This window comes from Coregonus clupeaformis, chromosome 29, assembly GCF_020615455.1.
Source record: "Coregonus clupeaformis isolate EN_2021a chromosome 29, ASM2061545v1, whole genome shotgun sequence".
Lineage (NCBI taxonomy): Eukaryota > Metazoa > Chordata > Actinopteri > Salmoniformes > Salmonidae > Coregonus > Coregonus clupeaformis.
Window position 1 is genome coordinate 44,281,738 of NC_059220.1, and position 72,089 is coordinate 44,353,826.

At 44.8% G+C, this 72,089-nt stretch overlaps 1 protein-coding gene across 1 annotated transcript; it reads right to left on the reverse strand.

Annotated features, from left to right (window-relative positions):
* Nucleotides 1–29,601: 29,601 nt before the first annotated feature.
* On the reverse strand, nt 29,602–44,121 carry LOC121544425 (platelet-activating factor receptor). Its single transcript, XM_041854362.2, has 3 exons — nt 43,906–44,121; nt 32,671–32,765; nt 29,602–31,938 (listed from the first exon to the last, which is right to left on the reverse strand). Exon 3 carries the CDS (start codon nt 31,894–31,896, stop codon nt 30,805–30,807), a length of 1,092 nt encoding a protein of 363 aa, XP_041710296.1. The 5' UTR covers nt 31,897–31,938; nt 32,671–32,765; nt 43,906–44,121; the 3' UTR covers nt 29,602–30,804.
* Between the last annotated feature and the right edge of the window lie 27,968 nt (nt 44,122–72,089).

The following is a 72,089-nucleotide window of genomic DNA, read 5'->3' on the forward strand; positions in this document are numbered from 1 at the left end:
CTGGGATTTGAAAAACAACCAAGCGGTCACCCCACCACTTGTTTTGGTAAACAGCTGAGCGATGAGACTGGAGAAATGAAACCACTTTCAAATTCTGAACTATTATGAGACATTTATAAGTCATATTCTTGAACAATCAATAGCTATACATTATTAATATAATTGTCCAAAAATGAATGTACCAAACACTGACGCAGCTGCAGGGTGGCTGAGAATGATAATCTCTCAACTATCTCACAGTGGAAACATCTGCTTTTGTTCTTAGAAAATCTGAGGGGAGACAGGATAGCTCAGCATGAAAGCTCTTCTAAGCAGGTTGAGACTCAAGTCCTAAAAGTAGTGCTGCAGGAGTCTGTGTGTGTGATAACAAACCTTACTTATAACTTTTCTTAACGTTAGTGTACCCCACCATGAAACATAATGCAGGGATTCTTGAAAGTCGGGGCAATCCTTGTACGGCAGGGAAACGTTATTTTTATTGTAAAGAAATTTGATTTGTTGCATTATTTGAGCTTAACAATTACATGGGGAACTACGTAAGGGAAAATGTTAGTTTTGGGATTTTCAATATTATTAATTTCCATGTCAGCACTATGCCCTGAAATGCATTTGTCCAGAGCAAAGAAACCCAATTTCAAACTTTCCAAAAAAGTGTTTAAAATTCAAAAAACGGGCAATAATGAATATGAACTGAAAGGGGATCTAATGTAGTTTCTTGAAATAGCACTCTGTGATTTCTCTCAAAACTGTGATTCCTAAAAAATTTGTCAGGAGATTTGGTCAACTCTGTCAGATTTGTCTAAAATCCTAAATTAATCAGGAATAAACAGGGTCAGCTATTCCATAAGGACCCCTTCTTCATGTCCTAATTACATGTACAAGACCACTCATGATCTGTAAAGTTCTCTACTTTTGATAGATTTAAATAAACAATATTGAAGTCACAACCATAAACTGTGAACTCCATCTTCCTGATAGATTAAGATAAAATATTAATTTAGGTTTGAATATGTTTATTTTAATTTGGATTTAGAGTAATAAAGCAACTGAGGAAAAACTAAATTGTTACTTTGTATACCACTTGAATGAAGAAGAAAAAGGCAATTTTTGTCAACTCCGTAAAACATAAACTCCGTCAGATTTTTGTCTAATGTCAACTTCATCAGAGTGAAGAAATGTCCATATTTTACAAATGTTTGTATTTAATTAACATTTTTAGAGACAAAAATATATATCTTTTGAGTATCTTTTGTCAACTCAGTCAGTGGCTTGACCTGATGGCTAATCCTCTTAAAATCGATTTGTTTGGTCAATATTCTGAAAATATATTTTATTCACTGTTATGCTTAACCTATTTAAGTATTTGTTGTGCTAAACCTAAGGGATAATGTATGATTTATAAATGTTGTTTTATGTTCTGAATCTAGAAAAACATGCCAAATTTGGCGCCGGAGGGGATGGCTGCCGTTTTATGGACTCTTAACCAACCGTGCTATTTTGTGTGTTTTTTCACATTGTTTGAAACGTATTTTGTACATAATGTTGCTGCTACCGTCTCTTATGACCAAAAAGAGCTTCTAGACATCAGAACAGCGATTACTCACCTTGAACTGGATGAATAATTTTTCTTTAATGAGTCGGACGAGAGGGATTTGCTCCAGACACCCGACAGGGCCCTCATCCCCGTCATTCACAGTAGAAAGAAAATAAGGTATCGCGGAAGGAGATCGGGGTGCCTGGTAAGGAGCCGGCGACGAGTGGCTAATCTGCCTTTGCCATCGATACTATTGGCCAATGTACAATCGCTTGATAATAAAACGGACGAACTAGAAGCACGTAAATCTTACCGACGGGACATTAAAAACTGTAATATCTTATGTTTCACCGAGTCGTGGCTGAACGACGACATGAATAACATACAGCAGACGGGTTATACACTGTATCGGCAGGATAGGACAGCAGCCTATGGTAAGACAAGGGGTGGTGGTCTATATATATTTGTAAACAACAGCTGGTGCATGATATCTAAGGAAGTCTCGAGGTTTTGCTCGCCTGAGGTAGAGTATCTCATGATAAGCTGTAGACCACACTATCTACCAAGATAGTTTTCATCTATATTCTTCGTAGCTGTCTATTCACCACCACAAACCGATGCTGGCACTAAGACCACTCTCAATTAACTGTATATGGCCATAAGCAAACAGGAAAACGCTCATCCAGAGGCGGCGCTCCTAGTGGCCGGGGACTTTAATGCAGGGAAACTTAAATCCGTTTTCCCTAACTTCTATCAGCATGTTAAATGTGCAACCAGAGGGGAAAAAAACTCTAGACCACCTTTACTCCACACACAGAGACGCGTACAAAGCTCTCCCTCGCCCTCCATTTGGCAAATCTGACCATAATTCTATCCTCCTGATTCCTGCTTACAAGCAAAAACTAAAGCAGGAAGCACCAGTGACTTGGTCAATAAAAAAGTGGTCAGATGAAGCAGATGCTAAAGGACTGTTTTGCTAGCATAGACTGGAATATGTTCCGGGATTCGTCTGATGGCATTGAGGAGTACACCACATCAGTCACTGGCTTCATCAATAAGTGCATCGATGACGTCGTCCCCACAGTGACCGTACATCAGCTCCTCAAAAGGTTCTACAGCTGCACCATCGAGAGCATCCTGACTGGTTGCATCACTGCCTGGTATAGCAACTACTCAGCCTCCGACCGCAAGGCACTACAGAGGGTAGTGCGTATGGCCCAGTACATCACTGGGGCCAAGCTTCCTGCCAACCAGGACCTCTATACCAGGCAGTGTCAGAGGAAGGCCCTAAATATTGTCAATGACTCCAGCCACCCTAGTCATAGACTGTTCTCTCTGCTAATGGACGGCAAGCGGTACCGTAGCGCCAAGTCTAGGTCCAAGACGATTCTAAATGGCTACCCAGACTATTTGCATTGCCCCCCCATTTTTTTTGTCCATTAAAATAACATCAAATTGATCAGAAATACAGTGTAGACATTGTTCATGTTGTAAATGGCTATTGTAGCTGGAAATGGCTGATTTTTAATGGAATATCTACATAGGCGTACAGAGGCCCATTATCAGCAACCATCAGTCCTGTGTTCCAATGGCACGTTGTGTTTGCTAATCCAAGTTCATCATTTTAAAAGGCTATTTGATCATTAGAATACCCTTTTGCAATTATGTTAGCACAGCTGAAAACTGTTGTGCTGATTAAAGAAGCAATAAAACTGGCCTTCTTGAGATTAGTTGAGTATCTGGAGCATCAGCAATTGTGGGTTCGATTACAGGCTTAAAATGGCCAGAAACAAAGAACGTTCTTCTGAAACTCGTCAGTCTATTCTTGTTCTGAGAAATGAAGGCTATTCCATGCGAGAAATTGCCAAGAAACTGAAGATCTCATACAACGCTGTGTACTACTCCTTTCACAGAACAGCGCAAACTGGCTCTAACCAGAATAGAAAGAGGAGTGGGAGGCCCCGGTGCACAACTGAGCAAGGGGACAAATACATTAGATCAATTTGATGTTATTTTAATGGACAAAAAAAATGCTTTTCTTTCGAAAACAAGGACATTTCTAAGTGACCCCAAACTTTTGAATGGTAGTGTATATATAGCAATCATTATAATGAAATATATATATATACAGTGGGGAAAGAAAGTATTTAGTCAGCCACCAATTGTGCAAGTTCTCCCACTTAAAAAGATGAGAGAGGCCTGTAATTTTCATCATAGGTACACGTCAACTATGACAGACAAATTGAGAGAAAAAAATCCAGAAAATCACATTGTAGGATTTTTAATGAATTTATTTGCAAATTATGGTGGAAAATAAGTATTTGGTCACCTACAAACAAGCAAGATTTCTGGCTCTCACAGACCTGTAACTTCTTGTTTAAGAGGCTCCTCTGTCCCCCCACACGTTACCTGTATTAATGGCACCTGTTTGAACTTGTTATCAGTATAAAAGACACCTGTCCACAACCTCAAACAGTCACACTCCAAACTCCACTATGGCCAAGACCAAAGAACTGTCAAAGGACACCAGAAACAAAATTGTAGACCTGCACCAGGCTGGGAAGACTGAATCTGCAATAGGTAAGCAGCTTGGTTTGAAGAAATCAACTGTGGGAGCAATTATTAGGAAAGGGGAAGACATACAAGACCACTGATAATCTCCCTCGATCTGGGGCTCCACGCAAGATCTCACCCTGTGGGGTCAAAATGATCACAAGAACGGTGAGCAAAAATCCCAGAACAACACGGGGGGACCTAGTGAATGTCCTGCAGAGAGCTGGGACCAAAGTAACAAAGCCTACCATCAGTAACACACTATGCCGCCAGGGACTCAAATCCTGCAGTGCAAGACGTGTCCCCCTGCTTAAGCCAGTACATGTCCAGGCCCTTCTGAAGTTTGCTAGAGTGCATTTGGATTATCCAGAAGAGGATTGGGAGAATGTCATATGGTCAGATGAAACCAAAATATAACTTTTTGGTAAAAACTCAACTTGTCGTGTTTGGAGGACAAAGAATGCTGAGTTGCATCCAAAGAACACCATACCTACTGTGGAGCATGGGGGTGGAAACATCATGCTTTGGGGCTGTTTTTCTGCAAAGGGACCAGGACGACTGATCCGTGTAAAGGAAAGAATGAATGGGGCCATGTATCGTGAGATTTTGAGTGAAAACCTCCTTCCATCAGCAAGGGCATTGAAGATGAAACGTGGCTGGGTCTTTCAGCATGACAATGATCTCAAACACACCGCCCGGGAAACGAAGGAGTGGCTTCGTAAGAAGCATTTCAAGGTCCTGGAGTGGCCTAGCCAGTCTCCAGATCTCAACCCCATAGAAAATCTTTGGAGGGAGTTGAAAGTCTGTGTTGCCCAGCGACAGCCCCAAAACATCACTGCTCTAGAGGAGATCTGCATTGAGGAATGGGCCAAAATACCAGCAACAGTGTGTGAAAACCTTGTAAGACTTACAGAAAACGTTTGACCTGTGTCATTGCCAACAAAGGGTATATAACAAAGTATTGAGAAACTTTTGTTATTGACCAAATACTTATTTCCACCATCATTTGCAAATAAATTCATTAAAAATCCTACAATGTGATTTTCTGGATTTTTTTTTCCTCATTTTGTCTGTCATAGTTGACGTGTACCTATGATGAAAATTACAGGCCTCTCTCATCTTTTTAAGTGGGAGAACTTGCACAATTGGTGGCTGACTAAATACTTTTTTTCCCCACTGTATATATATATATATATATATATATATATATATATATATATATATATATATATATATATATACACAGTACCGTTCAAAAGTTTGGGGTCACTTAGAAATTTCCTTGTTTTCCATGAAAACATACATGAAATTAGTTTGAATAGGAAATATAGCAAAATGCATAGGAAATGTAGTCATTGACAAGGTTAGAAATAATAATTTCATTATAATGATTGCTATATATACTGAATATATATAATCAAATAAAAAAATCTCAACAAAATCTAAAATGAATAATATGCAACCATTCAAACAAGTGCATTAGCATGAGAAGAAAAAACGTATTTCACTTACCAGTCTAAAGTCGCGTCATTTCCTTCCAAAACATTTATTCAGTGGTTGAGTCAAAACCAGTCCGGTTCTGTGTCACTTTCACGGTCGATTTCTGCTATAATCTTGTCCAAACCTGTATATCTGGACATCGATTTAGCTTTTCCAGTGTCAGAAGCCATTGTTGTACTTACTAGAATTGCTGAAAACTTTGTAGAACTAAATCGAGCTGTGCATAATGAAAATTCCTCTTGGTCCTTTCGATTTTCAATGAAGAATGAGTCTCGTTGCATGCAGGCATAGCCCAATGGCTTTTACTCATGTAAAGCCCAGCTCATTGGCTATCTAGCTAGCTATGTTTCAAAATGATAGGTGGTCATTGGACCAAGATATAGTCAATCAAGTGAACACCGCCCGTCTCATTGGTGCATAATAAGGTCAGCCCTTGGTGGGCTAAAATAACTTTTGTGTAGCCTATACGTCATGCAGAATGCTGAAAAAAGTTTGGTTGCCTTCTTGATTATCTGAGGATCACAGATAAACAGAACTTGACCGGGTGAAACAAGGTGTAGCGTTTATATTATGTCAAAATGCTTTGATGCAAGTTGATCGAGTCGGAATTCAGTCGGAACGCTGTATACAACATGGATCTTGTTAGGACCCTCAGGATGACAAATCAGAGCAAGATTACTGAATGTAAGTACATTATTTACCTTCAGATATGAATATATCAAACCTGTCGCCGTGATAAAAGTGTTTTGTTGTTGTGCACCTGTCGACGTGATAAAATAGTTTTGTTGTTGTGCTCTTCAAACAATACTGTAAATTGGACACTGCATTTAGATTAACAATAATTTAAGCTTTCTGCCCATATAAGACATGTATATGTCTGTGAAAATGTGCTTTTGTTTACAACGTCATTGTAGTCACATTATCCGTACTGAGCAATAACTGTTCTGATTTTGGGACACCCATCCAGTAGAGGTTAACACTTTTTTGGTTACTACATGATTCCATATGTGCTATTTCATAGTTTTGATGTCTTCACTATTATTCTACAATGTAGAAAATAGTAAAAATAAAGAAAAACCCTTGAATAAGTAGGTGTGTCCAAACTTTTGACTGGTACTGTAATTTAAATGTATATTCTGTAATAGAATAAACGCTTCAAAACAGCGCCCCCTGTCAGTCATCTAGTGTATATATAAATCATTGGGTGGATCCCAAAATAAATGTGTAAAGTGATAAAAACGAATTAAGTTAGTTGTGCAAGACATTTTATTGTCTTTAAACGTGTGTATGGTTTTCTCCTCTGACAATACAACAGCTGATTCAAAGGTTGTGTGGCAGATATCAAAACTCTTGTTCTTCCTCGCCAAAAGGAGACTATCGAGGAGGGGAGGACCGTCTTCCGTTTGCCTACTAACAAATTGACACAGTCATCGACCACTCAACCACTTATCGGTTTCTGGGTGACGGAGGAGAGGACGGAGGAGAGAGGACAAAGGACAGACTTTTGCCCAAACAAGAAAACCCCTTAGACCTTGTGACTTGTGACGCGAATAATAGTGAATTGGTCCCACCTCCGATAAGTAGTTTTTAAACGTGTGCATCTTTTTCTCCTCCTTTAAAACATCAGCTGATTGAAAGGGGGTTTGGCAGATATCAAAACTCTTCCGCGAAGGACTCTGATAGGATACACATGACTATCCTCAACGAAAGGTGGCTATCGAGGAGGGGAGGTCACTCTTCCATTCTCCTACTAACAAATTGATACTCTCCTTGACCACTTAACTGTTTCCGGGTCACGGAGAAGAGAGAATGGAGGAGTCGAAGAGAGAACTGTCTTTTGCCCAAATGAGAATCTCCCAAAGTGTTAACACGTTTTCCAACTCAGTCAATAAATGTTACAAAATTGCCATAAAACTCATGAAACATTTAGTTGACACTATCTCACCATTCTATGACTTACATTGTACTTTTGCACTTTACGAACCTTTAACAACAGAAAAAACTAAGAGACAGAAACATAATTGGAAGTGTTCGAGTGGATCACTTTTGTCAAGTTGGTGGGGGCGGCAGGTAGCGGTTAAGAACATTGGGCCAGTAACCGAAAGGTCGCTGGTTCAAATCCCTGAGCCAACTAGGTCAAAAATCTGTCGATACCCTTGAGTAATTGCTCCTGCAAGTTATTTAGGATAAGAGCGCTGCTAAATGACTAAAATGTAAATGTAATGTAAAATGGTGACCATCGTTGGTCACCGCCTTTCAAAGTGTGTTGCATTATGGTTATAAAAATTGTCCTACTTGCGACTACATGGTGACTGTACGAACTTGACAAAGATAATGTGATCAAAGGTCATGCAGTTTTTTATGAAGTTGCCTACAAGTCGCTGCAGTTGCTCTTCACCAACTGCACCATGCAGCCATCACCTGTGGTATAAAGTAGCCACCCTTTGCCTTGATGACAGCTTTGCACACTCTTGGCATTCTCTCAACGAGCTTCATGAGGAATGCTTTTCCAACAGTCTTGAAGGAGTTCCCACGTATGCTGAGCACTTGTTGGCTGCTTTTCCTTCACTCTGCGGTCCAACTCATCCCAAACCATCTCAATTGGGTTGAGGTCGGGTGATTGTGGAGGCCAGGTCATCTGATGCAGCACTCCAGCATTTTCCTTCTTGGTCAAATAGCCCTTACACAGCCTGGAGGTGTATTTTGGGTAATTGTCCTGTTGAAAAACCAATTATAGTCCCACTTAGCGCAAAGCTGATGGGATGGCGTATCACTGCAGAATGCTGCGGTAGCCATGCTGGTTAAGTGTGCCTTGAAATCTAAATAAATCACTGACAGTTTCACCAGCAAAGCACCCCCACACCATAACACTTCCTCCTCCATGCTTCACAGTGGGAACCACACATGCAGAGATCATCCGTTCACCTACTCTGCGTCTCACAAAGACACGGCGGTTGGAACCAAAAATCTAAAATTTGTACTCATCAGACCAAAGGACAGATTTCCACCGGTCTAATGTCCATTGCTCGTGTTTCTTGGCCCAAGCAAGTCTCTTGTTATTATTGGTGTCCTTTAGTAGTGGTTTCTTTGCAGCAATTCGACCATGAATGCCTGATTCACGCAGTCTCCTCAGAACATTTTTTTTTTATTTTTTTTTATTTTTTTGCCATTTAGCAGAGACTTTTATCCAAAGCGACTTACAGTCATGTGTGCATACATTTTTACGTATGGGTGGTCCCGGGGATCGAATCCACTACCCTGGCTTTACAAGCGCCATGCTCTACCAATTGAGCTACAGAGGACCACAGTTGATGTTGACATGTGTCTGTTACTTGAACTCTGTGAAGCATTTATTTGGGCTGCAATTTCTGAGGCTGGTAACTCAAATGAACTTATCCTCTGCAGCAGAGGTAACTCTGGGTCTCGATTTCCTGTGGCAGTCCTCATGAGAGCCAGTTTCATCACAGCACTTAATGGTTTTTTGCGACTGCACTTGAAGAAACGTTCAAAGTTCTTGACATTTTCCGGATTGACTGACCTTCATGTCTTAAAGTAATGATGGACTGTCGTTTCTTTTTGCTTATTTGAGCTGTTCTTGCCATAATATGGACTTAGTCTTTTACCAAATAGGGCGTCTTCTGTATACCACCCCTACCTTGTCACAACACAACTGATTGGCTCAAACGCATTAAGAAGGAAAGACATTCCATGAATTAACTTTTAACAAGACACACCTGTTAATTGAAATGCATTCCAGGTGACTACCTCATGAAGCTGGTTGAGAGAATGCCAAGAGTGTGCAAAGCTGTCATCAAGGCAAAGGGTGGCTACTTTGAAGAATCTCACATATAAAATATATTTGGATTTGTTTATCACTTTTTTGGTTACTACATGATTCCATATGTGTTATTTCATAGTTTTGATGTCTTCACTATCATTCAACAATGTAGAAAATAGTAAAAATAAAGAAAAACCCTTGAATGAGCATGTGTGTCCAAACTTTTGACTGGTACTGTACATCTGTGCCCAGTTTTAATCCATCATTCTTTACAATAATAATAGCAATAACAATAATAGCAATGCTTTACATTTAAAAAAGTACTTCTGGGCTCCCGGTATTTGTTTTGCTCCTGTTCTTGCTGAACAGTGGGACCTTTAGGCCTAGATTCAATCAGATCAAGCGTTAACCGGCGATAGTTGACACCCGCATAGCTGATGTTTTGGCGGTGTCGGAGGTGTAACTGCATTTGACCTGTCATCTCGGTGAGCAGCTGGTCTTGATTATTGTCACAAAGCCACAACTGTCATACTCACGTTAGAAGTTCAGAACGACAAAGTATAGGCTATATAGAAATAATGACGCTCAAATTTTTTATAATTCAACAAGATAATGAGGATTTCGATCAGCCTATTCGAGGTGTAGATTACATCTCACATTCCAGTGTTCGAACTTGTTAACAAGGCTGCATGGGATTTATCTGAATGCGACTCCGTGCAGCCAATGGCAATGTCCGCTTTAGGAGCTGCTTGTGGATTTGACAGCTCTGCAGTTCCAACTCCTACACAGCCTAAACAACCGCTATGCAGATGTCTGCTATGGCAGATCTTATTGTATGGAGCCCTTAATCTCATTCCGGAGGGCACCAGCTCACAACACCGCAATTTCCCATCGCACCACACAAACGTTTTGGAATTGCTTAAGGGGTGAATCTATCATTTAAAGAAGCTCCAGTTCCCTATGAAACTTCTGTTTTTCTACTCTGTTTACACTCAACGAGAAAAAGAACAGGAAGAAAGAGGTGGTGAAATTGAAGTCGCAAGTCTGTCACAAGGATAAAGTGTAAGATACGGTGTGAGATACAATGTACAGTATAACTGAAAATATATGTGACATGTTGCAGGGGGGAACTAAGAACCAAATGGTACAAAGACTACTTAAAGCATTCATTATAATACAAGCAGTTCAGTGGCAAGTACAATTTTGTATTTCATATTACAGTACTCCTGTTCTGGCCCCTGTAATTGGGTTTGAGTTCCTTTAGGCCGGCTATTCCCCAGGGGTACGCGTGATGCCGTCGGTGGTACACCAAATTAAAATGTGATTCATATTTTTAAACAGTCTATTTAGATTTTCCAACGGGGCTATTCATTTGGGTGATGTTTTTTTCCCGCTTGAGTAGCCTCGTTTCACTGCCAAAAATAAAATTAAACCATCTAGTGTTCCGTCGAAATAACAACACAATGTCAAATACAGGTAGCATTGTCAAATAATTAACATCTAATCACATTAACCGTTACTCTCGCAGGAATTCCATTAACGGTCCGTATGTAGCCAAAGATAGCTGCTGCTCATTCCGTTTGCTCTAAAAATGGATAAATGGTTTTAAAAAGTACGGCCCGCATCCATAGAGACACATACCATCTCTACTGGTAGTACTGCTACTACCAGCAGTACTACACCTGCACCTGTCGACGACACAAGTTGGTCTGCTTCCACGAGCACATCCAACGCTAGCATCAGCAATTCTACATTTGTTGCTAGCCCAGCTAGCATGGACACTGACAGTTGTGAATCTGATGCAGCCGAAGAGCTACTGCCCCCTTACCCGGGAAAGCACCGAACAACAGACAGGGACGTCGGACCATCGAAGAGGCGTAAATATGATGAGAACTACATTGATTTGGGGTTCACTTATACAGTGGTGGAAAAAGTACTCAAAAGTCGTACTTGAGTAAAAGTAAAGATACCTTAATAGAAAATGACTCAAGTAAAAGTGAAAGGCACCCAGAAAAATACTACTTGAGTAAAAGTCTAAAAGTATTTGGTTTTAAATATACTTAAGTATCAAAAGTCAATGGAATTGCTAACATGTACTTAAGTATCAAAAATAAAAGTACAGATACCAAGATGTGTTGGTATCTGTACTGATGGCGCAAAAGCCATGACAGGGAGACATAGTGGAGTGGTAACACGCGTGCAAGCAGTTGCTCCCGACGCCACTTGGGTCCACTGCAGCATCCACCGAGAGGCTCTTGCTGCCAAGGGAAGGCCTGACAGCTTGAAATATGTTTTGGACACTACAGTGAAAATGGTTAACTTTGTTAAAGCAAGGCCCCTGAACTCTCGTGTATTTTCTGCATTATGCAATGATATGGGCAGCGACCATGTAACGCTTTTACAATATACATTTACGTCATTTAGCAGACGCTCTTATCCAGAGCGACTTACAGTTAGTGAATACATATTTTTTTATACTGGCCCCCCGTGGGAATCAAACCCACAACCCTGGCGTTGCAAACGCCATGCTCTATCAACTGAGCTATATCCCTGCCGGCCATTCCCTCCCCTACCCTGGACGAATTGTGCGCCGCCCATGAGTCTCCCGGTCGCGGCCGGCTGCGACAGAGCCTGGATACAAACCAGGATCTAGTGGCACAGTTAGCACTGCGATGCAGTGCCTTAGACCACTGCGCCACTCAGGAGTACAAGAACATACAGAAGTGCGCTGGTTATCAAAGGGCAAAGTTTTGACACTTTTTTTTCCTCGCCTGAATGATCTGAATCTAGGATTACAGGGACTCTTCGCAACTATATTCAATGTGCGGGACAACATTTAGGCTATGATTAAGAAGTTGGAGCTCTTTTCTGTCTGCATTAACAAGGACAACACAGGTCTTTCCATCATTGTATGATTTTTTGTCTGCAAATGAACTCAAGCTTACGGACAATGTCAAATGTGATATATAGCGAAGCACCTGAGTGAGCTGGGTGTGCAATTATGCAGGTACTTTCCCGAAATGGACTACACAAACAACTGGATTCAAATCAAATCAAATCAAATTGTCACAGGATTCAAATCAAATCAAATCAGATTGTCACATTCGCCGAATACAACAGGTGTAGACCTTACAGTGAAATGCTTACTTACAAGCACTTAACCAACAATGCAGTTTTAAGAAAGAATACCAACAAAAAAAATCACACAAAGAAATACACTATAAAATATTACTAAATAAAAGTAACAAATAATTAAAGAGCGGCAGTAAAAATAACAATAGCGAGGCTATATACAGGGGGTACCGGTTTCGAGTCAATGTGCGGGGGCACCGGTTAGTCGAGGTAATTGAGGTAATATGTACATGTAGGTAGAGTTATTAAAGTGACTATGCATAGATGATAAACAGAGAGCAGCAGCAGTGACTTAGCGCTCCGGTACCGCTGGCCGTGCGGTAGCAGAGAGAACAGTCTATGACTAGGGTGGCTGGAGTCTTTGACAATTTTTAGGGCCTTCCTCTGACACCGCCTGGCATAGAGGTCCTTGATGGCAGGAAGCAAGACCCCAGTGATGTACTGGGCCGTACACACTACACTCTGTAGTGCCTTGCGGTCAGAGGTTGTGCAGTTGCCATACCAGGCAGTGATGCAACCACCAGGGGGCGGTCCGTCACGAAGTCCAGGAACCAGTTGCAGAGGGAGGTGTTTAGTCCCAGGGTCCTTAGCTTAGTGATGAGCTTTGAGGGCGCTATGGTGTTGAACGCTGAGCTTTAGTCAATGAATAGCATTCTCACATAGGTGTTCCTTTTGTCCGGGTGTGAAAGGGCATTGTGGAGCACAATAGAGATTGCATCATCTGTGGATCTGTTGGGGCGGTATGCAAAGTGGAGTGGGTCTAGGGTTTCTGGGATAATGGTGTTGATGTGAGCCATGACCTGCCTTTCAAAGCACTTCATGGCTACAGATATGAGTGCTACGGGTCGGTAGTCATTTAGGCAGGTTACCTTAGTGTTCTTGGGCACAGGGACTATGGTGGTCTGCTTGAAACATGTTGGTATTACAGACTCAGACAGGGAGAGGTTGAAAATGTCAGTGAAGACACCTTTCAGTTGGTCAGCGCATGCTCGGAGTACACGTCCTGGTAATCCGTCTGGCCCTGCGGCCTTGTGAATGTTGACCTGTTTAAAGGTCTTACTCACATCGGCCGATTCGTTATCCCTTTCATGCCTTGCCTCCAGTTCACTCACCGATATCTGAACAAGAGAGCCTAATCAAAATGGCAACAAGTGGTTCTGTGAAAATTGAATTTAATCAGAAGCCACTGTCAGATTTCTGGAAAGGGCTGCGCTCAGAGTATCCTGCCTTGGCAAATCGCGCTGTTAAGACACTGATGCCCTTTGCAACCACGTACCTATGTGAGAGTGGATTCTTGGCCCTCACTAGCATGAAAACTAACTGCAGGCACAGACTGTGTGTGGAAAATGATTTAAGACTGAGACTCTCTCCAATACAACCCAACATTGCAGAGTAATAATAATAATAATATGCCATTTAGCAGACGCTTTTATCCAAATCGACTTACAGTCATGCGTGCATACATTTTTGTGTATGGGTGGTCCCGGGGATCGAACCCACTACCTTGGCGTTACAAGCGCCGTGCTCTACCAGCTGAGCTACAGAGGACCACATATGTGCATCCTTTCAAGCACACCCTTCTCATTAACCTGTGGTGAGTTATTCACAATTTGTTATGAACAAATAAAGTTTTCTATGTAAGATGGCTAAAAAAAGAGAGCAAAATGATTGAGTATTATTATATTATTCTTTTTGCCCTGGTCCTATAAGAGCTCTGTCACTTCCCACGAGCCAGGTTGTGACAAAAACTCAAACTCATTATTATGTTTAATAAATGTATCGTATAGTGTGTGTGTGGCAGGCTTACAATGATGGCAAAAAACAACATTTGAGAGTGCGCTGACCCTGGTACTAGAGGGGGTACGCAGCTGGAGGTTGAATGTTTGAAGGGGTACGGGACTATAAATAGTTTGGGAACCACTGCGTTTAGGTTATTATGTAATTCCATTGTTAACCATTTGGGGGCCACTGTCCTGTGTTGATGTGTGTTGTTTGTTTCATGTGCTAAATCCTGTAGAAGAAGAATTGTTACATTCCAAAATGGTGAAAGTCACACTGTGGAGCTGCAGACGTTATCAAACTCCATCATTCTTGCCATCATTTTGTAGAAGCATTGTCTGTAAGTAAAATTGATCATAACACATTTGGCATTCCATTCATGATGATATTTTGTACGGATGATCATTTTAATGTGATTTATGAATCTTCTTGATTGCCACATGGATATCTGTTCAGTGCATTTGATCTTGTCATGTTGTTGGGAATTAGCTACATCCGATTTAATGCATAATGCTGCATATTTCTGTGTTTATGAACATGTATACAAATACATGCTGTGTTATTATTGAGAATGAAGCCTAGTATCCAGATAGCATACAATAAGTCATACTCATTGTTATTTTCTTTCTATATTTCAGTTTTACTCATTTCAGTCATTATTATTGTACCTACGAAGCGGTGGCAATAAATCATCCTTCAACACTACAGTAGCTGTACCGGGTTTATCTATCTGCAAAGCTTAAGAAGGGGACTCGTTTGCCTACTGTAATATAAATATGTTAACAATACCGTAAAATGTACTGTATTATACTTTTTTTTTTATAATGCTACCGTAATCGGAATGTGAAATTCATTGAAGGTACGGGTTTGTATTTTACTGTAATAACAAGGGATTGGTGCAAGCAGGTTGGCTGCTAGGTAACCTAATGTAGCTGACGAGAAGAAAAAAACTGTTGGGGGAGGTTCTCTTCTGCACTGTTCAACCAATCCAGTAAATGTGGAGGAGGAGTTACGATGGGAGTGTCGCCTTGTTATCGTTCAAAAGCGGAAGTCTCTTGAGTGTCACAATCTCTCTTTCCATTTCCCCTGAAAACCACATGCATCTGGTTGTAAACGACCCACTGAGGGTGGCTGCTAGGTAAATTGTTTACACATTACAGTATATTAATGCATATTTGGTGTTTTATATCACTTGCACTTCTAGAGGCCTTAACAAAGGCTTCCAAACTGGCAGCGACTACAAGGCAAAACAGACCAAAAGGACATGGCAAAATGCTCAACCATTTAAGGTTTAAGACTTGCTGCCACTAAAATCTGTTCCCTATACAATCTGTCTCCTAGAACATAGAAGTTAAATTGGTTCAGCAATTTCACTCATGGGTGCAACAAATATAGGTTCTTACAAGGCACGGCTCAAAGTATGTTAATGAGCCAGAAACAACAATACCATGCACCCACAACTGGTCAAAAGGTTTTTGGCACTCCAAAAACACGGTACAGTACTGTATTCTGTGGGGTGGAATTACAGTACCATTCAAAATAAAGCAATTATTTCCCCGCCCACAACAATTTACACTATGCTGAGTATTTTACTGTTTATAATACCCAAAGTTACCGTATAAATTACAGTTTTCCATTACAGTGTAGGACTTTAATTCTTGAGCTGCTGATGTTCGCTATGGAGCCGCTGGCTCACATTCTTCCACTCCACCATAGAGATGTGTGTGATGGCTGTTTCCGAGCAGCCTTTGCCCCTTCCCATCTTTTTCAGATGGTCCTTGATGTACATGTGGAATCTCCTGGTGGCGAAGCAGTACACTACGGCGTCCAAGAGGCAGTTGAGCCCCATCAGCATCAGGGTGACCTGGTGGGCGTTGTTCAACCACTGCCTGGTCCTTTTGTTCCAGTCTATGCTGCCCCAGCCCTCCTTAATCTCCAGTACAGCCAGGGTCCAGGGGCTCTGGACCACGTGGTGGGGGAGGAAGCACACCACGAAAACCCCCACCACAGTGCACAGCATCTGCAGGGCCCGGCACTTCAACCCCCGTTGTTTGGAGGAACAGGAGGCCCGAGCCTGGGTAGGGGACTGGGCTAGTAACGCCCGTACTTTTGCACATTTAAAACAGAAAAATAGCTAAGAAGCCAGAAGAACGCTTTGGCATGATTGTCACCAGGAAGTGATGTGGTGCCAGGAGATGTGTTACCAGGAGTGGTGCCTTGATAAGTTCCTTTCCTGAGGATGGCTCACCCCTCACAGTTCTGGGTGACTTTAACCTCCCTACGTCTACCTTTGACTCATTTCTCTCTGCCTCCTTCTTTCCACTCCTCTCCTCTTTTGACCTCACCCTCTCACCGTCCCCCCCTACTCACAAGGCAGACAATACACTTGACCTCATCTTTACTAGATGCTGTTCTTCTACTAAACTCCCCTCTAAGTCTCGACCACTACTTTGTATCCTTTTCTCTCTCGCTGTCCTCCAACACTACTCACTCTGCCCCTACTCAGATGGTAATGTGCCGTCGCAACCTTCGCTCTCTCTCTCCCGCTACTCTCTCCTCTTCCATCCTATCATCTCTTCCCTCTGCTCAATCCTTCTCCCTCCAATCTCCTGATTCTGCCTCCTCAATCCTCCTCTCCTCCCTTTCTGCATCCTTTGAATCTCTATGTCCCCTATCCTCCCGGCCGGCTCGGTCCTCCCCTCCTGCTCCGTGGCCTATACGACTCATTGCGAACTCACAGAACAGGGCTCTGGGCAGCCGAGCGGAAATGGAGGAAAACTAGACTCCCTGCGGACCTGGAATCTTTTCACTCCCTCCTCTCTACATTTTCTTCCTCTGTTTCTGCTGTTAAAGCCACTTTCTACCACTCTAAATTCCAAGTATCTGCCTCTAACCCTAGGAAGCTCTTTGCCACCTTCTCCTCCCTGCTGAATCCCCCCCCCCCCCTCCCTCTCTGTGGATGACTTCGTCAACCATTTTGAAAAGAAGTATGACGACATCCAATCCTCGTTTGTTAAGTCAAATGACACCGCTGGTCCTGCTCACACTGCCCTACCCTATGCTTTGACTTCTTTCTCCCCTCTCTCTCCAGATGAAATCTTGCGACTTGTGACGGCCGGCCGCCCAACAACCTGCCCGCTTAGCCCTATCCCCTCCTCTCTTCTCCAGACAATTTCCGGAGACCTTCTCCCTTACCTCACCTCGCTCATCAACTGAGACTGCTCTTCTCTGTGTCACGGAGGCTCTCCGCACTGCTAAAGCTAACTCTCTCTCCTCTGCTCTCGTCCTTCTAGACCTATCTGCTGCCTTTGATACTGTGAACCATCAGATCCTCCTCTCCACCCTCTACGAGTTGGGCATCTCCGGCGCGGCTCACTCTTGGATTGCGTCCGACCTGACAGGTCGCTCCTACCAGGTGGCGTGGCGAGAATCTGTCTCCGCACCACGTGCTCTCACCACTGGTGTCCCCCAGGGCTCAGTTCTAGGCCCTCTCCTATTCTCGCTATACACCAAGTCACTTGGCTCTGTCATATCCTCACATGGCCTCTCCAATCATTGCTACGCAGACGACACACAACTAATCTTCTCCTTTCCCCCTTCTGATAACCAGGTGGTGAATCGCATCTCTGCATGTCTGGCAGACATATCAGTGTGGATGACAGATCACCACCTCAAGCTGCCCGTTCCATGATCTCGCCATCACGGTTGACAACTCTGTTGTGTCCTCCTCCCAGAGTGCAAAGAGCCTTGGCGTGACCCTGGACAACACCCTGTCGTTCTCCGCTAACATCAAGGTGGTGACCCGATCCTGTAGGTTCATGCTCTACAACATTTGCAGAGTACGACCCTGCCTTACACAGGAAGCGGCACAGGTCCTAATCCAGGCACTTGTCATCTCCCATCTGGATTACTGCAACTCGCTGTTGGCTGGACTCCCTGCCTGTGCCATTAAACCCCTACAACTAATCCAGAACGCCGCAGCCCGTCTGGTGTTCAACCTTCCCAAGTTCTCTCACGTCACCCCGCTCCTCCGCACACTCCACTGGCTTCCAGTTGAAGCTTGCATCTGTTACAAGACCATGGTGCTTGTCTACGGAGCTGTGAGGGGAACGGCACCTCCGTACCTTCAGGCTCTGATCAGTCCCTACACCCAAACGAGGGCATTGCGTTCATCCACTTCTGGCCTGCTGGCCCCCCTACCTCTGCGGAAGCACAGTTCCCGCTCAGCCCAGTCAAAACTGTTCGCTGCTCTGGCACCCCAATGGTGGAACAAGCTCCCTCACGACGCCAGGACAGCGAAGTCACTCACCACCTTCCGGAGACACTTGAAACTCCACCTCTTTAAGGAATACCTGGGATAGGATAAAGTAATCCTTCTACCCCCCCTTACCCCACCCCAAAGAAAAAATTATATATATTGTAAAGTGGTTGTCCCACTAGCTATCATAAGGTGAATGCATAAATTTGTAAGTCGCTCTGGATAAGAGCGTCTGCTAAATGACGAAAATGTAATGTAACACTGACCTCTCACCTCTCTTTTGCAGTCAAAATGAAGCAACTGGTTTCTGTTTCTTAATTTGTCCTGTTTAAAGTAGGGATGGGAAGTTCAGCTCTTTTTACTGACTCTGATTTTTTCGACTTGTTAAGTCAAAAGAACGAACCTTTCGACTAATTTCATTCACTTGAGTTAGTAATGCCCAGAGCACGCAGAAACACCTACCGGAGAACAATGAACTGAAAACTTGAAAGAGTCATGATTCTACAAGCCTCTCATTCACATGTCGTTCACCACTGGGGGCTGATTGGAGCTGTTAATTGTGACTGAGACTTGTAAACATGTGTGCTAAACAATGTACATTTGTTGATTGCTAGGCATCCAAATAAGATCATTTCTTGATACATTTGAAACAAGGTCTAGTTGTTGCCGCAACCGGACTAGATTGTGAACAACTCCTGCCGGAATGCATTGCAGTATTGCTTCCGTCCTTCTCCTAGGGAAGTGAATTTGAATGGTTTGAATATAAATATTTGTTAAATCTATTCAAGAAAAGTCCAATTGATAAATGTCTATAGTAGCTAGGATTCTTCGGCCATGTCCTCAATTGTTTTCTGTGCTACACCTGGAAAATGTAAATAAAATGTTAATGTTTCCTGTAACATTCTGTGTTGTGTCAGTATTCTTTTGATAAGTGGGGCATGTTTATAAATGCTTTATGAATGGGAAAATAGAAATTCCATTACATTGACTGCATAAAATTCATGTAGACCTTTAATAGTGTTATAGATCAGTGGCAAACTGCACAGTTATTTACCATCAAGTGCTTAGCTATGAATGCCTTATGAATGGGAAAATACATAGATTTCACTTTACATTGACTGCATAGAATCTATACATAGACCCTTCATGTGTGCATTATAGACCAGTGTGACCAACTTTAATGAGTTACGAAAGAGTTATGATATGACCCTCAACTACACGACTTGATCCATAAAATGTACCCTGAGGATTCAAACCTGTGGGGATCTTCATGCACCATTGACCTCAGTGAAGAAGGTAAGTCACGGGCCTATACCGGCCGGTGAGGGAAAATTGGGCTGATACAGGCAAAATTTCAGCATAATTTTCTAAACGTGGTTTGGCCTTTTGACATATACACTAGCTAACACTGGTTTGGCAGAAGCACACTTTTGAAAACAGCCATAATGATGACAGTATACTGTTATTGTAATAATGAATCTATTAAGATACCTACATTTCTTTTTTAATTTTAATTTTACCTTTATTTAACTAGGCAAGTCATTTATGAACAAATTCTTATTTACAATGACGGCCTTGCATAGCATGACATGTATGTGCTATAGATATGCTATGGATATACTTAATTAACCTTCAATAATGTGGTTGGGCCCTGTTATAACACGTTCATGAAATGCTTATAGATGTGTAATGAATGCGTTATGGATATGTCGTCAAAGTAAATTACCGAACAATGTGTAGTGGAACACAATTCTGTAGTTATTAGACACATGCATGCAATCATTTGATGTAGTGTCTGCTATCACCACTATGGTGGGGTGTCAGCCCCAGGCCCAGACTGGGGATGAGGGAGTAGTCTATATGAACTGATGAAACCAACCGAGCCTACAGCGACAGGTGCCCCACCTTCATGAAAGGGGATGATACCTACTCCACCTTGGGATGATACCTACGCCTTGTTGAGATGACGTCTACACCACCTTGTCATGAGCGAGAATCACTGGTGTAAAGTACTTAAGTAAAAATACTTTAAAGTACCACTTAAGTAGTTTTTTGGGGTATATGTACTTACTTATTTATATTTTTGACAACTTTTAATTCACAAAGTTCCTAAAGAAACTAATGTACTTTTTACTCCATACATTTTCCCTGACACCCAAAAGTACTCTTTACATTTTGAATGCTTAGCAGGACAGGAAAATGGTCCAATTCACGTACTTATCAAGAGAACATCGCTGGTCATCCCTACTGCATCTGATCTTTTGGACTCACTAAACACATATGCTTCATTTGTAAATGATGTCGGCGTGTTGGAGTGTGCCCATGGCTAACCATCTGGTTTGGTTAATATAAGGAATTTGAAATGATTTATACTTTCACTGTTGATACTTAAGTATATTTTAGCAATTACATTTACTTTTGATACTTAAGTATATTTAAAACCAAATACTTTTAGACTTTTACTCAAGTAGTATTTTACTGGGTGACTTTCACTTGAGTCATTTTCTATTAAGGTATCTTTACTTTTACTCAGGTCTGACAATTGGGTACTTTTTCCACCACTAGAGAGAATGATTGGACATCCCCAGAGGACAGGAACATCATATGTAAATGTAACATGAATGTAACACTAGAACACCCCACTTGATAAACCACATACTGTAGATACCAGAAGTGATACTTCCTCCTTCACTCACTTTTAAAATTGTTGGGCGGTTTTCCACACAGATTAAACCTATTGCTGGACTAAAAAACAAATGCAATTCTCCATTGACCATGTGTCAGAGAAACTGTCCCTAAGTATATGTCTGTCTGTCTTAGTATTTGTGAAATATTTGAAGAGAAGCCAAATGTGGCTTACTTACAAAAAAGAAGAGGTTTGAAAAGTGTAAATGTTTGTTTGTTATAGTTCCCATAATATTTTAATGGTAGCTTTTTGTTTGTGAAACAAAAAAAACTGGCATTTCAATAACAATCTATCCGTTAGATATTTTTTTTATTTGAGAATGTATTACAGCGTGTTACACAATATGTTTCAACTGCATCACATACAAAGCGTTACAGTAAGTGCAACATTTATACTAGAGGTCAATTTACTTCATAAACCGTCTCTGTTTATACTTCAGCAGCTGACAGCTGAGAAGTCATCAAGTTCATCACATCCCACTGGGCATACACTGGTTGAATCAACATTGTTTCAATGAAATTACGCTGACCCAATGTGGAATAGATGTTGAATTGACATCTGTGCCCAGTGGAATGGTTACCAGCCTCGTAAAAGGACCTTGAAGCTTGTTACTCCATCATTCTTTGACTAAAATGACTAAAATTATTTACAATAATAATAGCAATGCATCACATTTTAAAAAGTACTTCTGGGCTCCCATTATTTGTTTTGCAATCTTACAAAACAAATACGATATGATATAGTTTGTCCATTTACATGGACATTTATTTCCTAACATCAGCATACAAATACACAAACACAACACAATATGTTACATGCAGTACGTAAAACTGTATATAATATACTATAATATGTGACCAACCGGCTCGATTCGGTCTTATGTAGCAAAAATTGAAATTGTGTTTTTTTACATTGGATAAGTAGAGACTCCAAGCTATAAAATGTTATATCATACACTACAGTTGAGGAACAATGGGAAAGTAATTCTGCTTTGAAAGTTGATATACTTGTAACCTCACTTTTGAGAAAATGGCCCTTGAATGTTTTGTTACCTACTGGAGAGCTCTTCTTTGTCTACACCCATTCAGCATCGTTCACACCCTCTTAAGATTTAGCCCCACCATCTCTTTAAGGATTCACATGTGAGGCTATGTACTAAACATTTACATTTTAGTCATTTAGCAGACGCTCTTATCCAGAGCGACTTTACAGTTAGTGCATGCATTTTTTTTCTTCATACTGGCCCCCCGTGGGAATCGAACCCACAACCCTGGCGTTGCAAGCGCCATGCTCTACCAACTGAGCTACACGGGGCCTAAACAAACAAAGATTTCAAGACTAAAGGCTGGTTTATGCTACGGGTGTGTTCGTAAATTTAATCTGGAGTGCCAGTGTGTGCTCTGGGCGTTCGTAAACTCAGAGCGTTGTCAGATTGTCCGTTCTTATGTTCAGAGCGCACACTGGACGCTCTGGCTGAGGAGTAGGGTTGATCCGAGCATTCCGACATAACAGCAGCAGTCAACCACCCAAGCTAACTGGCTAACGTTGGCTAGCTTGCGAGCTAATTCCAGACACAAATGAGAGAACAGCTCACTCTGACCATTTTACTCGCCCTAGCAGAGCTGGTTAGGCGGTTATGTTATCCAGAGCGTTGGTGACTTGCAACTGTGCTGCTGGCAACAATTTAATTACGCTTTTTTGCCAAAGTTCACTGACGCCGGACATATCAAATCAAATCAAATCATATCAACGGGTGTTGAGCGTTCATAAATTCGTCAGTTATTCTGCGCTCTGGCACACTCAGACGAGAGTGCTCTGAAATCAGAGTAGATAACCAGAACGAATTTACTGTCTATCAACAGTTGTCGCAGTGACATCATAAACATTCTATTGAAATAGTTACTTGCATAGTGGAGCCTTTTGTTTAGACATGTAGCTAGCTATCTAAACAATGAACCATAATCCCAACTCATAATGTTACTACCCTGCATGAATCTGCAGGTAGCTAACCAACCAGGTTCAATGTTAGCTAGCTAACAATAGGTTATAACTAGCAACGCAAATGGCTCTGAGATACGAATAATATTACTACACAGATCATACGCGTAACGTTAGCTAGCAAGCCAGCCAGCTAACGTTAGCTAGCTAGCTAACAGTACACTTTAACTTGAAATGAAAACGACTTTCTGACAAAATTAGAAACATGTAATATTTGAAAATGTAGCAAACTAGACTATCTTACACGTATACATAGATGGACGCTTCTCCCTCTCTGTCACAGATGCCATGGTTGCCCTTAGTTTGAAGATGTAATCCGGAGACAGGTGTTTTATCCAACAGCCTTCTGTGTGTTCTCTTTTTGACTCTGTCTGCATATTTGCCATAAAACGCCAGAATGTTCTCCATCTCCTTAGCTATCATACTCTAATTCCACTGATTTCAAAACTCGGTCCTCCAGAAAGTGGAGAGCAACACTTATGCAGTTCTACTAAGTGATTTCTTTCAAAAAAGCTGCATTAGAAAGGATTACCTACACATACTGACCAGCTCATGTTATGGACAGAAGCGTGCTACATGGCAGACCAATCCGAACTCATCTCTCGGCATGTCCAGCCCACTCATTATCTCAGCCAATCATGGCTAGGGGGAAGGTTGCTGTCTTTTTCCATGGCTAAACCAACTAGGCTCTTAATTTAACAATTTTATTTGTATTTAATAATGGCATACAAGTTTGTTATTAAGGCACATGAAAGTTCACGTTCCAGAAGGCATTTCTGCCCATAAAACGCATTTTGATAAATAAATAAAAGTTTACGTTCAAATGGCACTCCTGTGAAGTAGTGAGGTGTGACATACGCCTAGTTTCCTGAAACGAGTCACATATATTACATGCAGTACGGAAAACTGGAAAGTTAGTACAAAAGTCACACATTTAAATGTTCACATATTCAACGTCTTTGCGGACTACTGTCCAACCGTGTATTGGGCCTGCATCTGTCCTATGTCCCATTGTTCAGCATCCTGATGACTGAATGAAACTTGACTTGCTCCTATTCTTGCCGAACAGTGGGACCCTTAGGCCTAGATTCAATCAGATCAAGCGTTAACGGGCGATAGTTGACACCCGCATAGCTGATGTTTTGGCGGTGTAACTGCATTTGACCTGTCATATCGGTGAGCAGCTGGTCTTGATCATTGTCACAAAGCCACACCAATCCTACTCACGTTAGAAGTTCAGAACGAGAAAGTATAGGCTACATAGAAATAATGATGCTCACATTTTAAATCATGCAACAAAATAATGAGGATTTCTATCAGGTGTAGATTACAGCTCACATTCCAGTATTCAAACTTGTACACATGGCCGCATGGGATTTATCTTTATGCGACTCTGTGCAGTCAATGGCAATGTCCGCTTTAGGTATAATGCCAGGAGCTGCTTGTGGATTTGACAGCTCCATCCAGTTCCACCTCCTACAGCGCCAAAACAACCGCTATGCAAATGTCTGCTAAAGAGGATCTGATTGAATAGAGCCCTTAATCTCCTTCCGGAGGGAATTGTAAGAGGAGTGAATCTATCATTTATAGAAGCTCCAGTTCCCTATGAAACTTCTGCTTTTCTACTCTGTTTACACTCAAAGAGAAAAAGAACAGGAAGAAAGAAGTGGTGAAATTTAAGTCGCAAGTCTGTCACAAGGATAAAGTGTAAGATACAGTGTGAGATACAATATAACAGTAGAACTGAAAACATAAGTGACATGTTGCTTTACAAATTGCATCAGGTGTGGGTTTGTGGTTTGATTGAAAGCATCCTGAGGATGCTGACGGGAGAGGTTGTGTTTTCTCTAGCAGGAGGTAAGCTTGGCTTCTTATATGGTGTTGAGTAAAGCTTAAACCATGTATTTAGATTGTAGGTAGGTATTGTAGTTAGGTATTATAGGTAGTTTACTCAGGTAGTTATTGAAGGTTATTGTAGGTAATTATTGTAGGTAAGGACTGTATTCGGCGGACTCCGGCGAAGCACGAGGCTAGCCTACCCACTACTTGGACCAACAAAGCTAGCTAGCTAGCGGGTAGCTACCGGTAACTTTTAGCAACTGTGGTTAGCTGTTTCCAATGTTATTTCACGCTTAAGAGTACCTGTAATTGAGCCAGCTAGCTGCCACCTTCAGCTGTTTTTCTAACCTCATTATCATTAACGTTAGGTGGTTGGTAGCTGCTGTACTTAATTTCGGCTACTGATTGCAGTCTGCCAGTTTGGCTTTATACATAGCTTGGGCTTTGTCGAGTAAGGCTTAAACTATGTATTTAGATTGTAGTTAGGTACTATAGGTAGGCATCGTGGGCTGTATATTATTAAGTAGTATAGGTAGGCATCGTGGGCTGTTGTGGGTAGCTGTTGTGTAGTTATTGTAGGTTACTTTTGTATTCGGCGGTGCCGGATGTAGCACGAAGCTAGCTAGCTAACTCACCTCCTGGATTAGCTGGCGAGTTGCTATTAGCAACGGTTGCAACTAAAAACAATATCCTTTTAGCCAGCTACATTCGTTACGCAGCGACGCCGTTTTTCAAACAAAGTCAACACAGTAGCCATTGCTAGCCAGCCAACACTACCAGCAGGCTGTGGTAGCTAAATACAATATCTTTGTGCTAGCTACCCAACGTTTAATCGTTGCTGCGTTATGAAAGGTAAGCTTGGCTTCTTATATGGTGTTGAGTTAAGCTTAAACCATGTATTTAGATTGTAGGTAGGTATTGTAGTTTGGTATTATAGGTAGCTTACTCAGGTAGTTATTGAAGGTTATTGTAGGTAATTATTGTAGGTAAGGACTGTATTCGGCGGACTCCGGCGAAGCACGAGGCTAGCCTACCCACTACTTGGACCAACAAAGCTAGCTAGCTAGCGGGTAGCTACTGGTAACTTTTGCAACTATGGTTAATTGTTTCCAATGTTATTTCATGCTTAAGAGTACCTGTGATTGAGCCAGCTAGCTGCTACCATTCAGCTGTTTTTCTAACCTCATCCGAGGCATTAACGTTAGGTGGTTGGTAGCTGCTGTACTTAATTACAGCTACTGATAACAGTCTGCTGTAGTTTACAACAATTCTAATTTCTAAAGTGGAAGTTGGGAGAATTTTACTCGGGTGGTTCAGTGAAACAATTATAGTTTCTGAGGTGGAAGTTGGGAGAGTTATATATATATATATTTTTTTTGGTGAGGGAGGCCTGCTCTCTCCTTTCCCTGATGTTTAGTTCATTTCATCCCGATCTCCTCTGCATTATTGTAGCCATCTGCTGCAGCCTGTCAACTATGCCTCTGCCTATCCCTGTTCTCTCCTCTCCGCACAGGCTACACAAACGCCTCACACCGCGTGGCTGCTGCCTCTCTAACCTGGTGGTCCCTGCACGCACCACACACCTGGAGTTCCAGGTCTCAGGCAGCCTCTGGAACTGCCGTTCTGCCGCCAACAAGGCTGACTTCATCCCAGCCTATGCCACCCTCCAGTCCCTCGACTTCCTGGCACTGACGGAAACATGGATTACCACTGAAAACACTGCTACTCCTACTGCTCTCTCCTCGTCTGACCATGTGTTCTCGCATACCCCGAGAGCATCTGGTCAGAGGGGTGGTGGCACAGGAATCCTCATCTCTCCCAAGTGGTCATTCTCAATTTTTCCCCTAACCCATCTGTCTATCTCCTCATTTGAATTCCACGCTGTCACAGTCACTAGCCCATTTAAGCTTAATATCCTTGTCATCTATCGCCCTCCAGGTTCCCTTGGAGAGTTCATCAATGAGCTTGACGCCTTGATAAGTTCCTTTCCTGAGGATGGCTCACCCTTCACAGTCTTGGGGGATTTCAACCTCCCCACGTCTACCTTTGACTCATTTCTCTCTGCCTCCTTCTTTCCACTCCTCTCCTCTTTTGACCTCACCCTCTCACCATCCCCCCCCACTCACAAGGCAGGCAATACGCTTGACTTCATCTTTACTAGATGTTGCTCCTCTACTAATCTCACTGCAACTCCCCTCCATGTCTCCGACCACTACTTTGTATCCTTTTCTCTCTCGCTCTCCTCCAACACTACTCACTCTGCCCCTACACAGATGGTAACGCGCCGCCGCAACCTTCGCTCTCTCTCTCCCACTACTCTCTCCTCTTCCATCCTATCATCTCTTCCCTCTGCTCAATCCTTCTCCCTCCAATCTCCTGATTCTGCCTCCTCAACCCTCCTCTCCTCCCTTTCTGCATCCTTTGACTCCCTGTGTCCCCTATCCTCCCGGCCGGCTCGGTCCTCCCCTCCAGCTCTGTGGCTTGATGACTCATTGCGAGCTCACAGAACAGAGCTCCGGGCAGCTGAGCGGAAATGGAAGAAAACTAAACTCCCTGCCGACCTGGCATCTTTTCACTCCCTCCTCTCTACATTTTCTTCATCTGTTTCTGCTGCTAAGGCCACTTTCTACCACTCTAAATTCCAAGCATCTGCCTCTAACCCTAGGAAGCTCTTTGCCACATTCTCCTCACTGCTGAATCCTTCCCCCCTCCCTCTCTGTGGATGACTTTGTCAACCACTTTGAAAAGAAGGTTGACGACATCCGATCCTCGTTTGTTAAGTCTAATGACACTGCTGGTCCTGCTCACACTGCCCTACCCTATGCTTTGACTTCTTTCTCCCCTCTCTCTCCAGATAAAATCTTGCGACTAGTGACTGCAGGCCGCCCAACAACCTGCCCGCTTGACCCCATCCCCTCCTCTCTTCTCCAGACCATCTCCGGTGACCTTCTCCCCTACCTCACCTCGCTGATCAACTCATCCTTGACCGCTGGCCATGTCCCTTCCGTCTTCAAGAGAGCGAGAGTTGCACCCCTTCTCAAAAAACCAACACTCGATCCCACTGATGTCAACAACTACAGACCAGTATCCCTTCTTTCTTTTCTTTCCAAAACTATTGAGCGTGCCGTCTTTAGCCAACTCTCTCTCAGAATGACCTTCTTGATCCAAACCAGTCAGGTTTCAAGACTGGTCATTCAACTGAGACTGCTCATCTCTGTGTCACGGAGGCTCTCCGCACTGCTAAAGCTAACTCTCTCTCCTCTGCTCTTGTCCTTCTAGACCTGTCTGCTGCCTTTGATACAGTGAACCATCAGATCCTCCTCTCCACCCTCTCCGAGCTGGGCATCTCCGGCGCGGCTCACTCCTGGATTGCGTCCTACCTGACCGGTCGCTCCTACCAAGTGGCGTGGCGAGAAGCTGTCTCTGCACCACGTGCTCTCACCACTGGTGTCCCCCAGGGCTCAGTTCTAGGCCCTCTCCTTTTCTCCCTATACACCAAGTCACTTGGCTCTGTCATATCCTCACATGGCCTCTCCTATCATTGCTACGCTGACGATACACAACTAATCTTCTCCTTTCCCCCTTCTGATAACCAGGTGGCGAATCGCATCTCTGCATGTCTGGCCAACATATCAGTATGGATGACGGATCACCACCTCAAGCTGAACCCTGGCAAGACGGAGCTGCTCTTCCTCCCGGGGAAGGACTGCCCGTTCCATGATCTCGCCATCACGGTTGACAACTCCGTTGTGTCCTCCTCCCAGAGTGCGAAGAGCCTTGGCGTGACCCTGGACAACACCCTGTCGTTCTCCGCCAACATCAAGGCGGTGACCCGATCCTGCAGGTTCATGCTCTACAACATTCGGAGAGTACGACCCTGCCTTACACAGGAAGCGGCACAGGTCCTAATCCAGGCACTTGTCATCTCCCGTCTGGATTACTGCAACTCGCTGCTGGCTGGGCTCCCTGCCTGTGCCATTAAACCCCTACAACTCATCCAGAATGCCGCAGCCCGTCTGGTGTTCAACCTTCCCAAGTTCTCTCACGTCACCCCCCTCCTCCGCACACTCCACTGGCTTCCAGTTGAAGCTCGCATCCGTTACAAGACCATGGTGCTTGCCTATGGAGCAGTGAGGGGAACGGCACCTCCGTACCTTCAGGCTCTGATCAGTCCCTACACCCAGGCGAGGGCATTGCGTTCATCCACCTCTGGCCTGCTGGCTCCCCTTCCTCTGCGGAAGCATAGTTCCCGCTCAGCCCAGTCAAAGCTGTTCGCTGCTCTGGCACCCCAATGGTGGAACAAGCTCCCTCACGATGCCAGGACAGCGGAGTCACTCACCACCTTCCGGAGACATCTGAAACCCCACCTCTTTAAGGAACACCTGGGATAGGATAAAGTAATCCTTCTACCCCCCAAAAAAAAATATGTATAATTGTAAAGTGGTTATCCCACTGGCTATAGGGTGAATGCACCAATTTGTAGTCGCTCTGGATAAGAGCGTCTGCTAAATGACGTAAATGTGCCCTTGAGCAAGGCACTTAACCCTAATTGCTCCTGTAAGTCGCTCTGGATAAGAGCGTCTGCTAAATGACTAAAATGTAAATGTAAAAAATTATGTGGTCACCAAGAAAAGTCAGCATTAGCATGGCCAGAATATCTACAATATAACATTAGCTACACTTTAAGGGGGTTGCCGTGAATTTGACAGCAACTTACAGGCAGCTCAGTGGCAAGTACAATTTTGTATTTCATATTACAGTACACACCTACTGTAATATAAATATGGTATCAAAGCAAGTACTGTGTAATGACACACAGTACAATAGCGTAAAATGTACTGTATTATACAGTAAAAAAGAAATATGCTACCGTAATCGGAATGAATGAATGAATGATTGGATGAATGGATGAATAAAATTAATTGAGGGGAGGAGTTTGTATTTCACAGTATTTTACTGTAATAACAAGGGATTGGTGCAAGCAGGTTGGCTGCTAGGTAACCTAATGTAGCTGACGAGAAGAAAAAAACTGTTGGGGGAGGTTCTCTTCTGCACTGTTCAACCAATCCAATAAAAGTGGAGGAGGAGTTACGATGGGAGTGTCGCTTTGTTAACATCCAAAAGCGGAAGTCTCTTGAGCGTCACAGGCTCTCTTTCCATTTCCCCTGAAAACCACATGCATCTGGTTGTAAACAACCCACTGAGGGTGGCTGCTAGGTAAATTGTTTACACATTACAGCATATTAATGCATATTTGGTGTTTTATATCACTTGCACCTCTAGTGGCCTTAACAAAGTCTTCCAAACTGGCAGCGACTACAGGGCTACAGACCAAAAGGACATGGCAAAATGCTCAACCATTTAAGGTTCAAGACTTGCTGCCACTAAAATCTGTTCCCTATACAATCTGTCTCCTAGAACATAGGAGTTAAATTGGTACAGCGTTTTCACTCATGGGTGCAACAAATATAGCTTCTTACAAGGCACGGCTCAAAGTATGTTAATGAGCCAGAAACAACAATACCATGCACCACAACTGGTCAAAAGGTTTTTTGCGCTCCAAAGACACGGTACAGTACTGTATTCTGTGTGGTGGAATTACAGTACCATTCAATTATTCCCATGCCCACAACAATTTACACTATGCTGCAGTAAAACGTTTAGAATATTTTACTGTTGATAATACCCAAAGTTACCGTATAAATTACAGTTTTCCATTACATTGTAGGAGTTTAATTATTGAGCTGCTACTGTTCTCTATTGTGCTGCTGGCTCACATTCTTGCACTCCTCCATAGACATGTGTGTGATGGCTGTTTCCGAGCAGCCTTTGCCCCTCCCCACCTTTTTCAGATGGTCCTTGATGTACAGGTGGAACCTCCTGGTGGCGAAGCAGTACACTACGGGGTCCAAGAGGCAGTTGAGCCCCATCAGCATCAGGGTGACCTGGTGGGCGTCGTTCAACCACTGCCTGGTCCTCTTGTTCCAGTCTATGCTGCCCCATCCCTCCTTGATGTCCAGCACAGCCAGGGTCCAGGGTCCCTGGACCACGTGGTGGGGGAGGAAGCACACCACAAACACCCCCACCACAGCACACAGCATCTGCAGGGCCCGGCCCTTCACCCCCCGGGGTTTGGAGGAACTTGAGCAAAGCAACTGGGCCTTTGTAGGGGACTGGGCTAGTAACGCCCGGGCAATGAGCAGATTACACACTACGACGAGGAAGAAGACCAAGACGAAGCATCCCACAATGGTAAGGTGGGTTGCGGCCACAAGCCGCTTCTCGCCGTCCGTCTCGTGGTGGTAGCCCTCGAAGCATCGCGACACGTTGTCCTTGTCAACCTGGATGCCCGTCTCCAAGAGGTACGGCACCGACATGGACAGAGTGACCACCCAGATGACCATTGTGACGGCCACCCCACGGCACCAATGGTCGGACGAGGCGGCGTCCAGCGGGCGCGTGATGGCCCAGTAGCGGTTAACGCTGATGGCGGTGAGGAAGAGGACGGAGCAGTAGGTGTTGATGAAGAAGAACACGCCGGTGACACGGCACAGGAAGTCGCCGTAGAGCCAGACACCGCCGTGGTGGTAGTAGCCGATCCAGAAGGGGAGGGCGCACACGAAGAGGAGGTCGGCCACAGTCAGGTTGGCCATGTAGATGCAGATCTCGTTCATTGCCTTGGCGTTGCGCAGGCGCCACAGCACGAACAACACGTAACTGTTGGTTATCAGCCCAAGGATGAACACAACACCGTAGAACACTGGGAAGAGGGTGTAGCGGAACTCAGAGTCCAGGAAGGTTCTGTTCCCGACTATCGATAAGTCCTCGGTCATCCCCATGGTCGACTCCACTGTTGGTTTTGCTAAAGCAAGCAACTCCCTCTGTGAGAAAAATACTTCCTATTAGAGTCATATTTCAAGACACTGCAATATTCACTTTAGTACTCATCTTACTGTAGTCAGTAGGAGGACTTTCGACATGTCTAGTGTCAATCCCAGGTGAGTGGAATAGCTATAGGCCTATCCAGTCTGTGCAACTGTTGATTCATTGAATCAGTTATTGTGATAAACACACAAAGTGTGTCAGACACCACCATATTTGAGATTTTCACACCTTACTGTAAATGTAACTCAAATAGAGTTGTCCATATAGAAACCATAAAACACACCACTCAACAGTCCGCTATGACACCCACAGGAAGTGTCTTATAACACTTGTGTCACCAGCCTTTTCTGGTCTGCTGTCTAGCAGCAACACTGTGCTCTCTGTTTGTGATGATGACTGATGATTTATGACCATATTTCCAGTCAAATCTAGACTAAATGTCTTCCTGCTCTGTCATCAGTATAACAGACAATAACAAGAGGGGTCCTACTTTATATGAACAAAAAATGTGGCTATAAAGGCTTCATAAGCCCTACTTAGTGGCTTAACATCTCATGTATTAGCAAAATAATGAAGTGTATATAAAAGGTGTTATGATATTATATGGAATGACATGATATCTGGACTGATGCGTTGCCTAATGTGCCATAACTGTTTGGCCACCCTAGTGACATTCACTTAGGAATGGGAAGTAACCGAGGTTGAACTGGAGGTTGAACTGAACTTACCCTGGTCAGTTCAATGGGATTCCCACAATCCGGAGGAACTACGTCACTAAAATCCTTAGGGATGGATATGTCCTGGTTCCAGTAAATCCCACAACCTTTTCCAAGGAAAAGAAGTACAAAGAAATGAAGAAAGAAGAAAGAAAGACAAGTCTTAACATGTGAAATACGAACATATTCACACTCAAACTTCAAATTAAAAGAGACAAAAATCATTTTTATAAGGAGAATGGGATCCACCCAAATCATTTGGGTTCCTGGATCCTTTCACAGCATTATAAGGCTGCGTTGAGACAATGACTTATCAATGACCCAAGCCCAGCTCAGATAATCCCTACCATTGTGTCGCTGAGTTGTAATAATGCTTCAGCAAATATACATTTTTCCAGGGGCGTTGGAAGACACAATGTAAGTAACCTAATTGATGTCCCTCTAACTGCCCTGAATGCCTCTGCTGATTCCACTGCTGTATGCAGTAATCATGTGCCTATGAACCAGAGTTATACTGTTAGCACTGAGGCGGTATGCCCTAGTTGGAAGTCCACTGTGTGCAGTTCACTCTGCACTAACATAAATAGCATGAGCATTTCTACTTCTGCTAAGCTTCCCTGTAAAGCAATGAAAACAATCAAGCATCCCAGAAAAGTGCTAAAAACAGCCCACATTAACAAGGTTAATGAAGTAAATAACTTGCTAGAAACAGATGACATTCATATTCTGACTATCTCTGAAACTCACTTAGATAATACCTTTGATGATACAGTGGTAGCAATATATGGTTATAAAATCTACAGAAAATACAGAAATGCCAATGGGGGCGGTGTTGCGTTCTATATTAAGAGCCACAATCCTGTAAAGCTTAGAGAGGATCTCATGTTAAATACTATTTAAGTAATATGGCTACAGGTTCATCTGCCTCACCTAAAGCCCATTCTTTTGGGAAGCTGCTATAGACCACCAAGTGCTAACAGTCAGTATCTGGATAATACGTGTGAAATGCTTGATAATGTATGTGATATCAACAGAGATGTATATTTTCTGGGTGATTTCAATATTGACTGGCTTTCATCAAGCTGCCCACTCAAGAAAAAGTTTCAAAACTGTAACCAGTGCCTGAAACCTGGTTCAGGTTATCATTCAACCTATCAGGGTTGTTACAAGCAGCACAGGAATCAAATCATCAACATGTATGGATCACATCTTTACTAATGCTGCAGAAATGTGCTTTAAAGCAGTATCCAAATCCATCGGATGTAGTGATCAAAATATAGTAGCCATATCTAGGAAAATCAAAGTTCCAAAGGCTGGGCCTAATATAGTGTATAAGAGGTAATACAAAAAGTTTTGTTGTGATTTTTATGTGGATGATGTAAAGAATATTTGCTGGTCTGTGGTGTGTAATGAGGATCAACCAGACACTGCACTTGACACATTTATGAAATTGCTTATTCCAGTTACTAATAAGCACCCATTAAGAGAATTACTGTAAAAACTGTTAAATCCCCTTGGATTGATGAGGAATTGAAAAATTGTATGGTTGAGAGGGATGAAGCAAAATGTATGGCAAATAAGTCTGGCAGCACAACCGATTGGCAAACGTACTGCAAATTGAAAAATCATGTGCCTAAACTGAATAAAAGAAGAAGAATCTATATTATAAAACAAAGATAAATGATATAAAAAATGATAGTAATATGCTTTGGAGCACCTTAAATTAAATTCTGGGCAAAAGGCAAACTCAGCTCCATCATTGATTGAATCAGATGGCTCATACATCACAAAACCCACTGATATTGCCAACTACTTTAATTATTTTTTCATTGGCAAGATTAGCACACTTAGGCATGACATGCCAGCAACGAATGTTGACACTACACATCCAAGTATATCTGACCAAATTATGAAAGACAATCATTATACATTTTAATTGCATCAAGTGAGTGTGGAAGAGGTGAAATAATTATTGTTGTCTATCAACAAAGACAAGCCACCGGGGTTTGACAACTTGGATGGAAGATTACTAAGGATAATAGCGGATGGTATTGCCACTCCTATTTCCCATATCATCAATTTAAGCTAGAAATTGTGTGCCCTCAGGCCTGGAGGGAAGCAAAATTCATTCCTCTAACTAAGAATTGTAAAGCCCCTTTTACTGGCTCAAATAGCCGACCAATCAGCCTGTTACCAACCCTTAGTAAACTTTTGGGAAAAAATGGTGTTTGACCAGATACAATGCTATTTTACAGTAAACTAATTGACATCAGACTTTCAGCACGCTTACAGGGAAGGACATTCAACAAGCACAGCACTTACACAAATGACTGATGATTGGCTGAGAGAAATTGATGATAAAAAGATTGTGGGAGCTGTTTTGTTACACTTCAGTGCGGCTTGTGACATTATCCATCAGTCTGCTGCTGGAAAAAATTATGTGTTATGGCTTCTGTCACGCCCTGGCCTATAGAACTCTAGCTAGTTTGGTCAGGGTGTGAATATATTCTAGGTTTGTATTTCTATGTTTGGCCGGGTGTGGTTCCCAATCAGAGGCAGCTGTCGCTCGTTGTCTCTGATTGGGGATCATACTTAGGCAACCAGTTTTCCTGCCTGCGTTGTGGGATTTTGGTTATGTTCATGTTTAGGCTTGTGTGTTAACCTTTGGACCGTCACAGTTAGGTTTGTTGTTTTGGTTACTGTGTCGTGTGTTTATTCTTTAATAAACATGTGCGCCATTCACGCTGCACCTTGGTCCGTCCCGTTCCTTAACGTAGGTGACAGAAAATCCCACCAGACTTGGACCAAGCAGTGTGCCGAGGAGGAGCAGAGAGGATGGACTTGGCGGGAGATAAGAGAGGATCTGGCAAGAAAGATGGAGGCCCTGAAAGGGATCAGGGTGGAGAGACAGCCCCAATAATTTTTTGGGAGGGGGCTAAAAGGGTGGTCGGGGAGCGACAGAGAGGAGCCCCGACCACTGCACTCGTGGGGGCTCAAGGAGTCCTCACTGAAGGAGGACGGGGCGCGGATTGTAAAGGACGGAGACAGTCATAGACCTCCAGCGCCGGTTCCCAGTCCGGTACGCCCCGTACCTGCTCTCCGCACCAAGCCAGTGGTGCGTGTTCCCAGTCCGGTACGCCCCGTACCTGCTCTCCGCACCAAGCCAGTGGTGCGTGTTCCCAGTCCGATACGCCCCGTACCTGCTCTCCGCACCAAGCCAGTGGTGCGTGTTCCCAGTCTGGCCCGGCCTGTTCCTGATCCCCGCACTAAGCCAGTGGTGCGTGTTTCCAGTCTGGCCCGGCCTGTTCCTGCTCCTCGCACCAAGACAGTGGTGCGCGTGTCGCCAGTCCGGCACGGCCTGTTCCTGCTCCTCGCACCAAGCCAGTGGTGCGCGTCGCTAGTCCGGCACGGCCTGTTCCTGCTCCTCGCACCAAGCCAGTGGTGCGCGTCGCCAGTCCGGCACGTGCCCGTTCCAACGGTGCCTAGTCCGGCACCGGTCAGCTGCTCCACTCCGTGATGCCATTAAAAATGTTATAAAGGAAATACTGTAACTTGGAAAGTATACCCACTACATAGATGAAGTTTCCATCCTATGGGGTTGTGCATGTAATATGAAAAATGATGAGTGATTTTGTTAAGAGAGGGATGTGATTTGAGAGGTTATAAGAGATCATTATTAACCATGAGCTTTGCACAGTGAGTAATCACCGCCCCGAAGTGAGGTCAGGGAGCATGTCAGCCTGCCGCAACCGCCCCTTTCGAGCAAAAGGTATAAATGATGGGTTACGAATTAACACAGCAGACCAGAAAAGCGTGAAGCTGAACGTTTTAAAATGGTTTGAACTTTGAATCTCAACATGAGGTGAAGACGATAAACTCACATCCTGGACAATCACTGGTATGGCTGATTAGCTGTCCTAAGTAAAGTATATTCTAAAGCGAATTTAAGTAGGAACATCCTGTTACTCTGCTCAAATCATCGTATTATGCTACTCTCATCACCCCTGGGGAACCATCGATACGGCTGGCTAACCTATCTTCAAAGAAGCATCTTCAAGAGCGAATGGAAGGAAAAGCAACTCTGTCGTTTTGTTCAGGACTACATGACAAGTCACCGGATACCGGACAACTACGAAGAAGGTCAACAGGAGAAGAGTTGTTGGAACCATTTCGGACAATCAGAGCCTTAGAAGCGTGCCGCGAAAGGGCCCAAACCCCTTTCCAAGGCTGCCCCGTTCACCAAGAGATCCCCGGCGAACCCAGGCATTTCACGTAAATACATTCATGACTTCTTGCTCAAAGCGGGCGGTGGTTCGTGTGCAAAGTATATGGTTACTGTAGGTGAGAGTAGTTTCTGAATGTGGAAATGTTAAGTGTCTCTGTCCCTTTCTCTCCCTCTCCATCTCTTCTTTAACAAGCATCCATGTTGTTGTCATTCCGCTAGGGACCTGTTTTCGGCGTATTAAGTCTCCAGTTAATAACCGGTGCAGAGTGTGGGTGTTTATCCTGTGTTCCCATTTAATTAACTAGTAAGTAAATAATTAAACCAATTTGTGAAGTACTTAATCATAAGTAAGGCTCAGGTTTTTGTAGATGAAAGGAGGTTACGATTGTTCAGAATGATGATATGATACGAGGTTATGATTAATAGGTTGACTGTTTATAGATGTGATAGGCAAAGACCTTTTAGAGTTCAATTTGGGAGATAACTCTTTAAAGAACTGCTCTCGTGGTGCCCCAGATCTTAATGAGTTAATTGTTACATTATTAATTTAAATTGGCCAACAATTAAACATAGTTAGTTAATTAGATAAATAACAGTCTTCAGATTAATGTTAAAGTCAAGTCACAACACACAGTACAGTATACCAATGGATATTTGGTGTTTTAAATTACTTGCACTTCTAGAGGCCTTAACATAGGCTTCGAAACTAGCGGTGACTACCGAGCAAAACAGCCCAAAAAGACATGGCAAAATGCTCAACCATTTAAGGTTTAAGACTTGCTGCCACTCCAGTCTGTCACGAGTGTCAGTGTAATGCGGTGGATCGAAGTCAGGCGCAGGACACAGAACTCTAAGAAATGTACTTTACTGAAATAAGTAAAGAATACAACACAGAGAGGAACTAACCCGCTCACCAACGACACACGAAACAAAAAAACAACCACGCACAAAACACATTGGGAGCCACTGGGTTATATAGGGAAGGAGTGATCACAATGGGCAACAGGTGTGTAACAATAGACAACAGGTGCAACATAGAAACATAGAACATAGATCGGCAGCAGCTAGTATTCCGGTGACGACGAATGCCGAAGCCTGCCCGAGCAAGGAGGGGCAGCCTCGGCAGAATCCGTGACAGTACCCCCCCACATCCCCAAGCGCGGCTCCAGCCGTGCGTCGACACCGGCCTCGGTGACGGCCAGTTGGACGCGGCGCGGGGAGAGTCGGATGACTACGGCACCGCTCCTCCGGACCGTACCCCTCCCACTCCACGCTGCAGGCGCACATGGGCAGCGTTCCAGGTCTCCTGCGAGCGCCGAAACCATTCATCCACCGCAGGTGCCTCGATCTGGCTCTGATGCCAAGGTGCCAGAACCGGCTGATAACCTAAAACACACTGGAATGGAGTAAGGTTAGTGGAGGAGTGGCGGAGTGAGTTTTGGGCCATCTCTGCCCAGGGGAGGAAAACCGACCACTCCCCTCGCCGGTCCTGGCAAGACGACCTCAGAAACCTACCCACCTCCTGGTTGACTCTCTCCACCTGCCCGTTACTTTCTGGGTGAAACCCTGAGGTCAGGCTGACCGAGACTCCCAGACGTTCCATGAACGCCCTCCAAACCCTCGAGGTGAACTGGGAACCCCGATCAGACACTATATCCTCAGGTATCCCATAGTGCCGGAAGACATGTGTAAATAGGGCCTCAGCAGTCTGTAGGGCCGTAGGGAGACCGGGCAGAGGAATGAGGCAGCAGGACTTAGAAAACCGATCCACAACGACCAGGATTGTGGTATTCCCTTGTGAGGGGGGAAGATCCGTCACGAAATCCACCGATAGGTGGGACCACGGTCGTTGTGGAACGGGTAGGGGTTGCAATTTCCCTCTGGGCAGGTGTCTAGGAGCCTTACACTGGGCGCACACCGAGCAGGAGGAAACATAAACCCTCACGTCCTTAGCTAAGGCGGGTCACCAGTACTTCCCACTAAGACAATGCACTGTCTGACCGATACCAGGATGACCAGAGGAGGGTGACGTGTGAGCCCAATAGATCAAACGATCGCGGACCTCCAGCGGGACGTACACACGACCCTCTGGACACTGGGGAGGAGTGGGTTCGTTACGCAACGCCTGCTCGATGTCCGCGTCCACCTCCCACCGGTGCCACCAGACACGAAGCCGGAAGTATGTGGGCTCCACGGAACTCTCCGTCGTGTCATACAGTCGGGACAGAGCATCTGCCTTAGCGTTCTGGGAACCTGGCCTGTACGAAAGGGTGAAACAAAAACGGGTGAGAAACATTGACTACCTTGCCTGGTGAGGGTTTAATCTCTTCGCCGCCCGGATGTACTCCAGATTGCAGTGGTTAGTCAAAATGAGAAAAGGGTGGTTAGCCCCCTCAAGCCAATGTCTCCACGCTTTCAGGACTTGGACCACAGCCAACAGCTCCCGGTCCCCCACATCATAGTTGCGCTCCGCCGGACTGAGCTTCTTTGAAAAGAACGCACAGGGGCGGAGCTTGGGTGGTGTGCCCGAGCGCTGGGAAAGTACAGCACCTATCCCAGCCTCCGACGCGTCCACCTCAACCGTGAAAGCCAAGGAGGGATCCGGATGAGCCAACACTGGAGCCGAGGTAAACAGGTTCTTCAGATGATTGAACGCCCTGTCCGCCTCAGCTGACCACCGCAGACGCACCGGTCCCCCCTTCAGCAACGAGGTAATGGGAGCCGCTACCTGACCAAAGCCCCGGATAAACCTCCGGTAGTAATTGGCAAATCCCAAAAATTGCTGCACCTCCTTCAGACGCGGACATGTGGTACCCTAGGAAGGAGATGGACTCCTGAAAGAACAGGCCTGATTACCAACAATGATGAGACAGCCTACAGGGAGGTGTTGAGGGCCCTGGGAGAGTGGTGCCAGGAAAATAACCTCTCACATAACATCAACAAAACAAAGGAGCTGATCGTGGACTTCAGGAAACAGCAGAAGGAGCACGCCACTATCCACATCGACGGGACCGCAGTGGAGAAGGTGGAAACCTTGAAGTACCTCGCGTACACATCACTGACGATCTGAAATGGTCCACCCACACAGACAGCGTGGTGAAGAAGGCACAACAGCATCTCTTCAATCTCAGGAGGCTGAAGAAATTCGGCTTGGACCCTAAAACCCTAAAACTTTAACAGATGCACAATGAGAGCATCCGGTCGGGCTGTATCACCACCTGGTACGGCAACTGCACCATCCGCAACCGCAGGGCTCTCTAGAGGGTGGTGCGGTCTGCCCAACGCATCACCGGGGGCAAACTACCTGCCCTCCAGGACACCTACAGCACCCGATGTCACAGGAAGGCCAAAAAGCTAATCAAGGACGTCAAACACCCGAGCCATGGCCTGTTCACCCCGCTATCATCCAGAAGGCGAGGTGAGTACAGGTGCATCAAAGCTGGGACTGAGAGACTGAAAAACAGCTTCTATGTCAAGGCCATCAGACTGTTAAATAGCGATCACTAGCCGGCTTCCACCCAGTTACGCAACCCTGCACCTTAGAGGCTGCTGCCCTATATAGACTTGGAAAACTGGCCACTTTAATAATGTTTCTATACTGCTTTACTTATCTCATATGTACAGTACCAGTCAGAAGTTTGGACACACCTACACATTCAAGGGTTTTTCTTTATTTTGACTATTTTCTACATTGTAGAATAATAGTGAAGACATCAAAACTATGAAATAACACATGGAATCATGTAGTAACCAATAAAAAGTGTTAAATAAATATAATTTAGATTTTAGATTTTTCAAAGTAGCCACCCTTTGCCTTGATGACAGCTTTGCACACTCTTGGCAACCTCTCAACCAGCTTCATAAGGATTGCTTTTCCAACAGTCTTGAAGGAGTTCCCACATATGCTGAGCACTTGTTGGCTGCTTTTCCTTCACTCTGCGGTCCAACTCATCCCAAATTGGGTTGAGGTCGGGTGATAGTGGAGGCCAGGTCATCTTACACAACCTGGAGGTATGTTTTGGGTCATTGTCCTGTTGAAAAACAAATGATAGTCCCACTAAGCACAAACCAGATGGGATGGCGTATTGCTGCAGAATGCTGTGGTAGCCATGCTGTTTAAGTGTGCATTGAATTCTAAATAAAAACAGACAGTGTCACCAGCAAAGCACCCCCACATCATAACACCTCATCCTCCATGCTTCACGGTGGGAACCACATATAAGGAGATCATCTGTTCACCTACTTTGCGTCTCACAAAGACACGGCGGTTGGAACCAAAAAATCTAAAATTTGGAGTCATCAGACCAAAGGACAGATTTCCACCGGTCTAATGTCCATTGCTTGTGTTTCTTGACCCAAGCAAGTCTCTTCTTATTATTGGTGTCTTTTAGTAGTGGTTTCTTTGCAGCAATTTGACCATGAAGGCCTGATTCACGCAGTCTCCTCTGAACAGTTGATGTTGAGATGTGTCTGTTACTTGAACTCTGTGAAGCATTTATTTGGGCTGCAATCTGAGGTGCAGTTAACTCTAATGAACTTATCCTCTGCAGCAAAGGGAACTCTGGGTCTTCCTTTCCTGTGGCGGTCCTCATGAGAGCCAGTTTCATCATAGTGCTTGATGGTTTTTGAAACTGCACTTGAAGAAACTTTCAAAGTTCTTGAAATGTTCTGTATTGACTGACCTTCATGTCTTAAAGTAATGATGGACTCTTTTCTCTTTGCTTATTTGAGCTGTTCTTGCCTTAATATGGACTTGGTCTTTTACCAAATAGGGCTATCTTCTGTATACCAAACCTACCTTGTCACAACACAACTGATTGGCTCAAACGCATTAAGAAGGAAAGAAATTCCACAAATTAACTTTTAAGAAGGCACACCTGTTAATTGAAATGCAAGACAGGGTTGAGCCTACAGGACCCTATTTTCCTGTTTTTCCAGTTTGCATTTTGCATACAGCACCTTCACTAATTGGTTTTGGGTGTGCAGTAGATTCTGCCTATTATCAGCAACCAGCACAGAGAAAGGCCTGTCGTTTCAGTTGCTGAAAGGAGCAATCTGGGATTCAAACAACACTGTTTTGGTAAACGGCTGAGGGATATTGCTGAAATTTTTTTACCACTCAAATTCATTGATGGAGCTATGGATGCAAGGACAAACAATGGAATAAAACAAGATTATAACTATGGAACGCCGTTTGGGTGTTTGCGTGTCAAAAAAAGATACACGTCAAATAACACTATTTGACGTGTCGAATATGTTTGTTGACCAATCAGGACCTGAATATGACTACACCTCACATAACAATGTAACACGTTCATACATTTATTACGCAGTTATTACACATTGATTACACTATCACTCGTATTTCATATGTCACAACGACTCATCGATAGGTATGCTATGATGCTGGTAAAGTTTTGTCTCGCGCACCTGCCCTTCCCCAAGCTCTGGACAGCGCTGGTCATAAATAAAGCTAGCTAACGTTAGCTGATGGATGCAAACAATGTTCTTCCCCAAAACGACATAATCTGTTTCAGTAGCTATAGTTAGCTAGCTAACTATCTAGCTAGGTGTCATAATCTAAAATACCCCTAATTTATAAAACTGTTCTTATTTGATAAATGGTGGTCGGATCCACCTATGTGAAGCTAGCCACAACATGGAGTAGCCACAATAGTGGAATTTGCGGTTAGCCTTCAAAATAACAGTATGTCAGTGACAGTGATACAAATGAATATGAATAGTGGAATTATGCCATGGATCATGCTAAAAGAGGTTGGATTGTTGTTATATAAATTCAACAAAATAAAAGAATTTGTTAATTTGACAAAAATCTGTTGAAATCACACTAGATGTATTAAACTTTAGAATTGCATTGGAGGCATATTTATTTCACTGTACAGCCTTACCTATGGATTATGGATCAATGACATGGGGTATCAGTCTACTCACTGACACCCAGAGTACATTAGCGTCGTACTGCGGGACTCTGAAACCACTGTGAATTGAGCCACATTTATTGTACCACTCACCCTACTATGTGTATTGAACACTATTCCAGAGGGAAAACAATACAACCTGGATGTTTTGGAGTCTGATAACTCTGAGGAGGATATTGGGAAAAAAGCTCTTGGTAGTGAGTAGACTGACACCCCATTTAATTGATCCCCAATCCTTAGGTAAGGCTGTACAGTGCAATATGAATGTCAATACGCACAATAGGCTGACTGGGAAGTGATTTCACACAGTCACAGTCCCGCGATAAGAGCTACAACGCTAATATTTGCGTAAACTCTTCACAGTTGTGTTCTGTGGGTGTCACCGGGTAGACTGATACCCCATTTCATTGCGCCACATTCAAACCTTATTTAACATTATCTAGTCTAAATATTGCATAATTTCACCAATTGTAACCTTCTGCGTCACTTTCAAAGAGATACTTTTATTTTGAAGGCAAACCGCAAATTCCACTATTGTGGCTAATCATTTTTGTGGCTAATTTCACAACACATAACCCGGTCCTGTCAAGTTTACTGGCTGCTTATAACGTTAGCTTTGGGCAACAATGTTAAGTAGCTGGCTAGCTAGTTATTTTCATGAACTGAAGTTCAATTTCAAGTTCAAGTGGTTACCTAGCTAATACTTACTCACATGGAATCCTAAATCATTGCTATGAATATTGAAAATGACTGCAGTTTCTATAGGTCATTGTTTTCAGGCTCAACAAACAAAAAAATTAACACTAATTATAAATGCAAGGAAAGATGTTCGCCATGTGTGCACATTTGTTTGAACCTTTATACAGTAAATAATTATAAATTAACAAACATTTTCACAGGTAATAAAGATCAATGCAAAACATTTGAAATCTCAAGCAGAGTAGTACAATGTTAGCACCCAGCCTAGTCTTTGTATAATAGCATTTACTTGGCTACTTTGTAAAAAAAAAAAAAAAAGTGATGTTCCCATATGTAACAATACAATTACATTTTATATGAAAATAGTAAGAAATATGCGTTTACCCCGAGTGCTTGGCTTCTTCCTCACTGGATTAGTTTTTCAAAGTGTGTGTGTGTTCTACACTACTATCTAGAAACCAGCGTATTTTAGACTACACTACTCTACTGTCGTAAACATACTGTATCTATAGCCTAGTACAGGAACATATTATAATCAAGTTTCTAGAAACTAGAGAAACTTTGGATTAATCATTTAATCCAAACTGCTCCCGCTCATTAATGGGCATCTACGTAGTCGAGCGTCTGCGAAGCCTGCTTTTTGGTTATATTTGAGAGGCGTGACGCACTGCATGTCCCGCCTCTCCCATCTACTCATTGGTCATGAGCATACTAAGGGAGTGGATGTTATTTATAACAAGTTACCTCTCTGAAAATCGGACCTCTCCGAAATTGAAATGGATGGCCCTCCCCTTTCAGCAAAATATATTTTACCTAAACCCTCCCTGATGCTTGAAAAAAAAGAAAAGAAGTGACCCTCCCATATACCCAAAATAATAATTAAAACATAAGGTGGATATCAGAGAACATGTCTACCGTTTACCCCCACTTATTGGACAGAGCCTATATGCAGTTTTAGAAATTGTGTAAGCATTATATATATGTATTTTTTTTAACATTTTTTAGTCATTTAGCAGACGCTCTTATCCAGAGCGACTTACAGTTAGTGAGTGCATAAATATTTTTTTTATACTGGCCCCCCATGGGAATCAAACCCACAACCCTGGCGTTGCAAACGGCATGCTCTACCAAATGAGCTACACCCCTGCCGGCCATTCCCTCCCCTACCCTTTGCCAATTGTGCGCCACCCCATGGGTCTCCCGGTAGCGGCCGGTTACGACAGAGCCTGGATTCGAACCAGGCTCTCTAGTGGCACAGCTAGCACTGCGCTGCAGTGCCTTAGACCACTGCGCCACTCGGGGACCCACTATTATATGGCAACACATACATTTTGATAGCACACAGGGCTGCTGGCCTGAAGGTTTGGTTGCGGGTTCACAGACATATCCTTTATTTATAGTAAAAGCATTGCAATGATCTATCATTGTAGTTTCAGGTCTAGGAAAAAATTGCCTTTTATAAAAATGTAGTGCATTTCTAAGTCATTTACATTACATTTACATTTAAGTCATTTAGCAGACGCTCTTATCCAGAGCGACTTACAGTTAGTGAGTGCATACATAATTTTTTACATACAGGCCCCCCGTGGGAAGTCATTATACATATTAGCAGAATGAATCTTTTGGATGCTACCATGATTACGGATAATCCTGAATGAATCGGGAATAATGATGAGTGATCCGACTCATTCAGGATTATCCATAAATGACACAATACATTATATAGCTAGCTAGCAACCTTACTACCAGATCGTCTGACGGCAGTTACCCCGGTACTTTAAAAAAACACCCCATTTCTAATAGTAAAAAAAAGTGTAAACTGTAGCCATTTATTTCCCTTTATCATTTATTTGCCTAAGCATGACCTTCATACACATACAATTTTTTTTTCTCCAAACATTGCTTTTTGTCTCAGCAACTAGACATTGTTCTTAGGGGGGGGCTAGTTACCCACTACTATCCTACCATGTCAGATATTTTATTTTTTATTTTATTTCACCTTTATTTAACCAGGTAAGCCAGTTGAGAACAAGTTCTCATTTACAACTGCGACCTGGCCAAGATAAAGCAAATCAGTGCGATAAAAACAACAACAACACAGAGTTACATATGGAATAAACAAAAACCTACAGTCAATAACACACTAGAAAATAAAAAATCTATATACAGTGTGTGCAAATGTAGTAAGTTATGGAGGTAAGGCAATAAATAGGCCATAGTGCAAAATAATTACAATTTAGTATTAACACTGGAGTGATAGATGTGCAGAAGATGATGTGCAAATAGAGATACTGGGGTGCAAATGAGCAAAATAAATAACAATGTAAATAACAATATGGGGATGAGGTAGTTGGGTGGGCTAATTACAGATGGGCTGTGTAGAGGTTCAGTGATCGGTAAGCTGCTCTGACAACTGATGCTTAAAGTTAATGAGGGAGATAAGTGTCTCCAGCTTCAGAGATTTTTGTAGTTTGTTCCAGTCATTTGCAGCAGAGAACTGGAAGGAATGGCGGCCAAAGGAGGTGTTGGCTTTGGGGATGACCAGTGAGATATACCTGCTGGAGCGTATACTACGGGTGGGTGTTGCTATGGTGACCAATGAGCTAAGATAAGGCGGGGATTTGCCTAGAAGTGATTTATAGATGACCTGGAGCCAGTGGGTTTGGCGACGAATATGTAGTGAGGGCCAGCCAACGAGAGCGTACAGGTCACAATGGTGGGTAGTATATGGGGCTTTGGTGACAAAACGGATGGCACTGTGATAGAGTGTTGGAAGCTATTTTGTAAATGACATCGCCGAAGTCAAGGATCGGTAGGATAGTCAGTTTTTTACGAGGGCATGTTTAGCAGCATGAGTGAAGGAGGCTTTGTTGCGAAACAGGAAGCCGATTTTAGATTTAAAGCTACAGTCTGCTATTAAAAAAACAACAACAACTTATTTTGGAATGTGCGCGCCCTAGTAACGTTTCAATTGGTGACGTCACTCGCTATGAGACCTCAAAGTAATTGTTTCCCTTGCTCTGTAAGGGCCAATGCTTTTGTGAAGCGATAGGTAACGATGGGAGGCAGTTGTTGATGTGTTCAGAGGGTCCCTGGTTGAAGCAAAACGGTTACACTTATTAGAAGACTTTCTTGATGAAAGCTACAGTCTGGGATTGGTACATCCATTCTTGGAGCACTGTCTTAAGATTTGAGAGAGGTTACCTTTCTCTAGCCCTATCTCTTTAGCTGCATTCCAAAATAAGTGGCGGCGGCCACTTTGTTGTTGTTGTTTTTAATAGCAGACTGTAGCTTTAAGGAGCGATGTTCTTCTTTAGTCTAATCAGGACATACTAGGACCGCAGCTTCCTCTCACACTTACTGTGGTGTAATCTAATCCCCAAGACAACATTCATGACAAATAGCTCTCTTGTTCTATTAGTCATTAACAGCTATTATTCTTCTCCTCTGGCCATCTGCTTCAAAAAACTAAAATCAAATATCATTGGCTTAAAGCTAATTTCTGCGATTCGCCACTTATTTTGGTAAACAGTTAAGGAGGCATGGGGCTAGGTAAAAGTAACTCCTTTCACATTCATATACAGAGCTCTAGATACAAGGACTGAAAGTCCATGACATCCTCAAAACAAGCTTGTATTTTGGGGTGTGATGTGGTATAATAGTTGTGTCATCTTTTGTGACCTGCAACTGTGGATGACTGTAGAATGTGCAATCTCTAGCCTGCTTTTGAACTGGGCCTAGCAGTGTACCCTTTACCGAGCCTGTTTGAGCTTTAGGCAACTCCTCACTGCGTTTGTTCATCGTATGCAAGGTATGATGACAATGATAGTTGGCTACAACAGACCATATCTATTATAGTAGGGACGAGGCTTGTTTACTCAACCACTTAGAACATGAACATTTACGTTGCTTGTTTGTATAAATTGAAGACATTGGCAACTTTGTGTTTGTAGACAACTTTGTTCTGAAGTTTTCGGCGGTCACAGAGAGACGGATAAACCATGTGGTCCTATGTTTAGCGGGCAAAAATACATATAATGACGCACTTAGCGTTTTCAAGTGCAACGTTAATAGCGATGTTTTGGGAAAAAGCTCGGAGACGACTTAATGATGCTCCTATGACAGTTCTAACGAACCATAAGATGCTTTTGGGAAACTGGGCCCAACCCATGTATGGAAATCTCTGGTTATTTAATTTAATTAACAATAATGTTGATGGAAAAAATCCTACAAGAGACCACAAGAAAGGTTTCTAAGTGCCACTCTCAGTTCCATTAAAGGGGCAATCTAGGATTGGTACATCCATTTTTGGACTTTTAAATTAATGATAGATAGCCCTTGACTCTTGAAGAATATAACTTATAAATGCCTCATGAGCTTAGTTCAACCGTCTTACCCCATCAGAACACAAAATATAAGCTTGTATTACTCTGTTTATAAACAAAAATGTACTCGTAAACAAACATTGTATAACTTAAAAACATGGTCAAAACTATCATTTTGATCTCATCGACGGTCAGTCTGTGCATCTATTGTTCAGTCTATGAATTTGAGAGTGGTTACATTTCTCCAGCCCCATTCCTCAGCTGTTACCAACAGAGGTGGGGTAAACACGTTGTTGTTTTCAAATCCCAAATTGCCCCTTTAATATTTGTTTTATGACCTTAGTAATTTTAATAGCATTCCAAGACTCCCTCAGGGCTCTACAGATGCACTTTGCAGCTGCCTTTCTCTGGACCCACATTATAATGCGGTCCTCTGTAGCTCAGCTGGTAGAGCACGGCGCTTGTAACGCCAAGGTAGTGGGTTCGATCCCTGGGACCACCCATACACCCAAAAAAAATTTATGTATGCACGCATGACTGTAAGTCGCTTTGGATAAAAGCATCTGCTAAATGGCATATTATATAATTAATTAGTCCTTTATGGGAACTACTGCCATCCCACATTATAACCACAGGGTGGTGCAAGAGACTGATACATGCTCTGTGCTTTGGTCTTTTTTTGACTTTTCTCCCCAACTGGGCTATATTGTTAAAGGTCCAATACAGCAGTTTTTATCTCAATACCAAATCATTTCTGGATAACAAATTTAGTATTTTACTGTGTTTGTTTTCAATTAAAATTGTCTAGCCTATGCGGAGTAGCCAGAAAAAGCAAAAATACGTTTTTCAGGGATACAGTATTTTCAACCTAACTTCTGTTTCCCCTGAAAAACGGAAGTGGGAACTCCGCTCAGGCGTCTTTCTACGCCTGCTACGTTTTTTTCTTATTGGTCTATGAACTCATTTACCGCCTGGTGATTTCCCACCAAAATAGTCTATATATCTCAGGCAGTCTTTTCAAACAGCTCTTACACTAAAAGGACATTATCATAAATTTCACAGTTTCACAGTATTATTCCAACCTCATAGTGTGGAAATATACTGTATATAAAGCAAAGTGTATGGCAGAGTGTGAATGTGTGAATACTATTGTAACCAGTGTACATGAGCGTTGTACTGCCTCTACCCAGAGGCTTGGGCTTTTTTTGTATAGTACGTTAGGTGCTTGCCTCTGCACCGTAGGAGCTACGGTTTGAGTCCCTGTTATAGCTCTCACTTTCTGCTGCTACACTATTGCCTGATTCACACTATAGGGTCGACGGGAACCATACTGTGCTGGCTCAGATATTTTATTTTCACATTGTCCTTTTTAGCACGGTTCCAGCAGCTATGGCGGATGCCAGGCCAGCCCAGTACAGGTTGGCTTGGATTGGCTCGGTTCAGCACTATAGTGTGAATCAGGCTTATGACTGGGGGTATTGTTTCCCTATCCAGATCACAATAAAAGCAGACCAGATACTCTAAGACTACGTGATAAGAATGTAGGTTTATTGCCTGCCCTGGTGCCTGCTGCTTCCCACAATGTACAGTGCAGAGTCTCAACAGACATGATGGCATGCTGTGTGTCCCACTGTGTGAAGTCCTATTTTATGACCCTGAAAACGAATCAAAAGGGGACCATCATGCTCTCCCAGAAGCTTGGCTGGTGTATAAAACCTGTGAATTCGGACAAATAAAAGGTGTGATGGGTCTGTACTCAAAAAGATGTTGCATAAATCTTATTTTAAACAGGGATAGCGTACACTGAAGTTTCGGCTTTGCAGCCTTCTGGATTTCTCTCTGTGGTTAATGACATTCTCCTTGCATTATTTCCCTCTATGTTTAACTACACAGGCCCATACAGACACATACCCATATAAACCAATATACCCACCATCTTGGTGCCACTGCCACCAATATAATTCCTTGTTTAAGGTTAACCATAAGCTCTAACCATATTGCTGTTATTAAGGTTGGCAAAGAACACGATAAAGAGACTTTGTCGTTATCCAGACAGACATACTCAGCCACTAGAGGGTATAAAATATATGTTTTTACAACTCCTTGGGAGTGAACATTGGGTGTGGAGCCACATTTTTTAAGGGAGATAAACTTGATGTTTAGTTGATTATTTGAATCAGCTGTGTAGTGCTAGGGATAAAACCAAAACGTGCACCCTTTGGGGCCAGAGGACCGAGCTTGGGAAACCCTGGTCTAGGCTGTGGTAGAATAGTGGTTTCTGTAGTCTCAGTGCATGAAATGTAGTATGGACTGTCACACCCTAGAGGGTAGTGTTTCTTACAGCTGTCATGGCAAGACCTTATTGGATTAAAGACACATATCTGAAAGAGAATATACAGTGTCATACAAAATAGGATGAGTACAGCAGTTGATACTATTAACCATACCAATTAATATATTTGTATGTGTAAGTTAGGATTATACAGCTGAAGTACAACTCAGGCCCTCGAGTTCTGCAGTCCTGCTGGTTTTCTTTTTTCCCTGGCACTTAATTGATCAATTAACACTAAGTGGTTGGAGAGTGCACATACTTGGCTTGCCAGGTTGTCTGCCAGTTTCTTAGGACGAAAGAAGGGAGATGTACTACATGATTGGCTATGCTAGACAAAGCAGCATAGAAGTGTACACATTTTAAGCTCCACCAACCATCCCTTATCACCTTCTCTATCTCTACACTACCCTTCATATCTATCAACACTGATGCATGGAGGCCAGCTCTGTCTGATGATGACATGCATTGTTGCATGGGTCAACCTGTGGAATTCACCATCTCCCAACTTCCCAAACCCTTTGGATGAGTCGAGGGCTCCCTGACTTGGTCCAGGTGTGCAGTGCACCGGGAGAATGTTGGCAGGAGCCCAGAGGTTTTATGGGATAGCGTGGAGACGGTCGGGAGACGGTTGGGGTTGCATTCCAGAGGAAGGCTGCTGGAACGCCTCCTGGTGAACACCTTTCACGGTCGGTCCCGTTTCATCCCCAGCCTCTCCTTTTTGACAGACATTAAAGTCTATCGAGGAGATTTTATCTCCACGGGCCTCGCCGTAAGCACAGGCCCACTTAAGACGAAGCAGGAAAGAAAATATAAATAGATAGTGCTTTGCCTGGCAGTAGGACTGCTGGGCCTGGGATGAAACGTTTTTGGCGGGCTATATACTGTAGTTGCCGAGACAGATTTACCGCAACGGAATGTGTTCCTACAGTGATGGGACATGCAAGGGTGAACTGTTAAAGACTGATGTGTGTTCACCTCCAGATAGTAGCTGACACTGAGGTTTACTGTCCATACTGTACCACTGGAGTAGTGACGTTACATACCTACATTTTGTAGCGAATTTGTGTAATAGAACAGAATTCCACCCTACTTTGAAAGAAATAAGATAAATCAACCCGCCTTCAATTCATAGACTAATGGCCATGTGGAATGGTCAAAGCTTTGAAGTACGGATATGATTTGACTCCATTGCTGTATTCCAGAGACTCTTGTTCAGATGGTGACATTTCATAACACAAATGCATGTTTCGCCATATTTATTCTAAATACATGAGCATATTTAAATCCTGAATATTAAACTGTGTTTGAGTGCATAGTACATTTTAATCATTTTAATCCCCTATGATCAAACACAGACAGGGAGAGAGCAGAGTAACATAATCATGTTCTCTTTCTTACCAAGACACTGATTGTGAGAGAAGGCACTGACACATTTCTGGGAATTATTACGGTAAGCATGCTCCTTCAAATTGCCTTAGGTTTATGCAATGCATCATTTCAACCCTCGTGTCTATATGACATGGTTGAGTCTGGATGTTTGGATAGCACTTAACCTAGCCTGCAGTTACAGTATATTGCATGGTAAGACTTGAACATATGCGACCCACGTTTAATTACCATGCAGTCATTTTGAATATGTTTAAATTCTGATACATAGAGATGTAACATATTAAATCCTCATTATATGATATTATAAATGCTTTTACCAAGTTATAAAGGTTTATACCTGCAGACTTTAAGTGTTGTACCAATGGCTGTTTGTGATGAAGAAGGATATTTACACAGCTCTTCCAATACCTTATTTTCTTTATTGTGTCTTCTACCTCTCCCCAGTCTCACTTCCTCTCTCTCTTTCTCTCAATCATTCTCTTCCTCTCTATTACTGTTTTTCTGCTTTTCTTTCTCTCCATCTCTTGTCTCGTTTCCAGTGGGCTGTCGTCCTCCTTCCCTTTGCCTCTCCTTCAAGGATATACCAGGATATTTATAGCCCTCTCTGAGTACAGAGCACACCAGTCCCTGCAGAATCTGATGATGTTTTAAGTGCACCCTCTCTATCTTACACGCACATACATGTAAACACATATATATTTACACACCGATTTTGCAGGTTTTCCTACTTACAAAGCATGTAGAGGTCTGTAATTTTTATCATAGGTACACTTCAACTGTGAGAGACGGAATCTAAAAACAAAAATCCAGAAAATCACATTGTATGATTTTTAAGTAATTAATTTGCATTTTATTGCATGACATAAGTATTTGATCACCTACCAACCAGTAAGAATTCCGGCTCTCACAGACCTGTTAGTTTTTCTTTAAGAAGCCCTCCTGTTCTCCACTCATTACCTGTATTAACTGCACCTGTTTGAACTCGTTACCTGTATAAAAGACACCTGTCCACACACTCAATCAAACAGACTCCAACCTCTCCACAATGGCCAAGACCAGAGAGCTGTGTAAGGACATCAGGGATAAAATTGTAGACCTGCACAAGGCTGGGATGGGCTACAGGACAATAGGCAAGCAGCTTGGTGAGAAGGCAACAACTGTTGTCGCAATTATTAGAAAATTGAAGAAGTTCCAGATGACGGTCAATCACCCTCGGTCTGGGGCTCCATGCAAGATCTCACCTCGTGGGGCATCAATGTTCATGAGGAAGGTGAGGGATCAGCCCAGAACTACACGGCAGGACCTGGTCAATGACCTGAAGAGAGCTGGGACCACAGTCTCAAAGAAAACCATTAGTAACACACTACGCCGTCATGGATTAAAATCCTGCAGTGCACGCAAGGTCCCCCTGCTCAAGCCAGCGCATGTCCAGGCCCATCTGAAGTTTGCCAATGACCATCTGGATGATCCAGAGGAGGAATGGGAGAAGGTCATGTGGTCTGATGAGACAAAAATAGAGCTTTTTGGTCTAAACTCCACTCGCCGTGTTTGGAGGAAGAAGAAGGATGAGTACAACCCCAAGAACACCATCCCAACCGTGAAGCATGGAGGTGGAAACATCATTCTTTGGGGATGCCTTTCTGCAAAGGGGACAGGACGACTGCACCGTATTGAGGGGAGGATGGATGTGGCCATGTATTGCGAGATCTTGGCCAACAGCCTCCTTCCCTCAGTAAGAGCATTGAAGATGGGTCATGGCTGGGTCTTCCAGCATGACAACGACCCGAAACACACAGCCAGGGCAACTAAGGAGTGAGAGCATCTCAAGGTCCTGGAGTGGCCTAGCCAGCTTCCAGACCTGAACCCAATAGAAAATCTTTGGAGAGAGCTGAAAGTCCGTATTGCCCAGCGACAGCCCCGAAACCTGAAGGATCTGGAGAAGGTCTGTATGGAGGAGTGGGCCAAAATCCCTGCTGCAGTGTGTGCAAACCTGGTCAAGACCTACAGGAAATGTATGATCTCTGTAATTGCAAACAAAAGTTTCTGTACCAAATATTAAGTTCTGCTTTTCTGATGTATCAAATACTTATGTCATGCAATAAAATGCAAATTAATTACTTAAAAATCATACAATGTGATTTTCTGGAATTTTGTTTTAGATTCCGTCTCTCACAGTTGAAGTGTACCTATGATAAAAAATTACAGACCTCTACATACTTTGTAAGTAGGAAAACCTGCAAAATCGGCAGTGTATCAAATACTTGTTCTCCCCACTGTACGTACACAATCATGTTCACGCGCATGCACTCACACTCACACATGCAAATTGACAAGGATGGTTGTCTTTCACTTTCCTGACACGGTTTTTTGGTGTTTGGGCATGCCTGGACGTGAACATCCAACAGCTTATAAAACTTACGATAGGATTTAATTTATATTTCATTATTTTTACCTATTTGGTGTCTTCAGCAATGACATAGACAGCTACAGTATGAATGTTGCATTCACCTCCCCTTGTGTAAAACAATATGATCACAGTCTGCCAAGAGTATTTTATTTAATGGGGTTGAATGCAGCTTGTTCAACGACTGATACACAATGGATTCTCTGTAAGATTCCATCAAGGTGTGTTTTTATTACACAACAGTTTAGTCACTGCTGCCTCATAAAAGGGCATAGATACATGGGTACTTTGGATATGAAATATGTTCATCCCACTCTGTTTCAGACATCATAATGATGCTCAACCACTGATTTTTAATTACACTAAGCTACAGTACAATGAAGAACTTCGTTTTTCATGTTCAGTTGAACAACGATTAGAGGGAAAACTGTTTTCGTGCTCTTCCTCCTCTGCTTTTGACCTCATAAACAAACCCTTGTTTGAAGCCCTTACATGAAAATGACTCAATAAATAAAAGCTAGCTGGGTGATTCTCATGAAAAAAGTTTTAACCATGGCAGTATTAAAGTTGGGAAAATGGGAAATGCTACTAGAGATGCCTTGGTTGCTCTGAATGAGGAAGTGAAAGCATTCCACAAGGTGTCTCTGCAAAACAAGGAGGCACTTACTACTTATTGGCTGGTCAAGGGGGTACTTGTGCACTCATTGGCGACGAATGCTGCACTTTTGTCCCAGATGTGCCATCAAATGTGACTGATCTTGCTAATTACATTGCCACTGTTGCAAAGTCTCATTCCAGGGAACCAGAGTGGGTGTTTACTTGTTAGCTGAAAGGCCTCTTTGGAGCTTGGGGCTCCCAGATAGCTCAGTGGGTGATAGCTGGAATCCTTTGTTTAATGTGTTTGATCATTTTGCTTTCTTATTGTAAGGCCATTTGTACTTCCCTGGCAACTGGAGTCTCAGCAACTATCATATTCAATGCTACTAAATAAGGTGATACTGATAACTTGCTGTCTCTCCAGGAACTCCCCTTTCGCCCTATAATGGATGATAATATGCAAGAATGAGTTAGTATCCATGTTTGATTAAGTACCTGAAGGTTTTAAGTTAGGTTGTTAAACGACAGCAGCCTTATAATGTAAAGGGTCATGGGAAAAGGGATCAAATATGAAGATGGCTTTTTATCTATTGTTATGCCTATTGTATGTAAGACTTAGTATTTACTAAATGCACTCCTGATGATAGACTGAATTTGTGTTAAGAAGTCAAATTCATTTTTGTTATCACATATGGTGATAAAAGGAGGGAGTTTAGTGGACATTTTTAGTGTCCTCTGTGTCTCTGTAAATGAGTGACAACATGTAGCGTATTGTTTCTTGTTATTGTGTTAGGATGTTCTGTGGCTTTGCTCTCAGGGAAGGGAACTGATGGAAGGAGAACAGAAAGAAGGGAACACATTGTTACTTTGGCCCAAGGCATAGATACTATGTGTGCAAGGCCATGATCAGCCTATTGCACCCCGAGAGCAGAGACACCTAGTTTGTGCATGAGTATAAATAGTGCTGAAAAGGAAGCACCCCTTCAGAGCTTCTGACAGACTAGTACTTTGTGTATTAAGTTTGTTGTAACCTCTCCAACCGAGTGGTAAGCGGTTTAAGGCACTGGATCGCAGTGCTAGAGGCATCACTACAAACATTTACATTTACGTCATTTAGCAGACGCTCTTATCCAGAGCGACTTACAAATTGGTGCATTCACCCTATAGCCAGTGGGTTAACCACTTTACAATTATTATTTTTTTTTAATTTTTTTTTTTTGGGGGGTAGAAGGATTACTTCATCCTATCCCAGGTATTCCTTAAAGAGGTGGGGTTTCAAATGTCTCCGGAAGGTGGTGAGTGACTCCGCTGTCCTGGCGTCGTGAGGGAGCTTGTTCCACCATTGGGGTGCCAGAGCAGCGAACAGTTTTGACTGGGCTGAGCGGGAACTATGCTTCCGCAGAGGAAGGGGAGCCAGCAGGCCAGAGGTGGATGAACGCAATGCCCTCGTTTGGGTGTAGGGACGGATCAGAGCCTGAAGGTACGGAGGTGCCGTTCCCCTCACAGCTCCATAGGCAAGCACCATGGTCTTGTAACGAATGCGAGCTTCAACTGGAAGCCAGTGGAGTGTGCGGAGGAGGGGGGTGACGTGAGAGAACTTGGGAAGGTTGAACACCAGACGGGCTGCGACATTCTGGATGAGTTGTAGGGGTTTAATGGCACAGGCAGGGAGCCCAGCCAACAGCGAGTTGCAGTAATCCAGACGGGAGATGACAAGTGCCTGGATTAGGACCTGTGCCGCTTCCTGTGTAAGGCAGGGTCGTACTCTCCGAATGTTGTAAAGCATGAACCTGCAGGATCGGGTCACCGCCTTGATGTTAGCGGAGAACGACAGGGTGCTGTCCAGGGTCACGCCAAGGCTCTTCGCACTCTGGGAGGAGGACACAACGGAGTTGTCAACCGTGATGGCGAGATCATGGAACGGGCAGTCCTTCCCCGGGAGGAAGAGCAGCTCCGTCTTGCCAGGGTTCAGCTTGAGGTGGTGATCCGTCATCCATACTGATATGTCGGCCAGACATGCAGAGATGCGATTCGCCACCTGGTTATCAGAAGGGGGAAAGGAGAAGATTAGTTGTGTATCGTCAGCGTAGCAATGATAGGAGAGGCCATGTGAGGATATGACAGAGCCAAGTGACTTGGTGTATAGGGAGAAAAGGAGAGGGCCTAGAACTGAGCCCTGGGGGACACCAGTGGTGAGAGCACGTGGTGCGGAGACAGCTTCTCGCCACGCCACTTGGTAGGAGCGACCGGTCAGGTAGGATGCAATCCAGGAGTGAGCCGCGCCGGAGATGCCCAGCTCGGAGAGGGTGGAGAGGAGGATCTGATGGTTCATAGTATCAAAGGCAGCAGACAGGTCTAGAAGGACAAGAGCAGAGGAGAGAGAGTTAGCTTTAGCAGTGCGGAGAGCCTCCGTGACACAGAGAAGAGCAGTCTCAGTTGAATGACCAGTCCTGAAACCTGACTGGTTTGGATCAAGAAGGTCATTCTGAGAGAGATAGCAAGAGAGTTGGCTAAAGACGGCACGCTCAATAGTTTTGGAAAGAAAAGAAAGAAGGGATACTGGTCTGTAGTTGTTGACATCAGTGGGATCGAGTGTTGGTTTTTTGAGAAGGGGTGCAACTCTCGCTCTCTTGAAGACGGAAGGGACATGGCCAGCGGTCAAGGATGAGTTGATCAGCGAGGTGAGGTAGGGGAGAAGGTCACCGGAGATGGTCTGGAGAAGAGAGGAGGGGATGGGGTCAAGCGGGCAGGTTGTTGGGCGGCCTGCAGTCACTAGTCGCAAGATTTTATCTGGAGAGAGAGGGGAGAAAGAAGTCAAAGCATAGGGTAGGGCAGTGTGAGCAGGACCAGCAGTGTCATTAGACTTAACAAACGAGGATCGGATGTCGTCAACCTTCTTTTCAAAGTGGTTGACGAAGTCATCCACAGAGAGGGAGGAGGGGGGGAGGATTCAGCAGTGAGGAGAATGTGGCAAAGAGCTTCCTAGGGTTAGAGGCAGATGCTTGGAATTTAGAGTGGTAGAAAGTGGCCTTAGCAGCAGAAACAGATGAAGAAAATGTAGAGAGGAGGGAGTGAAAAGATGCCAGGTCGGCAGGGAGTTTAGTTTTCTTCCATTTCCGCTCCGCTGCCCGGTTGTGATAAAGCCCGGGTTGATCCCGGGCTTTATCACAACCGGCCGTGATCAGGAGTCCCATAGGGGCGGCGCACAATTGATCCAGCGTCGTCCGGGGTTAGGGGAGGGTTTGGCCGGGGTAGGCCGTCATTGTAAATAAGAATTGACTTGCCTAGTTAAATAAAGGTTAAATAAAATAAAATACAAATATCCATAAAGATCTGTTCATTTAACTTGGAGTCCTTAGTGGTAATTTCCACGACACATGCAACTTGTGTTTCTTCTGGTCTGTTTGTTTGTTAAACCACGTACAACCTCTCACATGTACTACTGTATATTGGTTAATACTAAACATGTACTGTATAGGGCCAAATCCTAACTTGAGATCCGTACACAAACTTGAGTTTTTGCATTTATCTCCCTTTGACTTCAATGCATAATTCACGCAAAAGTCAAAGTTAAGCGCATGGATCTCAAATTAGGATTTAGGCCTTTAATGACTGCAGTCATTACAACAAATGTATCCTGCTGTGTCACAGAAAAGAGTAAGACAACGCTACCCCTTTATTAAAAGTATAAGGTGTGGTAACAGTTGGTGCTACGTGTCCATTTTGCAAGTGCTCCATACAAGCAGAGCACTTGTTACTGACCATTTTCAATGACCACGTTTACATGCACACCAATATCCCGTTATTATTCAGGATACTCAACTATTCTGTTTTTGAGTTGACACATAAACATCATGTACCGTTTACAATAACCCGAAAAAGCTTGTATCCTGGTTATGAGAAACCCAGATAAGATGCCTGGGATATGCTGATCTAAAACAGGATACTGTGGCATGTAAACATCTTATCTCGTTTACTGTTGTTTTTGCGGTATTGGCAGGCTCAGTTTTGCATATCATGGGTGCTGTGCGATAATGTTTTCATCTGATTGTCAAACAAATCACTTCAAAAAGTAGGCTACCTGTGCAGTTCGATCCACCATAATAATTCCATAATAATTTAGCCAACTATAAGTTATTTACTATAATTTACTACTGGCTACTTTCACCCTTAATTTAGACAAGTTTCTGCTTATCATTTCTAAAATTTGGTAGGCCATATTATAATTTCCGACATTTGGTAGGCGATTTGTTTGTCAACTGTAGTTTGATACATGCAGCTTCTCCTCTGTCATAACTTGTTGCCCCAGAAGTCTAAATAAAGTAGTGCTCCCCAGAATAATGTCTTACATCAATAGAATTAATGCATTAGTAATCTAGTTAACACTGGTAAAGTTGTCTGTTTCATTTAGGAACCGGGGAGAAAACGCAAATAATTCCAAAACAGTGCAAAGATTGGTCCTGTGCAAAATTTATAAATGTATTCAGTTTGACCGGTTTCAAGGAAATGAAAATCTGATAAAACTTCAGTGGTCTTGGGTGCATACTATATGTTGCTGAAATACTGTCTGCTTGCATAGCAATGTCAAAGATAACACATTACACACACATTCTCATTTTCTCAAGAGATGCTGAAAGAAAGAAACCATATTTCTCCACTCCTCTTTTTGAGACAAAATGTACATTTGTTGTTAAAATTATATCATGCTACATATGAGAGGTTATAGGCCTACAGTCAGTGTCCATATTTCAGTTACTATTCCACTTAACCCATATACTTAAATGAGGAATATTCTGTTTATTCATGGTACAGGGATACTCATGAGCGGGTTATCAAAGGTGCATATAAACAGCTTCCCCCGAATAAGACCTTAAGCGGGATATGAGCTACTATCTGGAATACTGTGTGCATTTAAAAGTGGTAATTGTCTCTTTTGTTAGTTCTCCAGGTTAAGGTGAAACTCAGTGACGGAGTGCCAGTCATGCTGACTAATTAACCATTCCCAACAATGCACTACAACGAATCAGTACCGCCTGAACCAGACCACTGGCGCATACAATGAGGTTACGAGTGCTAAATATTTGATTCCTGTTGATTCTGGAGAATACAAATGTTCAGATTTTTATCAACAAACCTTTAACTACAGTGATGCAGTGAACATTACTGTGGTGGGTACGTGACTTGAAGTTTTCTATCATAAAAGTCCCATTAAGGTTCATAGTTATCACAAAACTCATTGTTGACTCTCATGGGATGTTTGTGGATGCTAGAATAGGTGTGATGCGTGTATAAAGGTGAACACTTGTACAATGACTAATTGGGGATAAGGACCAGGTGTGTGTGATTAATTAGACAAGACAAGTGGAGTGATGATAAATGGATCGGCAGCAGCTAGTAAGCCGGTGACGGCGAACGCCGAAATCTGCCCGAACAAGGAGGGGAGGCAGCCTTGGTGGAAGTCGTGACAGTACCAACCCCCCTTGACGCGCGGCTCCAGCAGTGTGCCGAACCAGGCCTCGGGGACGGCCAGGAGGACGCGGAGCAGGGTGAGCCAGATGGCAACGGTGGAAATCCCGTAATATGGAGGGATCGAGGATATCCCTCACCGGGATCAGCACCGTTCCTCCGGACCGTACCCCTCCCACTCCACGAGATACTGAAGGCCCCCCACCCGACGCCTCGAATCCAGGATGGAACGGACCGAGTACGCCGGGGCCCCCTCGATGTCCAGAGGAGGTGGAGGGACCTCCCGCACCTCAGATTCCTGGAGCGGCCCAGCTACCACCGGCCTGAGGAGAGACACACGAAATGAGGGGTTAATACGGTAATCAGGGGGAGGTAATAACCTATATGTGACCTCGTTGACTCTCCTCAGGACTTTGAACGGCCCCACAAACCGCGGGCTCAGCTTCCGGCAGGGCAGGCGGAGAGGCAGATTCCGGGTCGAGAGCCAGACCCGATTCCCCGGTACAAAGACGGGGGCCTCACTACGGTGGCGGTCAGCGTTGGCCTTCTGACGATGCACGGCGCGTTGGAGGTGAACTTGGGCAGCATTCCACGTCTCCTCCACGTGCCGCAACCAGTCATCCACCGCAGGAGCCTCGGTCTGGCTCTGGTGCCACGGTGCCAGAACCGGTTGGTAACCTAGAACACACTGGAAAGGCGTTAGGTTAGTGGAGGAGTGGCGGAGAGAGTTCTGGGCATATTCTGCCCATGGCAAGAACACCGACCACTCCCCCGGCCTGTCCTGGCAGTAGGACCGCAGGAACCTACCCACGTCCTGATTTACCCGTTCCACCTGCCCATTACTCTCGGGGTGGAACCCAGAGGTCAGGCTGACCGAGACCCCCAGACGTTCCATGAACACCTTCCAGACCTTGGACGTGAACTGGGGACCTCAGTCAGACACTATATCCTCTGGTACCCCGTAGTGCCGAAGACGTGAGTAAACAGGGCCTCCGCAGTCTGCAAGGCCGTGGGGAGACCGGGCAGAGGAAGGAGGCGGCAGGACTTGGAGAAGCGGTCCACAACGACCAGGATGGTGGTGTTACCTTGGGAGAGGGGAAGCTCAGTTAGAAAATCAATGCTAAGGTGAGACCATGGTTGTTGTGGAACTGGTAACGGTTGTAGCTTACCCGCTGGGAGGTGCCTGGGTGCCTTACTCTGGGCGCACACCGAGCAGGAGGAGACGTATATCCTCACGTCCTTAGCCAAGGTAGGCCACCAGTACTTTCCGCTCAGGCAGCGCACTTTACGGCCGATACCTGGGTGACCAGAGGAGGGTGATGTGTGTGCCCAGTAGATCAGACGATCACGGATAAGAGCAGGCACGTACTGCAGTCCATCTGGACACCGAGGTGGAGAGGGATCCGTGCGTAATGCCTGCTCTATATCCGCGTCCATCGCCCATACTACCGGCGCTACAATGCAGGAGGCCGGCAGTATGGGAGTGTTGTCTCTGGGCCTCTCTTCTGTGTCATACAGCCGGGACAGCGCGTCTGCCTTCACGTTCTTCGTACCCAGGATGTATGATAGAGTGACATCAAACCGGGTGAAGAATAGGGCCCACCTGGCCTGGCGAGGATTCAGCCTCCTCGCTGCCAGGATGTACTCCAGGTTGCGGTGGTCCGTCCAGACGAGGAAAGGGTGCTTTGCCCCCTCGAGCCAATGCCTCCAGACGGTCAAGGCTCGAACAACAGCCAACAGCTCCCGATCACCAACGGCGTAGTTCTGCTCCGCAGGGCTGAGCTTCTTCGAAAAGAACACACAGGGGCAGAGCTTGGGTGGTGTACCCGAGCGTTGAGACAGGACAGCTCCTATCCCAACCTAGGACGCATCCACCTCCACTACGAACGGTACTGATGAATCGGGGTGGGCCAGTACCGGGGCTGAGGTGAACAGACCACACAGTTTGCTGAAGGTCAGCCTCAGCAGACCAGCGGAGCCGGGACGGCCCACACTTCAACAGGGAGGTAATGGGAGCTGCGACCTTGCCAAAGCCCCGGATAAACCTCAGATAATAGTTGGCAAAGCCAAGGAAGCGCTGCACCTCCTTAACTGTGGTTGGAGTCAGCCAATTACGCACGGTTGAAATGCGATCTCCCTCCATCTCCACACCTGAGGTGGAAATGCGATATCCAAGGAAGGAGACGGACTGCTGGAAAAACATACACTTCTCTGCCTTAGTATAAAGGTCATTTTCCAACAGTCGGGCCAGCACCTTGCGAACCAGGGACACATGCTCGGCGCGCGTAGCGGAATACACCAGGATGTCATCGATGTAGACCACTACACCGCGACCAAGCATGTCCCGAAACACCTTGTTCACAAAGGACTGGAAAACTGAGGGAGCATTTATCAAACCATAGGGCATCACCAGTTATTCATAATGCCCCGTGGTTGTACTGAATGCTGTCTTCCACTCATCTCCCTCTCGGATACGCACCAGGTTGTACGCACTCCTGAGATCTAATTTGGTGAAGAAGCGCACCCCATGCATTGATTCAATCACTGAAGGAATGAGGGGGAGAGGATAACTAAATCTTATCTTCTCCTTGTTCAGTGGTCGATAATCAATGCACAGGCGCAGACCCGAGGAAGCAGGTGAAGTGGAGGGACGTATATACCCCTGGCGCAGGGACTCGGTGACATATGTTTCCATAGCCACCGTTTCAGCCTGTGACAGGGGGTATATATGACTCCTGGGAGGTACAGCATCTACCCGGAGGTTTATCGCGCAATCCCCCGCCCGATGAGGTGGTAATTTAGTAGCCTGCGTTTTAGAGAACGCTTGGGCCAGATCTAGGTATTCAGGGGGAATGCGCATGGTGGAGGTACTGTCTGGACTTTCCACCGTGGTTGCACCAAAGGAAACACCTAGACACCTACCCTGATACTCTCGCGACCACACCATGAGAACCCTCTGCGGCCATGAGAAGATGGGGTTGTGGAGTGCCAGCCAAGGGATTCCTAATACCACAGGGAAAGCAGGAGACTCGATAATGGAAAAAGTCACCTGCTCACAATGATTCACCTGCTCACTAACCCTAACCCTGGGTAATCATGGTGACTGGTGCAGTAACTTCCTTAACCAACCCGGACCCTAATGGTCGACTATCAAGTGCTCTGATGGGGCGTGGAATGGATAGGGGAATCAATGGAATGCCTATACGGTGTGCGAATGCCCTGTCTATAAAGTTCCCAGCTGCGCCTAAATCGACTAGGCCTTACACTGGGGAACTTCCATGTGCTCAGGAAAGGAGACAAGTATTTTACAGTGCGCAGCAGAGTGCTCTGAACGAGTGTGGGTGTTCGATACCTGGGGTGATGCGAGAGTGCCCTGCCTGCCACCTCCAGGCCCAAAAGAACGTTGACTACGATGTGTGGTGAAATGTCCCTTCGTGCCACCAGAGTGGCACTGTCGCTGTCCTCCTCCGCTCTCTCGGCCGGCGGCTCCACCCAGCTCCATCGGCTCGAGGTCCGAGTCTTCCGGGGTGGAAACGGGCAGACCCCTACCAGGACGTTGTCTGGCTGCCAGCAGGTTGTCCAACCGAATGGCCATGTCCACCAGTTTATCGAAGAACAACATGGTGTCCCGGCAGGCTAGCTCCCATCGGATGTCCTCCCGCAGATGGCACCGGAAATGGTCGATCACGGCCCGCTCGTTCCACCCGGACCCCGCTGCCAGCGTCCAGAACTCCAACGCGAAGTCCTGCGCGGTCCTCGTCCCCTGCCTCAGGTGGACCAGTCGCTCACCCGCCTCTCGACCCTCGGGCGGGCGGTCGAATACTGCCCGAAGGAGGCGAGCGAACTCCCTGTAGTCCTCCAACACGGCTCCTCCCTCGTTCCACACCGCGTTGGCCCACTCCAGGGCTTTCCCACTGAGGCAGGAAACGAGGACGGACACCTTCTCCCGCTCCGATGGTGCCGGCCTGATGCTGGCGAAGTAAAGCTCCAATTGGAGGAGGAATCCCTGGCACAGCACGGCTGTACCCTCAAACGCCCGTGGTCGGGATATCTGGATCCCTCCTGGTGCTGGGGTGTAGGTGGCTGGATCCGGTTGGCCAGCTGGTCTCGACAGATCGGGTCTGTTCCTCTCCAGGCGTTGTACTACCTGAAGAACCTGATCCATCGCTTCCCCCAAGCTGGCCAGCATCGTGGAGTGCTCCTGGACCTGTGCCACGACTCCAGGCATGCGCTCTTCTCCCGCTGACTCCATAGCGGGTGGGTGATTCTGTGATGCGTGTGATAGAAGGAGTCAGGCGCAGGAGAGTAATACGCATCCAAAAAGTTTATTCCGTCGATAAACAGTTGCGCAAGCATGCGACAACAAAACTCAGGCACAGGGGAAATATCTACCCTGGCAAACAACAAGGTAAGGGTAGCTCAACAGAGCTACACACAGTTCACAACAAACAATCACCCACACAGACAAGGAAGCAGAGGGAACACTTATACAATGACTAATTGGGGTTAAGGACCAGGTGTATGTGATTAATTAGACAAGACAAGTGGAGTGATGATAAATGGATCGGCAGCAGCTAGTAAGCCGGTGATGACGAACGCCGAAACCTGCCCGAACAAGGAGGGGAGGCAGCCTCAGCGGAAGTCGTGACAATAGGAGATTGTGTTTATTTGCTTCGACAAGTTCTTTGATTAATGTTATTAATGTGTTGATGGGTATAGTTTAGTTACTCAAAGTGGTCGGATCATGGTGTGTGTCAGGTGTAGTGAAGTCAAGTTAGGTGGTCAGGCTAGAGGGGCATGGGTAGTGTGGTTGAGGCCAAGTTACTAGTCAGTTACTAGATCAGGGTGGTCTGTCTATAGGGTCAAAGTATGATTGAGTTATCTGTGATTTGTGTAAGTGGTTTATGTAGTCTTTATCTGTAATTTATGTGTATTAGAAAGCTGTTAGGCTATGGTTCAACCCAGCACTCAGAGAAACAAACACGACAAAGGGAGTGGAAGAAACAAAAATATTTAATAAAAGTTAAAATTGTCTTAGTCCAAAAACAACTGAAGTAAAGGAACAGAGTGGGCTAGTCGGCTCCGGAGGAAGGAGAGGCTGAGGCAGGCAGGCAGGCAGGCAGGCAGGCAGGCCGACAGGCAGGAAGGCAGGCAGGTTGGGAGGTATGTCCGAAACTAAAGACAAAACAAATGACAGGTTAAGGAGAGTTGAGAGCCAGGCTGAAGACAAAGACAAAATAACTTTACTGGTGAGCCAAGTTACCGCTCTGGTAAGAACAACGATCTGGCGCCGGTGGAGAGCCATGCCCCGGAATTAGTAGTGCAGGTTGATTAGAGAATAGGATGCAGCTGCGTAGGCAGGAATCACTGGAAACAACCCGCAGCTGCACAGGAGAGGCAGATCCTGAGCACGCCCCTGATCCACTCCAGACACACCCACATAAAGGGGACAAACACACATACAGATACAACAGACACAGAGGGGACAAAACAAGGAGGAAGGGAAACAGAAAAGGGAGAGACAAGCTGCCCACATAACAGTACCCCCCCTCAATGGTCGCCACCTGGCGACCCACCAGGCCTGTCAGGGTTGTCGTGATGGAAGTCCGTGATCAGCTGAGGATCCAACACAAAACGCTTAGGGACCCAAGACCTCTCCTCTGGTCCATAACCTTCCCAATCGACTAGGTATTGGAGACCCCTACCCCGCCTCCGAGAGTCCAGTAGCCTACTGACGGTGTAGGCCGGATGGTCGTCAATGAGACGAACAGGTGGAGGTGGAACAGCCGGCGGACACAAAAGGCTGGAGGACACAGGTTTCAGTTGGGAGACGTGGAAAGTAGGGTGTATCTTCATGGCTGAAGGCAACTTCAAACGAACCGCAGCGGGGTTAATGATGGACTCCACCACAAACGGACCCAGGTACCGAGGAGACAGCTTGCGTGATTTGGTACGAAGAGGTACGTTCTTAGACGACAGCCAAACCTCTTGACCAGGATGAAACACAGGTGCGGGAGTCCTGCTCCTATCCGCTGTCATCTTGTTCCTGTCGGTGGTCCAAGCAACGCTTCCCGAGCGTCGCGACACACTCTCTGGCAGCGGCGGAGGTTCTCCTGAACCGAAGGAACAGCCAATTCCTTCTCCTGAGCAGGAAACAGAGGGGGTTGATAACCCATGGTAACTTCGAAGGGTGAAAGACCAGTGGCAGAGGTGGTGAGGGAGTTGTGGGCGTACTCTATCCAAGGCAGATGTTTGGCCCAGGATGATGGATGTTGAGCAGCCACACAACGAAGGGTTGCTTCGAGGTCTTGATTGGCTCTTTCTGTTTGACCGTTGGTCTGGGGATGAAACCCTGAGGACAGACTAACGGAAGCACCCAAAGCAGAACAGAAAACCTTCCAAACACGGGAAGTAAACTGTGGGCCTCTATCAGATACGATGTCCACAGGTATTCCATGGGGACGGAATACATGTTGGACTAGGAGGTCCGCTGTCTCACTGGCAGACGGTAATTTTGGTAATGCTATATAGTGAACAGATTTAGAGAATCTGTCCACAATGGTAAGTATAGTATCATTACCTTCAGACTTGGGTAGGCCGGTGACAAAATCCATGGCTATGTGGGACCAGGGACGGCTGGGAACTGGGAGGGGTAGCAGCAGCCCCGAAGGGGACTGATGGGAGGCTTTGCCCCGAGCACAGGTTGAACAGGCTGCCACAAAAGCCCGAACGTCAGTTTCCATTGAAGGCCACCAAAAATGTCTCCTAAGCAGCGTCAACGTGCGTCTCATCCCAGGGTGACCAGCAAAACGGGAGGTGTGAATCCACTGCAACACCTGAGACCGGACCGTCTCGGGAACAAAGAGTAGGTTGGGAGGTCCATCACCCGGTCCCGGGTCCGTGGCAAGTGCAGTCTTCACAAGAGACTCGATCTCCCACTGAACAGCCGCCACGACGCATGAGGAAGGCAGGACTGCCTCAGGCTCGCTGGTCTCCGAAGGGTCAGCAAACTGGCGGGACAAAGCATCTGGTTTAACATTTCTTGACCCCGGTCTGTATGTAAGAATAAAGTTAAACCTACTAAAAAACAGGGCCCATCTGGCTTGGCGTGAGTTGAGTCTCTTAGTGGCTTGGATGTAAGCCAAGTTCTTGTGGTCTGTCCAGACCACAAACGGCAGTTCAGCTCCATCCAGCCAGTGCCGCCATTCTTCCAGTGCTAGCTTGACCGCCAGCAGTTCTCGGTTTCCAACGTCGTAATTCCGTTCTGTGGGTGACAATTTTTTGGAGAAAAAAGCACAGGGGTGAAGCTTTTGGTCAGTGGGGGAGCGCTGGGAGAGGACGGCTCCCACACCTGAGTCCGATGCGTCCACCTCCACAACAAACTGCAGAGAGGTATTGGGGTGTATCAACACAGGGGAGGTGGAAAACAGTTCCTTCAAAACCCCTACCGCCTGCTCCGCCTCAGGGGACCACAGAAAAGGGACTTTTGGGGATGTGAGTCTAGTAAGGGGTGCCACCACTTTACTAAAACCCTTAATGAACCTACGGTAGAAGTTAGCAAAGCCCAAAAATCGTTGAAGTTGCTTACGGGTGGTGGGTATGGGCCATTCCGTCACTGCCCGGATCTTCTCGGGGTCCGCCTTCACCTGCCCGCTCTCAATGATGAAACCAAGGAACGATGTAGACTGTTTGTGGAACTCACACTTCTCTGCTTTGACATACAGCTTGTTTTCCAAGAGCCGTTGAAGGACTTGACGGACGTGTGACTCATGCTCCTCGGGTGACTTGGAAAAAACAAGAATATCATCCAGGTATACAAAGACAAAACGGTTCAAAAAATCCCTAAGAACATCGTTCACCATGGCTTGGAAAACAGCAGGGGCGTTTGAGAGCCCAAAGGGCATGACCAAATACTCAAAATGTCCCAGTGGAGTGTTGAAAGCGGTTTTCCACTCATCTCCCTTACGGATCCGGACAAGGTGATAAGCGTTCCTGAGGTCGAGCTTGGAGAAAACTGTGGCGCCATGCAGAGGTTCAAAAGCAGAGTTGATGAGTGGAAGGGGATACTTGTTTTTAACAGTTATGTTGTTTAAACCCCTGAAATCGATACAGGGGCGTAACGACTTGTCCTTCTTTTCCACGAAAAAGAAACCTGCACCCAAAGGAGACGACGAGGGACGGATTATGCCCGAGACCAGAGAATCACCAATGTACTGCTCCATTGCCTCTCTTTCCGGTCGGGACAGATTGTATAAGCGACTAGAGGGCAAGGGAGCACCAGGAAGCAGTTCAATAGGGCAATCATAAGGCCTATGTGGTGGTAGAGACAGAGCCTTGTCCTTACTGAAAACCTCCGCTAAGTCATGGTATTCTTTGGGGACAGATGACAGATCAAGAGGAGCTGAGGGATGAGTTGGGTTACACTTAGTGGGGGGAACCGCTGACCTAAGGCACTCTGAATGGCAGTTAGTGCTCCAACTGAGAATGGTGTGACGTGTCCAATCAATTTGTGGGTTGTGAAGAGCCAACCAGGGGAAGCCAAGGATTAGGGAGGTAGCTGAGCCAGACATAACTCTTAGCTGAATGCTTTCACAATGATTGCCAGAAATCACTAGGGAAACGGGGGTGGTTTGATGAGTTATCTCTGCGAGGAGGCGCCCATCAAGGGCTGTGACCCGAATGGGGGTAGGTAGTGGCTCCATGGGGATACGAGCTTGTGTAACGAACTGGTGGCTAATAAAGTTGTCTTCTGCACCTGAGTCTATGAGAGCTGAGAGTGGCAGGGAATGACTCTGGAAACGTAAGGTTACAGGTACTTGTAATCGGGGAATGATGGGTTCAGGATCTAACTCTGGGCTCGCAAGTAGACCCACCGTTACGAGCGAGCCTTGTCTTTTGGCCGCTTAGGGCATGTAGCCAGAATGTGTGTGGCGTCTCCACAGTACAGGCACTCACCCGCCTGGAGGCGCCGTTGCCGTTCTGCTGGAGGTAGTCGAGCTCGACCCACTTGCATAGGTTCCTCCTCTGTGCTCGGGATGGAATCAGGAATAAGAAGCTGCCGGCTCCGGGAGGCGAGACTCGAGTGGTTGAAGGCTGGGGAACTCGTCCTCCTAGATGCGGCCGACCGCCTCTCTCCCGACGCCTCTCCCGCAACCGGTTGTCTAGCTTAATGGACAGGGAAACGAGAGAATGTAAATCATGTGGCTCGTCACGAGCAGCCAGTTCATCCTTAATGGCTTCATTCAAACCGTTTAGAAATGCTCCTTGAAGTGCCACATTGTTCCACTTGGAGTCCGCTGCCAAAGTCCAGAACTCAATAGAGTACTCAGCCACACTGTTAGAACCCTGCCTCAAATTAAAAAGTATCTTGGAGGAATTACCCACATGGTCAGGATGGTCAAAAACAGTCTTCAATTTAGCAGAAAAATCAGCGAAAGTCAATCCAGTCAAAGTTTGATTTGAGCACACAGCCTCAGCCCAAACCAGAGCTCTCCCTCTTAACAGCCCCAGAACATAATGTACCTTAGAGGAATCAGTAGAAAATGACAGTGGTCTCTGCCGAAAAATCAAGTCACACTGAAGCAAAAATCCCCGGCACTTGTCCAATTCTCCATTGAACGGTTCAGGCGACGTGACAGGGGGTTCCCGATGGAACGAAGCCTGCATCATGTCCGAGGAACCAACTTGGGGTGCATCAAACTGGGGGTCAGAGAGAGATGGAGAACTGATAACAGACAATTTAGAGACTTGTGTAGTTAACTGAGTCACCTGGTTCAGCAGTTGATGATTATTTTCCAAAAGAGTCCGAATCAGTTGGTCATGCTGTCCTAGCAACGTTCCTTGAGCCTGGATAGCTTGTTGGAAGCTGTCTTCGTTTGCCCCGTGCTGTCTCTCTGTTGGGTCCATGGCCAGATCGTTCTGTTAGGCTATGGTTCAACCCAGCACTCAGAGAAACAAACACGACAAAGGGAGTGGAAGAAACAAAAATATTTAATAAAAGTTAAAATTGTCTTAGTCCAAAAACAACTGAAGTAAAGGAACAGAGTGGGCTAGTCGGCTCCGGAGGAAGGAGAGGCTGAGGCAGGCAGGCAGGCAGGCAGGCAGGCCGACAGGCAGGAAGGCAGGCAGGTTGGGAGGTATGTCCGAAACTAAAGACAAAACAAATGACAGGTTAAGGAGAGTGGAGAGCCAGGCTGAAGACAAAGACAAAATAACTTTACTGGTGAGCCAAGTTACCGCTCTGGTAAGAACAACGATCTGGCGCCGGTGGAGAGCCATGCCCCGGAATTAGTAGTGCAGGTTGATTAGAGAATAGGATGCAGCTGCGTAGGCAGGAATCACTGGAAACAACCCGCAGCTGCACAGGAGAGGCAGATCCTGAGCACGCCCCCTGATCCACTCCAGACACACCCACATAAAGGGGACAAACACACATACAGATACAACAGACACAGAGGGGACAAAACAAGGAGGAAGGGAAACAGAAAAGGGAGAGACAAGCTGCCCACATAACAAAAGCAGCACCACACAAAGTATTTCACCTCCTCTCTCCCCAGACATCATGTTTTTAGATGGGATATATCCCATGCCATGGGGGCGGGGTTTTGATTTATGTGAAAAATGACATCACAAGCAAACAAATTGAATTAAATTACAATGATATTGAATGTGTCTGCATCACCATTACCCTGTCCCCTGAAATGTCTTTCATTGTTATTGGTATAGACCACCATCTGCTAAGGATATGTTTTTTAATCATTGAATTGATGTTCTGAAACATTGTAAGCGCAGCAGAGAAATGCTTTTGATGGGGGACTTTAACTTAAACTGGTCTTACAAAACACGCAGAAAGAAACTAAAAGATTTAACAAATAAATTCCAATACACCCACATGATTGACGGGCCGACTAGGATAACTAAAATCCTCTAAAACCCAACTAGACTTGATCTTCTCCAATAAGCCAGACCGCATAACAAAGACATACAACCTGATTACTGGTTTATCAGTCCATAACCTCCCCCTGGTTGCTAGATAACTTTCCAAAGCACGGTTCAAATCACAGAATTCACAGAGGAGTAAAAACACCATCTCTTGCATCCAAAAAACATACCTGGAGCAATTTGAGCATAAAATAAAGCAAACCAAATGGAGTGATGTAACCTCTGGTGTAAATCTGGAATATGACGGTAATGAACTGATGGCCAAAATCCAACAGATTCTCACGAAGTTCACAAAACAGGTGCCTCGCACCAACTAGTCTATAAATGACTGAGAAACAAAATGACAATGAGCCTCAGGAAAGCCAAAGCCAATTTATTTCTCAATATCATCAGAGGCAAAACGGAACAGCAAGGTCATATGGAAAAACATTAACAAACTCACCGGGAAGGGTAATGCCAAGTCTGGTGAACTACAACTGAAAGTCAATGGAAGGCTTCAAGACAACAGCTCAGTCATTGCAACCACCTTTAATGACTACTCGTTGACTCAGTCCAAGAGCTGGGCCAAAAGTTCACCCCAAGAGTTCTATCCAGCCTACCAGCTAAGCTAAATGCCTTCTATCCTCACTTTGAGGCTAGCAACACTGAACCATGTATGAGAGCACCAGCTGTTCTGGACAATGTGAGTAAGACCTTTAAACAGGTTAACATTCACAAGGCAGCAGGGCCAGACAGATTACCAGGACGCGCACTCAGAGCATGCGCTGACCAGCTGGCCAGTGTCTTCACTGACATTTTCAACCTCTCCCTGAACCAGTCTGTAAAACCTACATGTTTCAAGCAGGCCACCATAGTCCCTGTGCCCAAGAATGCCAAGGTAACCTACCTAAATGACTACCGCCCTGTACCACTCACGTCTGTAGCCATGAAATGCTTTGAAAGGCTGGTCATGGCTCACAAATTAACACAATCATCCGAGAAACCCTGGACCCACTCCAATTTGCATACCACCCCAACAGATCCACAGATGACGCAATCTCTATTGCACTCCACATTGCCCTTTCCCACCTGGAAAAAAGGAACACCTATGTGAGAATGCAATTCATTGACTACA

Excerpts from the sequence above, each read along its gene's own strand:
- LOC121544425 (XM_041854362.2), bottom strand. The coding sequence starts at position 31,896 with ATGGGGATGACCGAGGACTTATCGATAGTCGGGAACAGAACCTTCCTG.